General features: G+C 43.2%; 2 protein-coding genes and 1 pseudogene across 2 annotated transcripts; 1 reads left to right on the forward strand and 2 right to left on the reverse strand.

The window, feature by feature from the left end:
• Positions 1–646, reverse strand: part of LOC123394112 — a 2,140-nt pseudogene extending 1,494 nt beyond the window's left edge.
• A 27,355-nt stretch (positions 647–28,001) lies between these two features.
• LOC123394114 (14-3-3 protein beta/alpha-like) lies at positions 28,002–30,844 on the reverse strand. Its single transcript, XM_045087794.1, is given in 2 exon segments — positions 28,002–30,251; positions 30,254–30,844. Coding segments are annotated over 2 exon segments (717 nt in total). The 5' UTR covers positions 30,669–30,844; the 3' UTR covers positions 28,002–29,949.
• Positions 30,845–63,323: 32,479 nt separating this feature from the next.
• Positions 63,324–69,687, forward strand: LOC123394115 (spermatogenesis-associated protein 31E1-like). The gene is made up of 4 exons (XM_045087795.1): positions 63,324–63,593; positions 64,763–64,820; positions 65,373–65,433; positions 65,686–69,687. The coding sequence occupies exons 1-4, from the start codon at positions 63,396–63,398 to the stop codon at positions 69,608–69,610; spliced, it is 4,242 nt and encodes a 1,413-aa protein (XP_044943730.1). The 5' UTR covers positions 63,324–63,395; the 3' UTR covers positions 69,611–69,687.
• Positions 69,688–72,089: the final 2,402 nt, after the last annotated feature.

Below are 72,089 nucleotides of genomic sequence, written 5' to 3' on the forward strand. Positions count from 1 at the left end.
CAGTTCACCGAGAGCCGCCGCAAACCGCACACCACGCGCTCCTCTCCTCGCTGCGCCGGGCGGGATGACCAGCGGGGCCAGGCTGGGCTTCTGGGCGGGGCCGTCCCTCGCCGCAGGCGTCGCCGGGTGCCCGAGAGACGCGAGGTGCTCCTGGGCCGTGGAGTTGAGGCTGTAGGCATCGTGAGGCCAATGTTCAAAAAGTGATTTTCAACTCACTGCGGCTGCCCCAGCAGGTCCTCACGGTCCTCATGGCTTGGCCATCGTCATCCAGTTTTTTTTTTTTTTTTTTTTTTTTTTTTTAAAGATTGATTTTCAAACTCACTGCGGCAGAGGGAGAAGCAGGCTCCCCCAGCAGGTCCTCGACGGTCTGGGATCTCAGGCTTGGCCATCGTGCAGATATCCAGTTTTTAATGGGACTCTAATCTCCTGAGCAGCAACTCCTGCCGTGGACATGGTGTCTTACTCTGGGAGGTCTCCACGCTTGAGGCTGAGGGATCTGCGGTCAACCAGTAGCCTGCATTCCCCCCGCGGAGCCTCGGCTGCCCCACGGCGCCCTCCCGCGCATGTCCGTCCCGGCTGGCTCAGCGCCGCGGGCTCAGGGGCCCGGACACCGCGCAGGCGCCTCGCCACTCGCTGGCCGCCGCACCCCACTTGTGCTCCCCGCTCGCACTTGTCCGCGGATAGGGTTTTCTATTTATAGTATCATGCCAGTTTATTTGCTGGCTGTCAGTTTTCTTTTTTTTTTTTTTTTTTTTTTTTTTTTTTTTTTTTTTGCCATTTGCAAACAGGGAGAAGTTTGCTTGTTATGAATTTGGACATCTTTTATTTCTTTTTCTTGTCTATGTGCTGTGGCTAGGACTTCCAGTACTATGTTTAGTGAAAGCGGTGAGAGTGACCCTCATTTTGTTTCTGATCTTAAGGGGAAAGCTCTCAGTTTCTCATCATTAAATGTAATGTTAGCTGTGGGCTGTTTGTTTGTTTTATAGAGAGCCTTTATTGTTTTGAGGTGAGTCCCTTCCACACCTACTTTGCTGAGAGTTTTTTATTATGAATTGATGTTGTATTGTATCAGATGTTTTCTCTGCCATCTCTTGAGATGATTGTGTGTCTTTTCATTCTTTCTCTTGTTAATGTGATATAGCATATTCACTGATTTATAGGGGAATATTGAACCACACTTAAATTCCTGGAATAAATTCTACTCTATCATGGTGGATGATTTTTTTTTTAATGTATTCTTCAATTTGTTTCATTCAAGTTCTTTTGAGAGTTTTTGCAACCATGTTCCTCAGAGAGGCTGGTCTGCAGTTCTTTTTTTTTTTTTTTTTTTTTTTTTTTTTTTGTGGTGTCTTTGGTTTTGGTATTAGGGTTATGTTGCAAGTTTTCCGCTCTCTTCCACTTTCTGGAATAATATGAGAAGAATACATTTCAGCTCTTCTTTAAGTGTTTGGTAGAATTCACCTGTGAATTCACTTGGTCCTGGACTTTGTTTGCTGAAAGTTTTTTGATTACCAATTAAATTTCATTACTAGTAATCAGTCTGTTCACATTTTTTATTTCTTCCTGATCCAGTTTTGGAAGATTCTGTTTACAGGAATTTATCCATTTCTTCTAGGTTGCTTCACTTGTCAGCCTACAATTTCTCATATTATTCTCACACAGTCCTTTGTATATTCTCCCCTTTCATTTCGATTTCTATTTATTTGAGTCCTCTCTCTCTTTTTCTTGATGAGTCTTGCTAAAGGTTTATCAATTTTGTTTATCTTTTCAAAAAAACAGCTTCTAGTTTCATTAATGTTTTCTATTTTTTGAAGTATTTATTTCATTTATTTCTGCTCCAAACTTTATTATTTCTTCTTTTCTACTAGTTTTGGGCTTTTTTTCATAGCTGCTTTAGATGTAAGGTTGGGTTATTTATTTGAGATTTTTCTTGTTATATGAGGTAAGCCTGTATTGCTACAGTGTTCCCCTTTAGAGCTATTTTTGCTGCATCCTAAAGGTTTCAAACTGCTATGTTTTCATTTTCATTTGTTTCCATGTGTTTTTTTATTTCCTCTTTGACATCTTGGTTGATGCCCATTATTTGGAAGCCTGTGGTTTAGCCTCCATTTGTTTCTTCTTGTAATTGATTATTCTAGTTCCATACCACTGTGGTCAGAGAAGATGCTTGGTCTGAGTTCAGTCTTCTTAAATTTACTGAGACTTGTTTTGTGACCTAACGCGTGACTTCTCCTGGAGAAGGTTCCCTGTGCACTTGCAAAGAATGTGGGTTCTGCTGTTTTGAGTGAACTATTCTGTTGGGTCTGTATATATGTTGGGTCTGTGTGGTCTAATGTGTCATTGAAGCCACTGTTGCCTTGTGGGTCTTGTGCTTGGATGATCTGTCCTTATGTAAGGGGGATGATAAAGTCCCCTGCTGCTGTACTGCTGTCAGTCTCTCCCTCTACGTCTGTGAACTTCTGCTCTGTGTGTTCAGGCACTCCTGCGGTGGGTGCATGTACATTTATGATCATTACATCTTCTTGTGGAATTGTACCCTTTGTCATATTAATGCCTTTCTTTGTGTCTTGCTACAGTCTTTGTTTTAAGTCTGTTTTATCTGACATGGGAATTGCTACCCTGACTTTTTTCTTTCTCTGCTTCCATTTGCATGATCCATGCTCTCCAGTCTCCTCACTTTCAGGCCACCTTTAGGTTTGAAATGAATCTCTCGTTGGCAACATACAGACAAATCTTTTTTGTTTGTTTGTTTATTTTATTTTATTTTATTTTATTTTATCCCTTCTGTCATCCTGTCTGTTGATTGGGGCATTTAGTCCATTTACATTTAAAGTAGTTGTTGAGGGTGCCTGGGTGGCTCAGTTGGTTAAGCAACTGCCTTCAGCTCAGGTCATGATCCCAGAGTCCCAGGATCAAGTTCTGCATCGGGCTCCCAGCTCCACAGAGAGTCTGCGTCTCCATCTGAAATTTCCCTCACTCTCTCAAATAAATAAATAAATAAATAAATAAAATCATTAAAAAAAATAAAGCAGTTGTTGATAGGTACATACTTATTCCTATTTTGTTAATTGTTTTTTGGCTGTTTTTGTAGTTTTTCTCTGTTCCTTTCTTCTCTTCTTGCTTTTTTCCCTTATGGTTTAATGACTTTCTTTAGTGTCATGTTTAGACTCCCTTCTCTTTTTTGTGTGCATACCTACATAGAATTTTTATTTGTTATCCCATTGCCATCAGGTTACCATCAGTTACCATCAGGTTGACATATAACGTCTTATGTATGCAGCATTCCATAGTAAGTTGGTGGCCACTTAAGTTTGAACACATCCTAAAAACACTAAATTTTTACTTCCCCTTCCATGATTTATGTATATGATGTCATATTTTATATCTTTTTTTATATCCCTTGGCTGATTTCTGTAAAATAATTAATTTTACTGTTTTTGTGTTTTTCCCTCCATACTGGTTTTATAGTCTACTAATTAGTAGCCAGCAGACTGGTTTTATTAGTCTTTACCTGTATTATATATTTGCTTTTACTGGTTAATTTTTTGCCCCTTCATAATTTCTTACTTCCAGTCTGGACTTTTTTTTTTTTTTCCATTCAAAGCATTCCCTTTAACATTTCTTGTGAGTTGGTTTACTGGTAATGAACTCGTTTAAATTAAAGAAAATTTTTAAATGAAATACTTTTAATACTTAAATGCATTTAAAGTAATTTCTTTATTTTCAAGTATATTTTCCCAACCTGTTCTTTGGGAAGGAATCTTTTTCTTGCATATAGAGACTACATGATAAGAAAATCCACTTAAGTTTTAAGTTGTCAATGTATTCAGAATAATAAGTCTCATCTTGAATTCATAAGAGCTATAGCAACATTTTAAATTAGAGTTCTAATGAGTTTTTAATGAAAACAACAAAACTCTGATTATTGCAGAGAGTGCAGATTAAGGATTAAATGATGGCTGTCTAGACTCACCAACATCTGGCCGTTATTTATTGATTCCTCCCAGCCCCACGTTCCAGGCCAATGGCTGCCAGGAGAACCCTGCCTCCGGCTGCCACCCCCATATGAGCACTGCCGCAGGAAGGTTCTTTTGGTCAACGCAGTGAGAGTCATCTGCTTGGGCTGACAGATGGACAGAAGGAAACTACTTCCTAAAGCAGGCAGAATCATTCTTATGATTCCTAAATGTTTTGGGGAGGCTGCATATGTTCTGTTGTAGAAGAAAGAAAAGAGGGAGGAAAAGAAAGATCATGTGTTTGAAGAAGGAAAACACAAGTCAAGACAAGAGGGGAAAGGGCAGAAAAAGAGAAAGAGAAAAGAGCATGTGACATGCTGGTGTTGCCTCCTGGCCTCCAGCCTTTGCTGCTAGAACCGCTGCCCCTGCCCCGCTGTAAAGGGTTCCATGTCTCTCGATGGCCTTCCAACAGCCACATGTGCTTAAACCAAGGTAGGGTCAGACCTGAGCTGGCCCCCTTCCTCTGAGCTGCACTCACCACTAAGGCTGGGTATGTCTGAGTGCTCTTCCAACACATTTTTTTTTTTAATTTGACAGAGAGATAGAGAGACAGAGAGAGCACAAGTAGGTAGAGCGGCAATGAGAGGGAGAGGCAGAATCAGGCACTCCACTGAGCAGGAAGCCTGATGCGGGACTCAATCCCAGGACCCTGGGATAATGACCTGAGCTGAAGGCAGACGTTTAACAGACTGAGCTACATAGGTGCCCCTCCAAGACTATTTCTAATCAGAGTAGAGGGAGAAAAAGTGTCTTTGTGGCCATGAAAATTAGAAGATGTAAAACTCAGGGCTCACTGAGATGCCTGGGAGGCTACATTGGTTGAGCATCTTACTTTTGATTTTAACTTAGGTCATGGTCTCAGGGTGCTGGGATCCAACCTGACAACAGGGATCCACACACAATGGTGAGGGGGCTCTGCTTAGGGATTCTCTCCCTCTGCCACTCCTCCCACTCTCTCAAATAAATAAATAAATCTTAAAACAAAGAAACAAACAAACAAACAAAAAGACCTCAGAACTCACAAAAGCCAAGGTTTCTACCAAGTTCAACAACTGACCTGTAGGAGGGAATGGACTAGCAGGTGACATGAGGCACCGTTTGCCTCCTCAGCACAGCTGGGTCTTCTCATTCTCACTACACAGCAGAATCTGCCATTTGTCTGTACTAATTTGAGCTTTTTAATCTCATGAATCATAAATGCTGTAGCAAGAAAGTAAAAATAAAGAAGAGGAATAAAACAGACAAGAGAAAATAAAAATAAAATAATAAAATAAAATAAAATTAATCATAAATGCTGTAACATGAAAGTAAAAATAAAGAAGAGGAATAAAACAGACAAGAGAGGTTAGGACAATGTACATAAATGAGAAAAAGAATGAAAAAAGAAAGACACACATATAGGCATTCTCCTTTGTTGGCTGTCATGAAGCATGTGAGCATTTTGGGGAGACCCACATGACAAGGGGATGAGGGTGGTCACCATGCAGCTGCCAGCAAGAAACTGGAGCTCTCAGACCCTCACACAAGAATAAATGAATTCTAACCAGTAACCTGGTAGAGTCTGGTAGCAACATCCTTCCCTGCAATAGACAACACAGATTTTGTACCTGAAAGTGATCTTGCTGGAACAACGACCTGAAAATGTGAGCGTGACTGTGGATGGCAGTGAGTGGAAGACAGAGAAATTCTGAGGAGTGTGAGAGAAAGTCTCAATGTCCTGTTAGTAGAAATTTAAGTATTGAAGATGCTGTTGATGAAGCTCAAAAGGAAGTAAGAAGCAAGTTACTGGAAACCAGAGGAAGCAAGATCCCTGTTATGTGGTTTCAAGGCTTTGCAGAAATCATCTCCTGCAGTCGTTTGAGAAGCAACAGGACTTGCAAGCCATGAACTCGGCTTTATAGCTAAGATTTCCAAGGAAAGATGGAGGTGCCTTCTGGCTTGTAGTACTGATAGCTGAGCACTGCATGTAATAACCCTCCTACTTAGTGTAAAATGCAAGAGGAGAGAGGTACATTAGAGGAAGTGCTGTTTGAAAAAAAGGATCCAGGTTTTGATTATTTTGAAATTTTTCAAGTCTTTCCAGGCAGCAGAGAGAAAAAGCCAAGAGTGTGACCATGCACATTTTGCAAAACCTTGGAAAGATCAAATCATCAGAGTGTTCCAAAGGGCTTTCAGATGATCAAGGATGTTCTCCTTGCAGACCCTCTTGGCCATACCAGAGAGCTTCTAAGAAGGTAAATTGTGTTGTCCCTCAGCCCACACAGCAGGAATCCCAGGTAAAAAGGGTTTATCCAGAAAAGACCTTGGGGGCTTTTGTCTAGAAATGTGAGCCCCATCCCATCCAGGAAATTCATGGGAGAGACACAAGTTCTTGATAAAATTGTTTCAGTAAAATTCTGGCCAGCTTGGTCTAAAAGAGAGTATAAAAGGGAAAGAGGATACCAAAATCCTAAAATTATACTGTCAGGAAGCTGGCAGAGGGAAGTTGGTTGCATGTACATAGTATCCTCATAAAGAAGGAAAGATGACTCTCATGTCTAAACCAAGAACCCAGAGACTGGAGACAAGAGCCATGGAAGGTTACTCTCTGTGTTTGAGAACTATTATGGACCAGTGACCTTTTGTCCTTTACTTTTTCTCCTTTTTAGGATGGGGACATCCATAGCTGTTATGGATGGCTATCCCACCACTGCACATGGGGTGCATGAGGAGGGTGCAGGTGACTTTTCTTAAGGCTGGTTGCTGGCTCTGTAGGTTTGCAGAGTGGCCAGTCAAGAGGAGTTTCGCATAGTGTCATCCACACCTTGGAACTGACCTACATGATGAGGTCCTGGACTTTGAGCAGATGCTATCATGGGATGAGGCCCTTGGAGACCTTGGGATGGATGAACGTATTTTACATTTGGGAAGGGCCTGAATCACTGGGCGTTGCAGTGACTCTGACAATCTTGTAAGGAGGACCCCATGATTCCTGTTTCTGTATTTGCCCTTTAAGAGCTCCCTCCTTTTGAGTATGGACAGGACCTGTGACTTCTAATCTATACAGTCCTTCAAAGGTAATAGACATAAGTTACTATGTAGGTGGGATTCAGCAACACAGCTAACTGTCTTGCTGGAGACTCTTTTGCAGACAGTGGTAAGGCACGCAGGTACTGGGGGGCGGCCTACCTCTTGAAGAAATGCAGGCAGCCTCTAGAACCCAAATGCAGGCTATGCTGTGGAACAGCTCAAAGCCAAGGCCTTCCGTTCTCCAGCTGGGAGGGAATGAATTCTGCCAACAAGTGAGCGAGCCTGGAAGGAGACTTTTCCCCAGTCCAGCCTCCGAGTGAGAACCCAGCCATACTGTACAACCTTGAGTGTGACAGAACCCAACAAAGCCACGCCTATGCTCCCAACTCACAGAAGCAGCAAGGTAAGAAGTGTGTGGTGGTTTAAGCTGCTCGGTTTGTGGCACTATTTTTATGCAGCAATGCATATCTACCATGGCAAGTGAGAAGGAGAGAGAGATAAAAAAGAGTGAATACAAAAAAGGACAAGAAAACACAGTCAACAGTCCTGAAAAGACAGTCCCCAGAGGGAAACTGAATGCAGGAACTGCCGACAATCAGGGCCAGCTCACTGATTTGTGGGAGGACAAGAAAGCAGTTCAGAGTGGGTGGACTTGAACCACTGAACACAGGCCCCAGCAGCACAAGAAGAAGAGGTGCTGAAGAGGACACGTCGGGGCTGGAGAACTCTGTCAGCCCTGTCTGGGGTGCTGTCAAGACCTGGTCCAGCAGGAACCTCCATACCTGCTGAAAGCCAGAGCTTTCTGCCAACCTGCTTTGGCACCTGCCATGCTTCACAGAAGGAAGACATGCCATCTGACGACACTTTTGAGGCTCTTCAGGGGCCGCTCTGACCGCAGCTCCTGGTCATCTCTTTAGAAATGGAAAGTAATGAGTTTAGCTCGACGTCTGCTAGTTTACAGGGTGGCCCAGAGAAATTTTCATGATGAGTCACACATCATCTCTTTCTTTTGAGATTCTGGTTCTTAATTATCACAGAAATAAGTAAAAACTATACATCAGGGATAGCGACTTCTCAGTGGTCAACAGTCTACTGCTTTGGTCAATAGAACATGGTCACAGAACCCCTTGGTCTGGCTCCAGAATGTTTATAAGCCACTGTTAGGCTGGGTTTCTGGGCATCTTTTATCCTGACGCTGCTCCTGGGCATTTGGTCTCTCCAGGCAAGTGGGTCCTCAGACAAACCAACAGCAGAAACACTATTACCCACAACACTCGCTCCTTTGTCTTTCTTCTTAGCACTCACAGTAGTTCTGTCTTGTTTGAATAATGGTTTGAACGATGCTGAATTCGGGTTATTTGTCAGACACATGTTGTAGGAGTAAGTGCCTGAGGTAATGCAGTCGCCCGGAGTACAACAGACAGTGAGATTTCTTGGGTGATCAAGAAGAAAACCACACACACACACACTCTCTTGTTCAATACAAGGGACTCTCCTTTGAACATAGCATTCATGACTAGAGCTTTCTTTAACTTCTCTAATGGCAGCTAAAGTGAAACATTTATGAATAAGTAAAAGAGGCTAAAACAGCCTCTTCTCCCTCTCCCACTCACCCTGCTTGTGCTCTTTCTCTGTCAAATAAATAAAATCTTGCAATAAATAAATAAAGTCATTTGCAAAAAAAGAATAATATCGAGAGTTGACTACAGCCAAATAGCAGAGAGCTCCATGGGCACGAGCTCCTGCCAGGGCACTGCTGTGCCCCTCAACATGCTTTTCCTTTTATTACACACTTAAATATCCAGTGTCTGTTGGAATTTCCAGATTAAATCAGGAAGCAAGAAAAATAAATAGGTTTTATGAACGTAAAGAAATGCAGAGGCTATGTAACTGAACAACATAAAAATAGATTACAATGACATTGATTTCTTAGATACCCAGACCCTGTTCTCATTCAGAGAATGCTTTTCTCCCTCAATTATGCATGTGGAATGCATGTAAAATACAATTTGGACCTTGCCATCTTCTGCAAAATATTTTCAAAGTAAATTGGTAGGTTTGGTTTCTCTACTCAATATAGGTTAAAATACATGTGGGTCTTTAAATAAAAGAACATGCCCAGATGCTTCCTTCTTGCCAATATTGCTTCTAATTTCTCCCACTGTCACTGAACATCAGGATGTAGCTGGTCACCCAGTGGGAGGTCCCCCTTCCCCCACTCCCCAAGTGGCCACAGCTGGGACCTCCATTCTCTCTTTAAAATCAATCTGCAGCCACTGGTATTTATTTGACCTAAGTGGGGATCAATCACCAGCATCTTTCTATAGGCATCTTTCTATAAAAGGAGGAAAATAGAAACAAAAATAATAAACTGTTAAGATCATTGTTAATAAAAACACCTGTGAGGCTGTGTATATACCAATGATTAAGAAAATAATAGTCCTCCAATGCATAACATGCAACTTCTCATCATTACAGAAAAAAAAAAAGCATAAAACCATGAACTGAATGTAAAGGAATGGGACTTAGATTAATTGTGGACATTCTAGGGCGCAGACACCCCTGAATCTGTAATGTGGTTAATATGGGGAGAGGCCCCCAGACATCCTGTGCTCGGGTCCCCTCACAGAAGTGGTGGATCTCCTGGGTCCCGCGTAGGGTTTGCAAAGAGTCCTGCTATCTGAGCCCTTTGCCTTTTGCTCTACCTAAGGAAACAAACTCACATTAAAGAAATTCTCAGAAATAGTTCAGCACATTGAAAAGGATCCAAAAGAAAATGTTGGAAGCTGATCCAAATGAAGTTTCATGGTAATTCTCCACAGCCCAGAAAAGAGGGTCACTCGCTATCATCAGTCACGTGATGGGAAGAAGGCAGGCCAAGTTCAAAATACTCTTGCTAAGTATTTACAAAGACATAAGACACTAATTTTCAATGTTTCTAAGTGTTTTAAATTATAGCGTACTACATAAATATGGCCTTCATCTGTCATAACTAGGTAGATGCCCAACTTAACTTCACGACCAAAGGGGTGTAGCAGCCGGTGGAGAACTTCAGCTTTGAGCTCTCAACGCCAAGTCTCATCATGCCGTTGTGGTGGTTTCATCCAGAAACAAGTCTGTATGTGTGAGTAAGAGTCCTGGGGAGCTCGGGAGCTTGTACCCACATGCTTTCCCTTCCTGTCTTTCTCTTGCTGCCTCCTGTTCTTTTCCTTTAAATAAAAACCTTTCATGAATACAACCCATGGAGTCCTCTCAGACACACCAAGTGGAGAAATCTTCGCATTTACCAAATACATATGCCGCATGGGAAGAGACGTTGTTATGACTCCGAGATTTAGAGTGTGAATGGAGTCAGCATGCCTAAAGTGAATTTCTCTAAATATAAGTAATGCATATTTCTGGTGCCATATCTTCAATAACATGAAAGTAATAAAAATAGAAAGAGAGAACACTCTCATCTCTCCATGAAAATACTTCTTAGTGTAACGTGGCTCCCTAAATCTGTTGAACTGGAAGACAGCACCGTTTTCTGACTTCAGCATTTTTCTCTTGTAGACTATTTTGTGCTCGGAAAATATATGATTGGGATGGCTCCAATTATGTAATCTTAGAGTACATCCTTAAGTATCTTAAAATGTGTTGAACCTATTAAAACCAGTAAGAAGTTACAGAGCACCGATTATTAAGGAATGAGTCCTAGGACCTCAAGTAGGCTGGCATGGGAGATCCTTTGTTTTTGTTTTTGTTTTAAAGATTTTATTTATTTGACAGAGATCACAAGTAAGCAGAGAGGCAGGCATAGAGAGGGGGGGAAGTAGGCTCCCTTCCAAGCTGAGAGCCCTATCTGTGGCTCAATCCCAGGACCCTGAGGTCATGACCTGGGCCAAATGCAGAGGCTTTAACCCACTGACCCACCCCAGCGCCCCGATGCTTTGTATCTAATGCACGCACCAGAGATTCAAATGTAGATAAAATGCTTACATTATAGGGACTCAGAAGGGACTCTGGGAAGAGAGAGGATGTGGATGGGGGCTTGAAATCCAGCCTTCATTCGATGTCGTGGCAGAGAAGTAGGACTGAGGACCATCTCAGCCTGTACGACCTTGGACACATCAGTGAGTCTCTCTGTGCTGCTGGGCCTTGCTCAGAACATGCACAGATTTGACATCTCTAAACTCTATTTCTTCTCTATAAATCTGTTGTATCACTGAATCACTGTCTTACTTTTTTCAGCAAAACTCTCCTGGTCTTCACTGAATCTTTCCAATTCTTGGGCATGGTCTTTCTTTCTCATCAGAGATCTACTGCAGCACATCAGTTGGTAAAAGCCTTAAGAAAAGCTGGCAGCAAGTATCTTTGTGAACAGTCCTTGCTTCCACTACTAGATCTATTAGCCAACCTATGATTAAACCCATTCAATTTAACAAATACCATTTAACAAAAAACACAATTTCAAACACTCAAATGTGTCATATGGAAGTGTGGAATGGTTTCAGTTCAGTATTTCTAAACCTCCATTAAATCTGTTTTGTTAAATTGTCAGTCTTTCAGGAAAAGTCTTTGTTTGTGATATGATTTTGCAAATGAGGTAAAGGGCTGATTCCAAGTTTGAAGTTGTCTTTTGAAAACCTCAGCCTTCAATAATAAATTTGGCAATACTTATCTAACATTTTATATTCTGAAAGGTTCATTGATAAAGTAACTCAATAAATTGGTTATCTGCTCTGCCATTGTTATTCATGAGCAATTAGTTTTAATAGGAAATTGTGAACTTCCTGCTGGGAGAATGGGCCCTGCTGCTTTATTATTATTTTTTTTTTTTTACAGATTTATTTATTTATTTTAGAGAGAGGGAGAGAGCATCAAGCAGACTCCCTGCTGAACACCGAGCCAGACATGGGACTTGAACTCATGAACCTGAGATCATGACTTGAGTGGGAACAAAGAGTTGGAAGCTTACCCGACTGCACCACCCAGGTGTGCCCTCCCCCATTGCTTTCCTAAGCTTTTTATGCAGACTTGGGAATGGTCAGAGATGTGTGTAAAGAAGTAACTGCTTTCTAATGTTCTCCAATTTGAATCTGACTTCCCTTTAAAAAAAAAAAAACAAATGACACATTATTTAACAGCTCTCAGTGCCTTTTGCACTCATACCATTGGCTGTCAAGTAAATGCTGGAAAAAGACACCCTAAAGAAATGTCTATGTGTAGAGTAATCTTCACTTTAATGTTGTAGTATAGAGACATCAAATCCATTACAACAAACACTCCCACTTTTTTCATCTTTCTATTTCTCGTATTCAACACAGTTCATACTGTAGGTGTGAAATAAATGCTTTCTGATAAATGATAGATAAAGTGCTATGTGCTGGACGGCCCTGTTTTGTAAAGGGGCAGTGCAGCAGGTAGGTCAGTACGTGCATGCTAAGGCCAGACAGAGCTGAATTCGAGTCTGGCTGTGCCCGTTCCTAGCTGAGTATTGGAGGGTGTTAGATGCTCCTTGTCTCCGTGAAGAGCAGAGTTTAGGGCCCTGCCTTACAAGTTCCTCCTGACCCATTCCATATTGGTTTTCTGTATTTTCTCTAGATAAGGCTTTGGGGCTTAAGAGCAACATGGCAAAGCCTTTCCCCAACTATACCTATTAGGGATCACATCTGTCAGTAAAAATGTGTCTAAAAACAACAGCCAAATAAAAATAATTAAAAATCTCTAAGTATCAGGAGTTCTATCACCATATATCTGAAAATCTATCAGAAGTATTGGCATTTCATGGTTACTCAGTTTTCTTTATATTTAAGCCAAGTGGAAAGATGAGATGAAATCAATTATGTTATGTTACTAAAGATCATAGTAAAGTTGGAAAATATTAAAGGAATTAATCCACTTTCTGGACAAAATTAACCTGCTTCCTAAATTTATGAATCTTATGCAATGCAAATTACATATACTCTGTCATACGACCAAACTCCAATAAGTGTCCTAGAAGGTTGCTGATCCCGCATTTAATTCTGGCTAAGCTATTATCAGAAAGATCTCTCACATCATAAAATCGGTTTTACAGTTTACAGATTCAGTACTTGCCAAGTACGAGGATGCATCTGATAGAGAATATAGATTATGGTCGGTGCATTTATACTTTCTTTAATTTATTTGTTCCTCCTCTGATAGTTTAAAGACACATTTGCTAAACACACTACAAAAATCATTTCACGTTTCCTGACTGACCCCGTCCTGTGTGAGGCAGTCCCGGGCGGGGTATCCACGTGCCGTCTTCCCACCAGCGAGACCTGCCTGCCGTCAGTGACCCCTGGCAATTCTTGGTGTGTGGGCGTCACCTCTTCCCCTTCTGGCATATCTACTAAGGTGCTATTCCTTCTTTTTCCAATAACATACACAGCGAATTTTTAGTAGGTTATAGAAAAGTAGATATTTTTCTTTCTAATAGGTTGATGTTCTGATCTTTCCAACCGGTCTCATCCTCCTATAATTTTTTACTCGCCTTTGTAGTCAGGTGTGACTATGAACAGACAGCTCTGTTGTCATTCTGAACCACGGATCGGATCACACCGAGCTCAGAAACCTCTGGAGACTCTCCTGTCTGTCCTCCTCGCCACCAAGGCCAGGCATACTTCGCAACGAGGTCCGTGTCTTGCCTCAAATCCCTCCATCCTCTTGTCCTTCCCTGAGCCCTGACACTCTGTCCCTTACCAAGGCCCGCCCTCCACCGTTACTCCTCTAAGATCAAAGTCCTCCTGGTCTTGGGAAAATTGAGAACTCTTTCCCATCAGCTTCTCTCTTCACCTGCTTTCTAGATGTCATTCTTCCTCACTCTCAGCTCACCCTTTGGTGTCTTTTCGCTTTATTTTGCAACCAGGAAATCCAGGACCCTCGCTCCCTCAGACCAGCAGCTCTGCACCCCTGTGGAGGCCCCCCTCCATTTTCCAAGGCACCACGGACCGAAGGATGAGTGACTATAACATATGTTGTGGTCAGAATGGGGATGGCTATCTTAGGGGACTTGTGATGTATTGAGCAAAGCTTAGAACTGGGTATAAACATGACTTCCTCAAGATTCCCTGTAAGGAAGCATGACCAGGACCTTCCCACGGTGCTCCCATAGCCAGCCTGGCTCTGCTTCCTGGACAATCACCAACCTCCTGACCCTGAGAGTCAAATTCAGAAGCTCTTCTCTTCACTCATCTTTAGGAAAAAACAAACCTCTGTATACACAGTCATTGCTCTGAGCCTAGAATATACATCTTGGTCCAACCACAATCGCCCACTTAACGTATCAGTTCTCCAATGATGTCTTCCTGCGGGCTGATTTTTTTACTCTAAACCTGACCCAGAGCTGTGCCCTTGCAGACAACCTAGGGCTGGACTGCCCAGGCCTACTAGGTAAGTCCTAGGAGGGATTTGTCAGTCTGTCTTGGGTCCCCTTTAGTTCTTTCTTACAGAGGACGTGCCCCTCCATTCTTCCTGCAATGTGCTTATTTCCTGTGGATTCCTCTGGACAGAACACCTGTGCGCATGCACACACACATACTGCACACACTTGCACACACAGACATGTACACAACACAAATCCATATATGCACATTACACATAAGTATGTATAAACACGCACAGCACACACGTATGCACATGCACACAGACATGGGCATTGCACACATTCATTCTTCCAGCAAAAAGTTACTGAACCCAATGTGAATGCAATATGAGCAAAATATGGTCATCACCCTAATGGAGCTTATGGCCAAGTGAAGGAGATGGTAAATCGCTGCAAAATAAAATCTCTCTTTGTACTCTGTGACAACTGTAATGAAGGCCGAGTGCTCAGACGATGCCCCACAGAGAGACGTGCCAGGGCTAGGGGCTGAGAGCAGCTTCAGACCTGGAGGGAAGGGCACTTCAGGGAGAGGGAACAGCACATGCAAAGACCCAGTGAGATGAGGAAGCATGTATTTAGTTTTTAGAATTGGTTTTGAAAGAATCACCAAGAGACAAATCGAGACTCCACACCCTACAAAAAAAGTAAATATATTTACCTGGGAAGTTGAGTCAAGAAAAAATCCCATTCATATATAAAGTCCTGGTTTTTTTTAATCATAAGATGATGATATTTGAAAAACTGCACACCATTTTCTTTTCTGTTTGAAAAACTCTCACTCGATGTTTAAGTGCCGGCAAGTACCAGACTTCTCACTCTGCTGTTCCCTTTGATCACGTGGGCTGGAAGCAGGGGTGTGATCTGGAAGGCAATAGGGGTTAGTAGCCTCAGAGCTTGTCAGTCAAATAGATATGGCTCTTCTGGGAGAAGACAGGTTTTCTCTGATTTTCCCCAAACCCAAATTCAGTTCCTGGTTAGAAGAACTAGACTCAGCCCCTGGTTATGTCTTTGTAGCTATGGCTATGCCCATGATTCAGTAATCCATGGATGACTGTGCCCTTCAGGCCATCCTTTGGAACACCAGGTCCTCTTTCTTCTGGGGAGCTTGCCCCCTTGACCAGCCTGTGAACTTGCTCCATAGCCCCAGGGTAGAGGAGACTCCCTGTCCCTTGCCTCCTGTTCTCATGGTAGTTGTGCTGGGTCTGTCCCTGATGCTGACCCTGACCTTCAGCTTCCTATGTTCTGCCCAGGTCCTCAATCCTTGTAGCTTCATCTTCCAGATGCCAACCCTCACTTCCTGTGTGGACCACGTTGACCTTCTGCCCTTCCTCTGAGTCTTCAAGGCTCACTGCCTACGTTCTCAGGTCTTTTGTTGTCAAGGACTGTTCATTCCAGACTTCATCTCACCCATTCAGACCTGACCTCTTGTCCATTTGCTTGGGTTCTGAGGGCATCCCAGAACCTGACCATCTTCTACATGGTACTTTTCCCTCTTTCTGTAAGATTCCTTTCAGAAATGTCTGAGACTTTTGTTGTTGTTTCCTTGGGTCTCCCAGAGTTCCTAAGTCCAACCCACTTGGGCAATGGACATATTGGACAAATCCATCCCACTGATGAGCAGTCCAGTGCTGGCTCCATTTCTCAGCAGAGCTGCCACTGACTCATTAAAACACACACCTGTCTGTTCTCTTATGTGGTGAGCCTGTCACGGGCACAACAGTCTCAGTAACACACCTCACTGCCCATGACTATGTGATTCCTTCTAGGGTGCTAAGTCTGATCCCTCATCAAGTGCTTTTCTTCTGAGATGTGGCGAAGCAAGTCAGAGGTCAGTGTTCTGAGCTGAGGCCAGGAAGCAAAGCCAGAGGCGGGGTTCCCCAGCTTGCAGACGTAGGTGATGGAAATCTCAGAGAACAAGGGCTTTCAGAGGAGTTGGTTGAGGAGGGAACTGTTCAAGGATCCAGCAGGATCTTACTATCTACATAGTATAGAACCCCAGGGTGTTAATTGTCAGGGCACCACCGAGGTAATAACTACTCCCCCACTTCATGGCATGAGGAACCCCGGTGGCCTGTGTAGGAACCCCCTTTGTTTCACTTTATTTTTCCTTACCACAACCAAGTCCCACTGTAGTCACTTTAGTGTTAATGACTCGTAAAGTGTAGATGCTCCCAGCACTCCTTGTACACACTGACACACTTCCCTACATCATACCCATAGCTGTGTGTGCTTTAGTGTGCAAAATAGCATTGCATTTTGCTATGAATTTTATTGTTTCATACTTTTTTTTTTATTAACATGATGGCTTTTTAGCTTATTTCCATTACTTCAGCTGTTCTAACTCCTTTCTGAGGTCACAGGGCGTTCGTGGATCATTTTACACTTTGAGTTCTCCAATAGTGGATGCTTTGACTCTTTGCTGTCACTAAGAACACTGTGATGAACACGATGGACCTGCTGAAGAACTTTTAATATGAGGAAGATGCACTTTTGGCCAAGTTAGCCATAAAGTTGAGTGCAAGTGATCTACTCACATGACTCTGCTCCATTGGATTTCAGGAGCAGAATGGAGCAGTTCCGACAGTGCTTTCAAGGTCTTGTGCACAGGGAACCAGCAGGGTTAACCTGACTTGGTTAATATACATAGTACCCTAATACACAGCCTCAGAAGTTGCTGCTGGGACACCTTTATCCATAACCATCATGAAGTGCTCAGTAATGCTCTAGCAAACCCAAAATGTCAATGTCTTTTCTTGCTGACTTGACAGCACAGAAGAACATGCAGTAATTATACTTCAGAAATCTGAAGCATACTTACATTTGTTTTGAACCTTGGAGGACACTTAATTCACACACTTTAATTAGATAACATGCTTGTTTTGGGGAAAAGACAGGTATTTACTTCTTTTTATTTTGGAGGGATTATTTTATTTTTTTATTTTTTTTTTACTTTTTAATTTTTATAGGTATTTACTTCTTGATGAATCATTAATGTCTAAGAACTTCACATGTCCAATTTAGGGATTCTAAGAATACAGACATACATTGCCTAATGCAATGGGTGATTATCAGGACCTCTGGGCTTTAGAAAGTGGAGTATCCTCAGGACACAGGAGTAGCTTGGGTCTTCCAGAGTCACCTGAAGGGACTGACATGGCCTTTGGGAGATCCTCACATGAACAGACTCCTATGAACCATGGGCCGCCAGTGCTTTCCTTTCTCTACTGGAACAAGATATTTTAGGCCTATGTCACTCTTGAGCTTGATGTTTGGCAGCCCAGAGACTGGCTCCACTCCCTGTTTTGTTTTGTTCTTGTTCTTTACAATGAATTTTCTATCTGTATTTAAAAATAAAAATTTTAATAAAAGTACAAATTACCAACTTCCATAATCTGGCTATTGTGGATAATGCTGCTATTAACATCGGGGTGCATGTATTTCTTTCAATTAGTATTTGTGTCTTCTTTGGGTAAATGCCTAGTAGTGCAGCTGCTGGGACGTGAGGTGGTTCTCTTTCTAACCTTCCGAGGAGCCCCCAGACTCTTCTTCAGGGTGACTGCATGAGTTTGCCTTCCCACCAGTGGTGCAAGAAGATTCCTCTTTCTCCACATTCTCACCAATACCTGTTCTTTCTTGTGTTAATTTCAACCATTCTGACAGGTGTGAGGCAACACCTCATTGTGGTTTTGATCTGCGTTTCCCTGAGGGTGAGGGATTCTGGGCGTCTTTCACGTGTCTGTTGGCCATCTGTTTGTGTTCTTTGGAAGGATACCTATGCATGTCTTCTGCCCATTTCTAATTGAATTATTCACTTTTGGGTACTGAGTTTTGTGCGTTCTTTATATATTTTGGATACTAGCCCTTTCTGAGGTGTGTTCCACAGATTGCCCTTTAGTCTGTTGATTTTTCCTTTTTTATCTTGATGAGGTCCTGTGGGTTTTTTTTTTTTTTTTTTTTTTTTTTTTTTGCTTTTGTTTCCCTTCCTTCAGGAGACACATTCAGAAAGAAGTTGCCACAGCCAATATCAAAGAGGTTACCGCCAGTGTTCTCTTGCAGGATTTTTAGTTTCAGGTCTCACATTCAGGTCTTTCATCCATTCAGAACTTATTTTTGCATGTGCTGTAAGACAGTGGCCCATTCCATCCTCTTGGAGGCAGCCGTCCAGTTTTCCCAACACCAAGGGGAGGTCAGTGGAGGGATGGGGGAAATAGGTGATGGGGGTACGGAGTGCACCTGTTGTGATGAGCACTGGGTTTTGGGTGGAACTGTTGAGTCACTAAAGTGTACACCGGAAATGAGTATCACACTGCATGTTAACTGATAGGAATTTTAAAATGTAGATGATCTACTTAATGCGGCAACAGCTGGTTAAAAGTGGGAGCAGATGCCTCTGAAGGATGAGGTATGAGATTCTCCATCAGGCCACATCAGTAGGGTCCCTCTCATCGTGTGCCCAACACAGAGGCTGGGCATCCACCATCTTGTGTTTGTCATAGGTACCATCTACACTGTCTTACTAATGTTACCTGACTTCTCTTGGAGTAATATGAGTGTCTGATGCAGAGGCTAACATAACGGTAGTGTGTGCCGTGAAGAAGGGGCCAGGGGGTCAAAAGACTCAGGCTTGCGGGTCAAGAATTTCAGTAACGAGTTATGTGACCTCACATGAGTTACTCCACTTCTCCAGCATTGGTAATCCTTTGTAAAGTCAAGGGATTGGACTGCTCGCCATTTTTCAAATCATACACTGCTGTTCACAAAAAACTAATAGGTAGCCCATAAAAAAAAATTAAAAAGAAAACAATGAAAATTTTCTTCTAAAATGCATTTTTAAATATAGGCTTACAAAAACATAAGTAAGCAAAATAAGCTTATTTTTCAGTCTTTTAGCCTGCCAACTTTATCCTGCAACTTCCCTAATTTATATCTGCAGGTTGTAACTATGTAAGAATTAACATGTCTAAATCCACACCTTTGATCCCCCTAGCCCTGTTCCCTGTTCCCATTCCCACTTCCAGATGTTAAACCATCAACCCAGCCACTCAGGCAGAAACTTCTGTAATATATTTGGCTCATTATTTCCCCAGATGTATCTATACTGTCAGCTAATTCTTTCTCACTATCAGTTACCCAGCTGTGTAAAAAATGACCCCAAAACTTCGTAGCTTAAGAAAACAAACACTTCGTTAGCTCACAGTTCCATAGGTCAGCAGTTTGGGCCAGATGCAACTGCACGGCTCTTCTCTTGGCCTTGCAGAATGCACTCCAGTGGCAGCATTAGCTGGGGGTTGGCTAGTGTCTGGTGGTGCCCAAACTATGACAGCCTGTATCTGCTATATATGGCCCAATCATCTGCAAGGCCAGCTTTGGCTTCTTCCCGTGGCAGTCTAAGGGCAGCAAGAAAGGGCAAACACCACGGAGAAGGTACATTCCAAGTCCTTGTCTGCATTGCACTTGACAATATCTTGTTGTTCACAACATGTCAGCTGGCCAAGTCCAGAGTCAGAGAGGGGCCACAGAAGAGTGTGGATAGATGAGGGGCCATTGGAGGCCACTGCTGTGACCCTCTTTCCCCCAACCCAAAGCAAATCCCAATGTCTGCACTTTCCGTACCCACTGGCTTCTCTGGAATCAAGCCCCTCTCATCTCTCACTCGGAGATTGTAATAGATTCCTACTAACTTGTCTGTCCAGTTCTTCTCTCAGATCCCCCAAACAGGTTTTCCAAGGACAACAGAGAGATTATTTAAAATGTAAGCAAGGTTGTCTTGTTCCCTGTCAAGAATCCCTCCAAGATTTCTGATTTAATTGAGAATGTGATGTAGATGAATTCCTCGGGCGGAAACATCTCCACAGCTTTGTCTCCATTTACCTGTGATGCTCGTCTTCCTTTCCTTCAGCTGTTGTCAGGGATGCCCATCTTTTGGTTTTGCAGAGAAATCGGGCTCTTCCCAGCGATACGTCTTTCCATTATCATTCACGCACCCCCACCCACAATGTTCTTCCCTGAGCCATTGCATGACTTAGCTCCCTCTTGGATCTCATTAAAGTGGGATCCTTCAATGACTGTCTTTCAAACCTGGTCTGTTTCTTTTGAAGCTCTCTGTGCATCACAGTTTTTTTGTGGGTGGGTTACTTTTCCACTTACCTGTTAGCTGTTAGACAGTAGTCTGTGGGCACAGGAGGACAAGGTTATTGCTTTTCGTATTCTCACTGTTTAGCTTGTTGTGCTTGTACGTAGTAGAAACTCAAGAAATCTCTGTACAATGATCTCTCCAAACTCAAAGCAGCATTATCCACATGGCTAAAAAGTGGAAATATCCGATATGCCCATAAACTCATGAACGTTGAATGGACACAATATGGTACACACATATGGAGGAATCTTGTTCCACAATAAAAAGGAATGAAGTAGTAACACATGCCACAGTGTGGATGGACCTGAAACATGACACTAGTGAAAGATGCAGACCACAGCAAAACCAGACCCTACATCTCGTAGGATTCCATTCATACGAAATTTCCAGAATAGGCAAATCTGTGGAAACAGAGGCTAAGTAGTGTGAGTGCTGGGAGACAGGGAAAGGCTGTTCATTATATGGAACTTCTTTTTGGTGGGAAACACTCTAAAATTATATAACCGGTGGAAATGCACAACTCTGCTAATCCACTAAAAAATTAAATGTGCACTTTATGTGGGAGGATTTTATGATATGTGAATTATATTCTTCAAAATTGATTTAAAAAATAATTCTTAGAAAATGAAATAAAATCAGGCGCAATAATGTTCACACTGATCCCGATTTTGGGGGGCACAGGAGAGGAACAGCTATTTCAAAACTTTTTCAATTTCTGTGCATTATCTTTTTCATTTAAGAGGTAAAACTGTAGAAAGAGTTGTGAAACCAGAAGCAGGAGGAGTCAACTTCAAACTCCTTTGGTAAAGATGTTATCGTTAAAGAAAAGTTAAAAAATCAGGGAATGTGGAGAAAGGGGAATCCTCTTACACTGTTGGTGGGAATGCAAGTTGGTGCAGCCTCTTTGGAGAACAGTGTGGAGATTCCTCATGAAATTAAAAATAGAACTATGACCCTGCCATTGCACTCCTAGGTATTTACCCCAAAGATACAGATGTAGTGAAAAGAAAGGCCATCTGTACCCCAATGTTTATAGCAGCAATGGCCACAGTCACCAAACTGTGGAAAGAACCAAGATGCCCTTCAATGGACGAATGGATAAGGAAGATGTGGTCCATATACACTATGGAGTATTATGCCTCCATCAGAAAGGATGAATACCCAACTTTTGTAGCAACATGGACAGGACTGGAAGAGATTATGCTGAGTGAAATAAGTCAAGCAGAGAGAGTCAATTATCATATGGTTTCACTTATTTGTGGAGCATAACAAATAGCATGGAGGACATGGGGAGATAGAGAGGAGAAGGGAGTTGGGGGAAATTGGAAGGGGAGGTGAACCATGAGAGACTATGGAAAACAATCTGAGGGGTTTGAAGGGGCGGGGGGTGGGAGGTCGGTTTACCAGGTGGTGGGTATTATAGAGGCCACGGATTGCATGGAGCACTGGGTGTGGTGCAAAAATAATGAATACTGCTATGCTGAAAATAAAAAATAAATTAAAAAAAATTCATGGAATTTTAAGCCTCGAATTCACCCTAAAGAATATTCCATCATAAAATGCAATGTCCTGGAATATATTTTAATTAGCTATGCGAGTTTGCATGCACACACGTGCGCACACACACATACACACACACACACATATTCTGAGTTCATTTCATCTGTGCAAGAACCAGGCAAGACCCTGCCAGCCATTTCCAAGCCCTGACATAGGTGTGGAAATTGGCCTTTTCTATCATTGTGAAGATGTATCTTGGCTGTCAAAGAACTAAACATTATTTATTTTAACCTGCCTGAAACTTAAAATCATTTGAGTTTGCAAACTGAATGTGCTCTAATTCCCTTCTTAGTCAAATGAGGAAAGTCAGCCAGTATGTTTGAGACTGACCTTAAGCGGCACAGCTAAAAACCACACTCCAGTCTGCAGGGTTAATTTTCCTTGCTCTTCCTCCTGAATTTTATTACCCTTAAGTTGTCATTTCCGATCTCTAGCGTGTTGTGATAATACCCTCCTCTGGAATGTGCTTCCACTAGAAACTTTTTGGAACTGTGAAAAAGGAATTACTTATCATGATCGTTCACTCATTAATGTCACATTTTTGTTGATACCTGATGTTGTTGAAGCTACTCTTAGCATCCAGAGTCTTGCCACTCAAGAAAAATAGCCACCAATCCACACAATTCCTTTCAGAAAACTCTTTTCCTAAGAAGTGTGATAATTGTATTTCTCACTGCCCATATTCTTTTATGTGTTCTATCCTATGCTTAGGAATTTAAAAAACACGTACATAAACAAAACAAAACAAACCACACATACACACACACACCCACCCACCCACCCACACACACACACACACACATATATATATAAAATATAAATATAAAAAACCCTCTGAGATAAAACTCTGCTTTAGCTAGTAACCTTGGATTAGACAATTCTGCTAATAGTTTGTTACATGACTATGTGGCAATCAAAGGAGACAGTAAGATACCCGAGCTCTTCAAGCTGTGTTGGATCCCTACACTTCCCCAATTTAACCAGGATCCTCCATGCTGACAGGACAACCCATTCTGCTGGCATGAGCCTTGCCTCCCTCCTTGACTCATGGGTCCTAATGACAAAAGCCCCTTGAACTCGCAATCTGACTTGCCCTGTTGCTTCAAACAGCCCACCTGAATGAGAGTCAGGCATGTAAGATGCAATGTAACTAAACAATGAGATCTGTTAAATGTGAATTGGGAATATGAATATAAAGATATTTGAATGTGAAACTGAACAGAAGTTTACCTAGATAAAAAACTGATGACCTGGCTTTGGTCCACAATTCTTATTGGAAGGAAGACAGCTGGTGATTTATGAAGTAATTTGATGTGCCATGCAACTTACAAATCATGTTCTATTTAATCTTCACATTAAAGTGTGAGGGAAGTGTTGCTCCATCTGTGAACCAGATGAAGACTTAGAGGATCGAGAAGTTGTAATAATTTATTGAGATTATATAATTTGTGAGATTCAGAATTACATTTTAAGATATAACTTATCATATCATTTCTATAATAGCAATTATTCTCCTAGAGTTCTTCAAACTTAGAGAAATACATAGAAATTCAGTTGAGATCATCTCACAGTAATTTATTGAGGACAGATGATAATACGGATCTTTGGGGAATTGAAAAGATTGTTAAGGGAAAGAAAATTGGTAAACTGCATTTTTTTTCCCTGAAACTAAATGCTTTTCTTGCCCTCAGAGCTAGGCATAGGTTTAAAAAGCAAGTGTATTATTGTCTGTCTCTGCTTCTCAGAGAAGCATGAAAGGCTTCCAAAATTTAAGGCAAAATATCAGAAAACCTGATGTTATAAGATGTCTTGGCTCCAAAGTTTTGTTACTGCCATTTTGATGCAATTCATGTGTTGAACATGCTGCTTCCACATTTATGACAAGCATACAAAATTTTAATCAAAATTATCTCAAATTTGAGTCTCATTAAAATATTCACCTAATTAATACCATCTTCCTTGATGCTATAGATAAAACCTTTCCAATTTCTAAACTTTTTTTTACTAAATGTATTTTCAGTGGTTCCTATTCCTTAATTAATACTTCAGAAAAAAACTTGATTTACTGTTCAAAGTTTACTAAGTCTATCTTATGTCAATGTGTATTTTGTTTTGCACACAGTTGTTAACTAAATGCAACTATCCGAGATCTTAAACATTACAACTTTGTCAAAAATGTTTTTGTTATCTGTCCATATTTTACCAAATAAAACTTCTTACCATGTCAAGTTTTACGTGCTATCAATATTTTGGGGGAGATTCTTTCTACCAAGTGTGTTTTTTGGCATTTTATTATTGCTATTTTCAATACTTCCAAGCTATATAATTCTTCAAAAATATTTTTACTTATAACTCTCAGTTTGGGGGTTTGTTGATTACTTCAATCATAATATTTACTAAGAAATGGTTAAAAGTTTTGGATGTAATTATCATCATGTTTTCATGATAGACATTTCAAAAGTTCAAAAAATGATTATCCTTTGGCTTAATAAGAGAAAAATCATTCCTGGATTCATTTGAGGAAAAAAAAAATCTTACAGCTTTAGTAATTACAAAATAAGAATGCTAATTTCAAGAAATATTACAAACACCAGCATCATTTGGTCTATTGTGAAAGACTAATTATTCAGTTAAGTAAAATAATAGGTATTAATTTCACATAACCTTAGTAGAGATATAAATCCTATATATTATTTCTAAATCATGTATTTTTTATTATGGCCAAATATACATGACACATACCATTTTACCATTTACTATAACATCTGCCATTTTAATTATTTTTTTTAAAGTAGACTCCACACCCAGCATAGAGCCCAACACAGGACTTGAACTCACAGTCCTGAGATCAAGACCTGAACTGAGCTCAAGAGTTGGACACTTAACTGACTGAGCCATATAGGCATGCTGTTAACCATTTTTAATTGTACAATTTAGAAGCATTAACTTTTATAATGTTAATCACCATGACCCATTTCCAGAACTTTCTCTTCATTCAGGACACTCCACACCCATTAAGCAGCAACTCGCCATTTCCCCCTTCCCTCAGCCCGAGGTAACCTTTTTCCCGCTTTTTGTCTCTATGCACTTAGTTATTCTTGGTACATCCCATAAGCAGATTCATGTAATATTTGTTCTTTTGTGTTTGGCTCATTACACTTACCGTAATATCCGTAATATTTTTGAGGGTCACATACAGAGCGTGTGTCAAGATTTTATTCTTTTTTTAAGACTGAATAATATTCCATTGTATGCAGACACCGTATCTATTCATGCATTCCTCTATTGATGGACACTTGTGTTGTTTTCAGCTCTTGGCTACCATGAATAGTAATACTGCTGTGAATGTTGGTGTATGAGTACCTGTCTGAGTCATTGCTCTCCACTTGGGGAGGGGATGGTGAATACCTAGAATTGGAATTGCTAGATCCTATCATCCAGCTTTTTGAGGAACTAACAATTTCACACAGCAGCTGTGCCGTTTGAAAGTGCACATGGACTTCTGGTCCTCCATGTCCTTACCGAAGCTTGTTGTCTTCAGCGTTTTTGAGAATAGCCACCCCACTGAGTGTGAAGTGGCATCACATTGGGTTTTGCCTTGCATTTCTCCAATAATGAGTAATTTGAGCCTTTTTCATGTGCTTTTTGGCTATTTGTGTATCTTCACTGGTGAAGGGTCTGTTCAAGTCCTTGCCCATTTTTTTTTTTTTTAAATTGGGGCTCTTCGTTTTTTTATTCTTGAGTTGTAATATTTGTATATTCTGGATATTAACCTCTTATCAAATATATCATTTGAAAATATTTTCTCCCATTCTATGCTATTTTCCCCACTCTTGCTAATGTCTTTGATGCACAAAGTTTTTAAATTTGATGAGGTCGAATTAATTTTCTCTTCTTGCCCATGGCTTTGGTGTCCTTCTCCCTGAAGTACCAAATCCAAAGTCATGAAGACTTTTCCTTATGTTTTCCTTTATGACTTTTATAATGTTGGCCTTTACATTTAGGCCTCTGATACATTCCAAACTAATGTCTGTATATGGTATTAGGTCAGAACTCAAACTCATCCTTTACCATATAGGTATCCAGTTTTCCCAGGACCATTTCCTCAAAAGACTGTTTTCTCCCCCATTGAGTGGTTTTGGCACCTTGCTAAAAATAATTTTACAATACATGTATGAGTTTATTTCTGGGCTCTCTAGTCCATTCATTTGTATTTCCATCTTTATTCCAATACCATGTTGCTGTGATTACTGCAGGTGTAGAATACGTTTCAAAATCAGGAAATGGGCACCCGCCAGTTTTGTCCCTCTTTTCCAGGATGTTTTGGCATTTCAGGTTTCCTTGATTTTCAGCAACGTGACCTTTGTATTTGTTCATGTATTTACCTTCACCAGAGATTTTTATATCTTCCTATGGGTTCTACTTGCTGTCTAATGTTGTTTTATTTCCATCTGAAGGATATACTATTTTTTTAAAGATTTTATTTATTTATTTGACAGACAGAGATCACAAGCAGGCAGAGAGGAAGACAGAGAGAGAGGAGGAAGCAGGCTCCCTGCTGAGCAGAGAGCCCAACGTGGGGCTCGATCCCAGGACCCTGGGATCATGACCTGAGCCGAAGGCAGAGGCTTCAACCCACTGAGCCACCCAGGCACCCCAGATATACTATTTTTTGTGGTGAGGTCTGTGGTCAGGGATTTTATCAGATTTTGTTTATCTGAAAGCGTCTAATTTCTTTAATTGTTCCCTCAAAAATGAAGGACAATTTTGCTGGTTACAGAATTCTCAGTTGACAGCATTCTTCTTTTGGCTCTCTGAACATACCATCCCACAGCCTTCAGATCTCCAAGGCTTCTCAGATGAAATTGCCTGGCAATCTTCCTGAGGATCCCTTGCATATGATCACTCATTTCTCTCTTGCCGCTTTCTCTCTTAGCCTTTGTTTTTTGATAACTTCATTAGTGTGTTTCAGTGTGACTATCTTCGGGTTTATTCAACATGGAGTTTGTTGAATTTCTTAGGCTTACATTATTTATGTCTTTAATCCAATTTGGAAAAATTTTTACATCATTTCTTCAAATGCTCTTTCTATCCCTTTATCTCTCTTGTCTTTTCCTAGGACTCCCATAATTCTTACGCTGGCTTGGTTGAGACTGTCCCACACAACATTGATTCTCTGTTTATTTTTCTGTTTTATTTTTCACCCTACTGAAAGCTTAAGGTGCTCTCAGATCCTTTCTAAGCATACATCTTTTCTGGGCATGGACATGGTTTTCTAATTTCTCCCCTTATATGTGGTTGCTTTTGAATATCCTAATTTCCAAAAGAGTCACAACCCAGCTTCTCTAGGCCTTAGATGGTTTATTCTATATCTCCACTTGTAATCTCTTGCTCCAGGCATCTGTGAGTATAGTTCTCCTAGATTTTACAAACAGTTCCCATTACTTTTCCTGCTTGTGTTCCAAGTTATGCAAGATGGGAATGAATGCCTTGCATCAGCCTTTTGGGTATAGCAGATGTATGAAATTACTTGGGAAAAAAGTCTGTTCCTCTAATTTAAGGGGAAAATTGGGAACCAGGTTGCTACCAGCTTAAGACCAAGACTATTACCAGGTCAGGCAAGGGATAGGTTAGATGCTTGGTTTCTACAAACTTTTACTGTTTTCAGAGCTCTTATGAATTGATTCATACAACTTCTGACGTGAGCGTGTGTGTGTGTGTGTGTGTGTGTGTGTGTGTGTGTCTTGGTGTGTGTTATATGTAGAAATCAGTCCTTGGGACTTTCTACTTTGCCATTTTGCTGATAACATTGGTATATTTTTTAAAACCTAAGAAATGTTTACAGATAAACAATCTCCTTGAATATTTTTTTCTGTTCCATTTTTTTTTCACTGATAAAATTTTTTATTTCACTTTTGAATTTTTACACTTTTCCTGATTATTCCGTGTTAAGGTGGAAACTAGAACTGTTTAAAAGACATACACAAATCTAGTACATCAATAACCGGGGATTTTTCTTTTTTTTTTTTTTTTTTTTTTTTTTTTTTTTTTTTTTTTTGCTATACTATTTTCACAACCACAGGAGTGCTTGCTAGGCAATATAACCGTCACAGAAGCAAACGTGAGGCAGAATACTGGTAAGGAAAAACGAAGCAAGAAAGAGCTACCAGATATACAGACAGGCTCGTTCCACATTCACTACTGCATTTTCAAGCGCCAAGTATTAACTGCACATTTTTGTTCAGCTAGAAAGGGGGGAGGGTTTTTTTTTTTTTTTTTTTTTTTTTTTTTTTTTTTTTTTTTTTTTTTTTTTTTTTTTTCCTTTTTTTGGGTTTTAAATCAGTGCATGAATGTTTCTTTTCTCATTTCAGCAGATGGACAAACAGGCGACACTACGGCTACATGGAATGTTCAAGGGAGAGGGGGTACTGTGAGACTGGTAGGCCTGGCTATTCTGGACTCTCCCCACTGTGGTGTTCATGCAACTTCCCTGCATTATAGGGTCTTGTTCAAACAGGTCTGTGAACTTGGCTGAAGGAGCACACTTGGGAGAGCTGGTGACAGGTACTAACAAGCATTATCAGGGCTGGCTGCAACACAGGGAGAAATCATGGGTATTTAAAAACACTTTTTTGACTCAGATCTCAGTCTGACTGAAGAGCAACGAGCGTGCTGAGAAATCAGAGGAAGCCAGAACTATGTGCTGGCTCTTCTCAACTCCCCTAAAGTGAGGCCTGCAGACCAAAGTGCTTGCCATCTTCGCTCACCCCCTCCAGGCCCCCGCCCTGCCCCTATGGTGTTCAACAACAAACAGAAGACAGCAACAGAACTGAAAAGGAAAAAAAAAATGTAAAGAAGCAGGACAGACACTTCAAGAGGGAAAAGAAAAACCAAGGTCAACAGTCAAAAAGGACAGTGGGAAGAATGTCTCGATTTCAAAATTTAAAAGCCCCAAGCTAGGAAGCACCCAAAGACTTGAGTACTTCTTAAGTGAAAGGCAATCTCTACAGAACATGACTCTGAAAGGTATTACCCAGGAAACAGATAAGACCATTCATAAGATACACGGCTTTTCTCTTCTTTAGGTCTTGGTTACAAGGAAAACAGATTCCACTAATGGAGCCCAAGTTGCAAATCAGTAAGATGGCTGTGGGAAAGGGGTGTTAGTCACGGGGTCTAGGAGCACTGGGCCTTTTCATGGTGTCAAAACCCAATTATCTGCCACAAAGAGTTTCCATTTTAGGCTTCGAGTTTACGGAGAGGAAGACACTGTGGACATCTGCAGTCGTGAACTTTTGAGTGGCAACAGCTCAAACTGGCCAAGTGTCTGTACTTCCCCCCCCCCAAAACAGGCAGAACTACTGTGAGTTGCTGTCACAGGAAGGGGTCTCACTCTGCGTCCCAGCGTCACAATATAATCTCTATAACTTTCTGTACAACTTTACAATGGAACTGTTATTTCCATGACTAATTTGATTATCAGTTTAAACTTTCCAAAAAGTTACACATAATTTAGGTCTAGTTTTTCTACCAGTAAGAGTTCTGCTAAGTTACAAAACCCCATAATCACAGTGTTCAGTTTAAAAAAAAAATTCAGCACACAGTAATCCTGTCAATGTTAATCAAAATCAAAACTTCAGAATGCCGTGGTATTTATGTGACCAATCTGAGTTTTAGATACACACACCAGCTGTTTATCCCATGGACCATTTTGCTAGGCTGAGGCTGTGAAAAATTGAAAGTCGACGTACGACTTTTTTTTTTTTTTTTTATCGCACAAAGGGATATATGTGGAGGGTACAGAGTGACACTGAACAGATCACGAAGCACAACAGACATTAGTTCTCTCCCTCCCCAGCATCTCCTTCATCTCCCTGGTTTTCCGACGTCCACAGAGTGAGATTGTCCCTAAGCAGCTGCATGATCAGGGTGCTATCTTTGTAAGACTCCTCGTTCAGCGTATCCAACTCAGCAATTGCTTCATCGAATGCCGTTTTTGCCAGGCTGCAAGCCTTTTCAGGAGAGTTTAGAATCTCATAGTAGAAGACTGAGAAATTCAGTGCCAGGCCAAGTTGAATTGGGTGTGTAGGCTGCATTTCTTTCTTACTAATTTCAAACGCTTCCTGGTAAGCCTGCTGGTTTGTTTATTATCCCCAGATGCCACCTCAGAAAGATATCTAAAATAATCGCCCTTCATTTTCAAGTAGAACACCTTGCTTTCCGGTTGTGTGGCATTGGGAATAAGATATTTGTCCAACAGCTCCAGAACGTCATTGCAGATGTCCTGCAGCTCGGCCTCGATCTTCTCCCGGTACTCTTTGCCCATCTGCTGCTTCTTCTCATTCCTCTCTGATTTCTGCTCAGTGCTGGAGATGACGCGCCAGGAGGAGCGGCGGGCGCCCACCACGTTCTTGTAGGCGACAGAGAGCAGATTTCTCTCCTCGTTGGAGAGTTCGTGCCCCTGTTCCGTGACGGCCTTCATGGCTGCGGCCATGTCGTCATAGCGCTCGGCCTGCTCGGCAAGTTTGGCCTTCTGTACCAGCTCACTTTTATCCATGGTCGTTCCCGGGGGAGGGCAACAGGAGGAAAAGACGCTTGTGAGCGAAGCTCCGAGCGCGGTGACCGCTTCCTTCCCAAGCCCACTCCTCAGGCGGCAGCGGCGGCGGCTGCACTGGCGGCGACGGCAGCAGCTACCCCGGCTCGGGAATCGGCGGCGGCGGTGGCGGCAACTCCACTTCCCTCTGTTCCATTTTTATTCCCTTCTATTTGGACTCTAACTGCACATATACCGGGAACTTTGGGTAAGTCCCACGTGTCTCTCCTGTTCTTTTCTATTCTTGGTTTTCTCTGTGTTATACTGTGGACATTTTCTATTGACCAGTTCAAGAATCTTAGTCTATCCAATCCTTTCTTAAACCCATCCATCTTGTTCTTAATTTCACATACATATTTTTCAGTTATAAGCTATGGCTTTTGCTTATATATAATGTCTAAATCTCTGGTAAAAATTCTCATTCATTTTGTGTCCATTCTCTTTTTTTCTTCAGCATATTAATCACAATTATTACAATGTCTGCTAAGGTTATTTTCTGGATTATCTGTCAGACTTGCTTTTTAGAGTTTTATTATCTTGTTTATTTCTTGTTGGTTTTAGCCGTACTGTATTACCTCCTTGCATGTCTTGTAATTTTTAACTGCATGCAACATATTTCAGACAAAAGAGCCTTTGAGGGTCCAGATGGCATCTTCCACCACTTGTCCATCTCCCCCATTAGGCAAAAACAGTAAGTGGTTGGTAACATCCATCTAATCTCTAAATTTCAGCTTAGGTAAGTTTCAGTTTCCCTCTCCTTCATCTCTCCTTTTCAGGTGGGGCCCTCAATAGCTTCTAACTGAAAGATTCATGGGTCTTCCAACAACATAGCCTTAAAGTGGATATTCTAGAATTAAAAAGTATAATATCTAAAATGAAAACACAGAAGATGAGTTTAAGAGACCCACTTTTGTCCTCTAAAGATTTTCAGCTCAGTCTTTAGTCTATCAGCCAACAGCTTCGACATTTGACAAGTGGAATTCCATCTGATTTTAGATTAGATATAGACAGAGAAAGAACATCACTCCCATCCTTAAAATAAGAAAAAAAGCTATAAAGCTGAAAGTTGACTAATTTCTATGAGACCATGAAAGAACCAAAGTCACAGCTACAGAGACAGGTGCCTGCAGGAAGAACAGCCCCAGAGCATTTGCTTCCCTGAGACAGAAGTGGCCAAATGTCATATAAACAAATAGAAATATCAAACAAGAAAAATTTTAACAAGTTGTTGAAGCATGGACTTTACTGGGAGTGTGAAGCCCCTGGAGACCACTGCTATAAAGGAGGAATTTCACCCTCTTACAGGTTTTTCCTCTAGGAACCCCGCCTAACAACCACAGGGAAGATGGGGAAAATGCTAAGAAAGAAAGGTAATGGCTGAGGGAGAAGCAGCCTTGGCCAGCGCTCCACCCAGACCCATCCCCCCTTATTTTCCCTAAAACACAAAGGCCTTAGCCTACAGAAGAAAGATCAATTAAATCATAGTCTGAGTCCTGGGAAAAGGAAATGGAGACGACCACTGAAAATCTACCTTCCCCCATATCTTTCAAAGTGGATAAGAGCCCCAACCTGCAGAAGGCACAGTGGCAAATCCACAGGCTGGGGGTGCATAATGGAAACCCATTCAGCGTGAAGGAGGGAAAAAGGAAGCTCTATTTCAGGAAGAAGTGTAGGAACAATAGTGACATCCATATTCTTAAGACCAAGGTTCAATCTCTTAAAAAAAAAAAAAAAAATCCTTAAAAAAATGGGATTGCCTGAAGCTGAGATTTAATTAGAAAATCAGAGAATTTTACCAACCAAATTTCATCCCCAGCAGCACACTAACTAGCCAAGTGTAAAAATATCAATGGATATAGCAGAAAGCACAAGAGTATTGGTCTTTCCGGAAGTTCAAATTAAAAACACGATGAGATGCCACAATCAGCACTGCTAAAACAAAAACAATAAATGTCTTACGTGAACCTTTATAATTGCCATTCAAGCTGACAAAGAATGTAAACAGCCAAGATGTCCTTGAGCAAATGAAAGGATAAACACGCTGGACACCTTGTGTACTGGGCTGCGACTCAGAAAAAAAGACACGGTGAGCTGCTGAGTCACAAAACAACATGGCTGGGGGACTTTGGGCAATGCCTGCTTCCTAAGGATTGTGAGGTTTGTGCACATTTTACTGCCTTTCAGGAGATTTGGGGAATATGCCTTTTACTGTGTGGTGTAGAAATCAGCAAACGCTTTCTGGGGTCCCCTATACTCTCCAATTTATGATTTCAGCTCATGTGACTACTAAAATTTTTGTTAGTTTTATTTTCTTTCTGCATCCCAGCCTTTGCTGACAACAGGGGAAATAACAACTACTTGTTATTTGTTCTTTCCCGAAGTCTGCCGTCCTTGAAGTTTTAGCTCATTCAGTACTGCTGTTTCTACCTGCATCTCATGCCTTCAGACACATAACTTTTCATGGTTTATTCTACTTTTCCTAGTTGTGATTAGTGAAGATCTGCCATGAGTAACTCTCTCATCCAGGAACATACATTTCTTTTTTTTTTTTTTTAATTTCTTTTCACGTAACAGTATTCATTGTTTTTGCACCACACCCAGTGCTCCATGCAATCCGTGCACTCTCTAATACCCACCACCTGGTTCCCCTTCAAAACCCTCAGATTGCTTTTCAGAGTTCATAGTCTCTCATGATTCACCTCCCCTTCCAATTTCCCTTAACTCCCTTCTCCTCTCCATCTCCCCTTGTCCTCCACGTTATTTGTTATGCTCCACAAATAAGTGAAACCATATGATAATTGACTCTCTCTGCTTGACTTATTTCACTCAGCATAATCTCTTCCAGTCCCGTCCATGTTGCTACAAAAGTTGGGTATTCGTCTTTTCTGATGGAGGCATAATACTCTATAGTGTATATGGACCACATCTTCCTTATCCATTCATCCATTAAAGGGCATCTTGGTTCTTTCCACAGTTTGGCAACCGTGGCCATTGCTGCTATATACATTGGGGTACAGATGGCCTTTCTTTTCACTACATCTGTATCTTTGGGGTAAATACCCAGGAGTGCAATGGCAGGGTCATACGGAAGCTCTATTTTTAATTTCTTGAGGAATCTCCACACTGTTCTTCAAAGAGGCTGCACCAACTTGCATTCCCACCAACAGTGGAAGAGGGTTCCCCTTTCTCCACATTCCCTCCAACACATGTTGTTTCCTGTCTTGCTAATTTTGGCTATTCTAACTGGTGTAAGGTGCTATCTCAATGTGGTTTTAATTTGAATCTCCCTGAGGGCTAGTGATGATGAACATTTTTTCATGTGTCTGATAGCCACTTGTATGTCTTCATTGGAGAAGTGTCTGTTCATATCTTCTGTCCATTATTTGATATGATTGTCTGTTTTGTGTGTGTTGAGTTTGAGGAATTCTTTATAGATCCTGGACATCAACCTTTTGTCTGTACTGTAATTTGCAAATATCTTCTCCCATTCCATGGGTTGCCTTTTTGTTTTGTTGACTATTTCCTTTGCTGCACAGAAGCTTTTGATCTTGATGAAGTCCCAAAAGTTCATCTTCAATCCTAATTATTTTCAAGAAAAGCTAAATTTCAAATCAAAACACAATCTGTATTTTGATTCCAATATTAAGTACGATTATTTATTGGATGCTTTCTTTAGAAACTCACTTGATATCGTACTGTTCAGAGGACCCAATTAATGGAGATTATAGTTGGTGGAAAAAGTGATTAACAGCCATTTATTAATGAATTTTGAAAATAGCATGGAGAGTTCTCTGAACTAGTTAAAGAATCCAAAATTGGGGAGCAGCAGTGTAACTCAGTCGGTTGTGTCTGACCCTTGATCTCAGCTCAGGTCTTGACATCAGGGTGGTGAGTTCAAACCCCCTCTTGGGCTCCACTGGGTGTGGAGTCTGCTTAAAAAAAAAAAAAAAGAATTAAAATTGGACTATCTGACTCAGGAAAAAAAAAAAAGAGGATATTAAAAATGTAATATGAGTGGCTCACATCTCAAATTATTTCTATTAAAGTCTAGCGAAAATAAGCCAAAAACAGTTTATCTACTTAATGTATCATAGACATCGCTTAACAAACAAATGCTTGGTGAAAAGCCAATATAAAGGGGTGCCTAGGTGGCTCAGTGGGTTAAAGCCTCTGCCTTCAGTTCAGGTCATGATCTCAGGGTCCTGGAATGGAGCCCCCCATCCAGCTTTCTACTGGGTAGGGAGACTTCTTCCCCCTCTCTCTCTGCCTGCCTCTCTGCCTACTTGTGATCTCTGTCTGTCAAATAAATAAATAAAATCTTATAAAAAAAAGAGAAAAGCAAATATAAATAATGAGAAGGGGATCAATAATGCCAATATCTTCTCTATACTCACATATTTTTCATGCTATGAAGTACAGAAAAAACGTCCTTGATTTACTGTAAGAAAGATGTTAAAACCTTGAGCAAAGGGGTGCACGACGTCTCTCCTGCTCCTCACTTGAGCCTGCGGCAGGTGCGAGGCTGCCCGTGCACTGGGACCGTCTGGCTGCAACGGCTGGAATAGCTCATGGACCGTAGGCTCGAGGGAGCCGAGTTGTCTCTGCTGCAGCAAGCATGCAGGAGGTGGGCTGCATCTCCATGGAGCAGTCGGTATGGACTAATTCCCTTACCCTCTGTGGTCTGGCGTGACACCAGCACCCCCGCCGTCGCTGTTCCTGGACCAGAACCACCTGCGGGCCTGGCCTCTGCCCGGGGCGGGTTGACAGGGCAGTCCCACCCCTGGCAGTCTCTCTACACCCACAAGTAAGACATACTCAGGTCAGGACAGGAATGTTGACTTGGGAAAACCTACCAAGTGGGATCTGGAATCCAAAGAGGGGGTCCAAGTTTCAGTCCTGCAAATGCCCGACACTGGTACCTTGGCCATGGTGGAGTCTGGGACCTGTAAACTGTTATATGGCAAACACTGAAACGTGAACCCCATTTAGTCCCAGGTGGGGACCTGGTCCCTTCCGTCTGATTTGGCTTTTTGCTAAAAGATCAAGAACTCTGAAGTAATATGGATTTTCCCCATCTATAATTTTTAAAACCTTGTTTCTGATTCTAAAAGTTCTTCATGGTTATAGGAAAATATTTGGGAAATACAAAATGATTTAGGCAGAAACATATGCCCTTCAAAACCCCAACTCTGGTAAATGAGGAGTTAAAGTCTTGGTACATTTACTTCCAAAGTGCTTCAAGTTCATTTCCTTACCATCTTAGCACAGCTTTCTATATTGGACATACTTGTAATTAACACCACCAAAGTCTGAATGTGACAGCATTGAGAAGTGGGAATGGGGATTCAACTCCATTCAGGCAAGCCTCTGTGCTAGCTGAAGGAACTAAGGGGGTGCCTAGGGGACCATCTGCCCCCACCCTCACTTGCCTGAGCATCTGGGTCAGGGACAGGCTCTTGGAGCACAGTGAGGATGCCTAGCTGTGTCCACAGTAAGCAGGAAGGAGTGTGGAGATCCCTCACACCTGCACTCTGGGGTCTCACACTCTGGGTTTCCCTGGGGAGAATGCTTTCTGCAACCCACCTGGAGTTCTCATCTCCCTGCCTCAGCTGCCTATTGAAGAGAACCCAACCAGGTGGGTCACGGCACATTTTTCTAATTAGATTTCCAGACTGCTCAACAAATGTTGAGTCAACAAGCATAATCTTAAAATTCCTCTTTATAAAAATTGAGGTCGTGACCACTGGTGGTTCTGACCTGTGCCTGGCAGAGTCCTTTCCTTTCCTATCTGCTTCCTCACCTCCACCACTGTTCCTGCCACTGACAGGGCTTCCCTCCCCACGGATGCAGCTCCCTGTCCCAGGGATGGCTCCCTCCTCCTGGAGGAACCCCTCTCCATCGTCAGCTAACATCCAAGGACACATCCAAGGACACTGTCTTAGAGGACACATTAAATTTAATATCTTTATCTTAGAAGAAAACATAAAAATATATCTTCATGATTGGGGCAGGCAATGACTTCTTAGATATGACACACAAAAGAAATGAAGAAAAAGAGGTAAATTGGGCTTCATCAAAATTAAAAACCTTTGGGATGCTATCAAATAATTAGTATTATTAAATAAAGTAGAGACAAACCACAGAATGGGAGAAAATATTTACAAAGCATATATCTGATAAGAGACTTCTCTCCAGAATATGTAAGATCTCATACAAGTCAATAATAAGATAACTAAACCAATGGGAAATGGGCAAAGGATGTGTATAGACCTCGCTCGAAGGAAAATATACAAACGGTAACTGGCACACACACACAAAAATGTGCAAAATCATTAGTCATTAGGGAAATGCAAGCCATAATGAGATAAAACAATAATGAGATACCACTGGAGACACACTAGGATAGCTAAAATAAAAAGAAAGAAGCAGGTGTTGGTGAGGGTATGAAGAGATGAGATCCCTTATATGTTGCAGCAGGAATATAAAATGATGCATCTGCTTCAGAAAACAGTTTGTTCCTCAGGATGTTAAACACAGATTTATCACAGGATGCAGCAGCCCCACTGGTAAACGTGTCCCCAAGAGGAGTGAGAACAGAGGACCACAGGAAAACCTGCACATGAATGTTCACATCAGCATTGTCTATAAGGGCCCCAAAGTGGAAACAACCCAGTGTCCATCAACTGCTGAAGGCATACAGAAAATACAGTATACCCTCCAGTGAAATATTCAGTGTAAGAAGTACTGATGTATCCTACCATGTGGGCAGGCCCTGAAAAATACTATGCCAAGCAAGAGAATCCAGTCAAAAAAAGATCGTATGTTCTACGATTCCACTTGCACCAAGTTTCCAGAAGAGGAAAATGTCCAGAGACAGAAAGTGTGCTAATAATATTACTAAGGAGTAATAGTGAACACGGGACAGGGGGAAGCATAGAGGATATGGCGTACCTGCCCATGAGTGTAAACTTCCTTGGGAAAGAAATGAGAATGTTCTCAAATTAGAGTGTTGTGGTGGTTTCGCACCCTGTAACTGTACTTGAAGAACACCGTGCACTTTAAGTGGGTGAATTTTATGGTATGTGAATTTTGTCTATTACAGTTTTAATTTGGCTTTTCCCACCAGAAACTAATATTTAGAAGAGCTGCCCTTTCCATCTGCTACTTTAGCAAATCAAGTCTCAAGACGTCTGTGGTCCTCAGGAACAATTCATTAAGAAATTACCACACCCTGCCCAGCACTGTCAGCAATAAGTTATCTTTTGGAGAGCCATGCACTTATGGTTAAATCCATAACAATTTAAGGAGATAAAATAAGAAGAATAAAGGGAGATCAATAGTTCTACAATTATCCGCAGAGCTGCAGCATAATTATATTCCAGACATCTACACCCTTAATGGACTTCTGATAAGAAGCTATGGATTAATAGTCCACATTAACTTGGGCTGAGTTGTAGAAGAAAATCTGCATTTATAATTGTGTCACTTTTGCCTGTTTTGCAGAATTCTATTCTAGACTGAAGTGCACTATGAAAAGATACATCTGTAATCAACCATCATTGAGAAGAAACATGAAAGAAACGACCTCATTTACACAACAAGATCAATAACAAAAAAATCAAAAGATATGATAAGAAGTTTTTGAAGTCATGTACAAAGCCTATGTGAGGAAAACTATTCAACACAAGGTAGGTCTTCTTCATTCTGTTTATTCAATTTCTTTTTAGTCATGATATCTAATGCTTTGAAATTTCAAGTGATATTTAATAACTTTAAAAAAGGACTTTTTAAATTTATTAAAATTTAAAATTTATTATTAAATTTAAAATTTATTAAAATTTTAAATTTACAATTTCCATCTGTAACAAACATGACCTAAGTTAAGATGCACAGCTCTCAAAGTACATTTCAATAAATACTTTTCCTTCCTGGACTGTCCACTCTGAGGGACTCATAGAACTTTAGACCCAAAGTGTATCAGAAGTGACAGTACAATTTAAAAGGCATGCATTACTTGATAGATATTTTATGAAGACTATTTCTTTTCATCTCCATAAGAGCTCTAAAAAGAAGACAGTATTTCCACTATGTGAGCAAGAAAGCTACTTGGAAGAAATTACCAAGGATTTGGAAGCTCTGCTCCTGGGCGATGAACTCAGATCTGCCTGTCCCAAAGTCCCTATTCTTCCCACTTTCCACTGTCTGTTGGTGCATTAATCTAATAAATAGTACGGAAAATATGAAAGAGGAGAGCTTTGCTTCTAGGCTCGTTAGATCCTGAGGAAGATTTTCTGTTTTCATTGGTTCTTACTACTTAATCTTTCAGATCTGAATTGTAAATGTAGACTTCTTATCTTCACTATGAAGTTATAGACAGTTTGTGAGCAAAATCAGTACTTCTACATTGTATCTTTTGAAGTGCCTAGAACGAAGATGACAAAAGAATAGACTTGACAGATGCAGAGAAGTCTTTCAAGGAATATGGGTAGAAGGTAAAAGGAATCGATAATAATTTGACCAGAAAAATCTGTCTTAAACAACAGATTTTGTGAGATATACTCAGTGTAATTGAAATGTCAGTTATCCTTAAATTAATATAAACATTTGAAGGGATCCCAGTTAAAACACCAACAGTTTTTGATCTCCCATTTTTGTTTTAGTGAGTGGTGAGGTCCTCTAGTCAAGCCAATTCCAACCTATTTGGAAATAGACCAAAAAATTTTCACAAAACTCTGAACAACAGAGAGTGACATTGCCTACCAGGTAGTGAACATTTGCCCCCCTGTCCTGTGTGCAAAATGCCTTCGTCCTATCCCAATGTTCCCCCAAAGTCCTAACCCATTCTAGCATCACCTGTAAGTTCCAAATCTCATCCTCTAAATCATCCACGTCAAGCAGGAGTATGACTCTGAGTAGAGGCCACACTCAGAAAGACTCCATCCGTGGACCTGTGAAGAGAGAAAATAGCTATCTTTTTCCAGAATAGCATGGTAAGGCAGGTACAGGATAGACATTCCATTTTCCATAGAGGGAAACTGAGAGGAGTATAGGGGTCACCAAGTGAGTCCAAACTCAGCAGAGCAAGTTCCATTAAGTCTTGGAAGATCCTCTGAGTCTTCGTGCCTTGTCCCCAGGGCTTTTGGGGTGGCCCTGCTGGCCTGGCCTTGAGGCTCTCTGACCTCTGTCTCCATGTCCACATGTGTGTCTTTGGAGTCATTCTTCCTTGTTCCTGAAGGACAGCCTGTGTTTTCCCGCAGGTAGCTATGGAAGCCCAGTTCCTGCTTCTAGAATCTCACAGGTTTTGGATAGCCTCCCTTCATTTATTCCTGTCTCTGTTCCTTAAGGAGAAGCTGGTGGTGTTTCTGCTGATAGAACATTCCGTGAAACCGTGCTGGTCTGTGGTGTACATTGTGGGGCACCCATGCCGTTAAACTCCTCCGGCCAAACCCCATCTCTGCTCCTGGCTCTGCTGAGATGTCTGAGTGGGTCCATGGGGCCCCAGATCATGTCTTCAGCAGAAGATTGCCCAGCCTCACACTTGGCCCTCTCTCCTGAGCATCCTTCATCAGCCATGGATGGCCTTGTTTTCCCACTCCCAACTGGGATTGGCTTGGGACTAACCCAGTCAAGCACTAGTCTGTCTTTGCTGAGCAACCCCTCCTCAATTTATCTCCTTATTCACACATTGCTACGAGCTGAGTGGAGTCCTGCTTGGAAATCTCTTCAGTTATCCTCAGGATCTCCTCAGCTAAATCTCAGCTACACCTCTTTCAGATCTGAATTGTAAATGTAGACTTCTTATCTTCACTATGAAGTTATAGACAGTTTGTGAGCAAAATCAGTACTTCTACATTGTATCTTTTGAAGTGCCTAGAACGAAGATGACAAAAGAATAGACTTGACATCCCTTTGCCATCGTAAATTGTTTTCCACTGGACAAAAGAACACAATTCAGTTGAGTTTTCCGCCACTTTGCAACGAAGATGAACTTTTCTCCAATTTCGGATAACATGTTCCTCCTTTCCTTTTAAGACCTCACCAGAAGCACCTTTAACATTTGTATTTCTGCCAAGATTCTGGTCATCAACAACTCAATGTTCACAATGAGAAACTTTCTCTGCCATGCTTCTTCCCGAGTTGTCACCAGAATCCCCCTTAACATCCATTCTTCCTTCCCAGTTCAGAAGCCACTTTCCTCAGGCACTGCCATAACAAACAGTCACAAACTTGGTACCTGAACAGAAGTGTTAAGGTTTTGATAGGATTAGGGCAAGCTGTTCCTTCTGGAGGCTCTGAGGCAATCATTTGCTCCACACTCTCTCATGGTTTCTGGGGGCTGCCAGCAACCCTTGACATTTCTTGAACTGTTATTTGTTGTTGTTTTTTTAAGTAAGCAGAGAGGCAGGCAGAGAGAGGAGGAAGCAGGCTCCCCACGGAGCAGAAAGCCTGATGTGGGGCTCGATGCCAGGACCCTGGGATCATGACCTGAGCCAAAGGCAGAGGCTTTAACCCACTGAGCCACCCAGGTGCCCCTGTTGAACTGTTGATACATCACTCCCATCTCTGCCCCTGTCTCCACGTGGCATTCTCTTTTGTGGCAAACATTTTTTCCCATTTTTTTTTTTTTTACATTCACTATTTAAAGTATACTTCTTACAGAGAGAAGGGCCGCAAAATACAACCACATTTTACAGTTAATTTGCAAATGGAAAGTGTTAATTAAAATTTAAGGCTCTCGAAGTTTCTAATTAGCCTGTAAAATTCATTCTGCTATTGGGGTTTGAGTTTTTATTTCTTTTCTTGGTTGTATCTCTAATTATAGACTGTAAACTAAAAATTGGGTTTGTTTTTTTTTATTTCACAAGAGCATTTTAAAAGAAAATCACCAAAGTTTTAAAAATGTAAATGGCTTCCTAAGATTCAGTTGATGCAAATACTATTAGATAATTTGGTTTCACTGTGAAGTGAAAACTTCTAACAGAAATGGCTGAGCTTTTAATTATGAATTGGAATTTAAGGAAAATAATCTCAAATATTGATTAGATTTAGTTAAATCATGGGCATAATTCCATCAGTTGGTGATAATACACAAATTTCATATTTTTTATCCAAGTAGCACAAGAATATGGCAAAAAGTGTGGGTTACCACTCTATTTTTATAAAAAGATTCATTTATTTATTTGAGAGCAAGGAGAGAGGGGTGGGGGGAGGGGCAGGGGGAAAGGGAGAAAGAATCCTGAGCAGACTCCCCAATGGGCACAGAGTCTAAGGCAGGGCTGGATCCCATGACCTGTGATCCTGACCTGAGCAGAAATCAAGAGCTGGATGCTTGATGGACTGAGCCCCCTGGGCGTCCCCTCCATTTTTTGAATATACATCCAGGACTGGTTTTTAAGATCACAGTCTTGCAGAATAGGCAAGAAGCTGAAATAATGACTGAGTCAGAAATTAAGGCAACAGCAATTCATTGACTGGTCCCCATACATCAAGCACATTGATGTCCCTCGTCACAGCAGTGCTGACCCTTACTACTTCATTTTTTACCACATTCATATGTACCTAGATAACACAGCATCCAGAGCCGGTAGATGTATCTACATCCTGAAGGCACCGAATTTTAGCATACAACTCAGTAATGCCTAGTCACTCTGGAGGGCTGTCAATATGACCACTGTCCCGTTTGAAAGCATTTCCAAAGAGGCTCACACTCCCGTGCTGTTGGCTTCATTCCCACTCCAAGCCGAAGTGAGGGCTAATGTACTTCCTGTCTCTACAGGCTTGCCTTTTACAGACATTTCATATAAATGGAATTTCACAATCTGTGCTTTTTAAAAATGTACTTAGCCTGATATGTTTTGAGGTTCATCTCCATTGCAGGATGGATGCGCACTTGGATTATTTCTACTTTTTGGCTCTTCTAAATCATGCTGCCATGAACATTCATGCACACATCTCTGTACAGACACATATTTTCATTTATCTTGGATGGATATTCAGGAAAGTCATTGCTGGGTGATCTAGTAAATTTACATGTTCATTTTCAAATAACTTTCAGATTGTTTTCCACGGTGGCTGCACCTTTTTGTGTTCCCATGAGCAATGAATGAGGGTTCCAATTTCTCCTCAGCTTCTCCAACACTCATTCTTGACTTATATTTTTTTCACTTTATTTTTTTTTAAGTTTTTTATCTACTTATTTGACAGAGAGAAAGAGAGCACAAGCTGGGGAGCAGAAGGAAGAGAGAGAAACAGACTCCTCTCTGAGCAGAGAGCCCAATGTGAGGCTTGATCCCAGAATCCAGGATCATGACCTGAGAAGGCAGACGCTTCATCCACTGAGCCACCCAGGTGCCCCTGTCTTTTTTGCTGTGGTCATCCTTGTAATTATGAAGTGACATCTCATTGTGGTTTTAATTTTCATTTCTCTGATGGGTAATAATATTGAGAATTCTGCCTTGGGCTCATTGGCCATTCTATATACATATGCGTTGATGAAATGTCTATTCAAATTTTTAGCTTATATTTTATTGCCTTTTTGTCTTGTTGACAAAAAGGCAGTAAAATGTGTTTTAATTAGTCAATTCATTGACTAATTGAGCTGCAAGCTTTTAGAATCTATTTGGGATGCAAGTATTTTATCATACATATGTTTTCAACATTTTTTCTTCCCATCTAGGACTTGATTTTCACTTATTAATGGTGCTCTTGAAGTTCAAAATGTTTTCATTTTTATGAATGCGAATTTGTCTTTAATCATATGTGTTCTTGGGGTTGTAGTAAGACTGTCTAACCTTAGTCCCTACTCTGCTGAAAGTGGAAACTGAAGTTTCATGTGGCCCGGGAGATGCTCAAGGGCACGCATGTGTTCACAGGCAGGAAGTTGTCTCTATGCCATCTCTCTCCTCTGTGCTCACTGCTACCAGGATTCAATTCCTGGGAGCCCAGATGGGGGACATCTGACCCTGGGCCTGCGATTTCCCCAGTGGTGGACATATTTTGAGTGACCCAAGCCCAGGAAGAAGGAACAGACCTGTCTAGCCAGAAAACACCTCAAGCTTCTTCTGTACCATGTGAAATAAATGTTTTGTGAGCAAATACATCCTATAAGAAAGTTTCTGATAATCCCTTCATCACTCTAAAGTAAAATGAACAATGCTCTTCTCTGATTTTAAGATACAAAAAGTATAAATGTAAGTTAAAAAATTGGCCTTTAAACCTTTTTTTAAAATCTTCTATATAAACAAACTCTAGGCGTGCCTGGCTCAGTCAGTTGAACACTGGGCTCTTGATTTTGGCTCAGGTCAAGATCTCAGGGTCATGAGATGGAGTCCCTCGCCAGACTCTGTGTGGGGATGGACTCTGCTTCTCTATCTCTCTCTGCCCTTCCCCCAACTCACAAGTCTCTCTCTCTCTAAAATAAATAAATAAATCTTTAAAACTTTTCTATAGGAAAACCAGGGGACCAACTGTTAAGTTTAAAGTAATCAAAAATTTCAACTGCATTACCCAAATTATTATAATGTGCCAATAATTAAGGTCAGTCACAGTGTATGTTGGTTTAATGTTAAAACTAACTAGAGACTTTATGAAGAATACGTGGAGGAGACTAGCTCATGTTGTGAATTTAAGAAGCATTTCAAATATGTCCTTGTGGAAGGCGGCCTCGAAAGTGACCCCAATGACCCCTACCTGCTTGTATCCCCACCCCCTGAAATCCCCCCACGTCTTGGACATGGGCTAGGCTGAATGACCTGCTTCTAACAAATACACAGCAGAAGCACACACACAACACTCACAACACTGCCAACGCAGGTGACAACATTATGTCAGCATGCCCCTGGCCCTCCCTCTCTTGAGCACTTGCTCTGGAAGAAGCCAGCGGCCATGTTGTGAGCTGCCCCACTGACATGCCACGTAGTAAGGCCCTGGTGTCTCTGGCACACAGCCAGAAAGCACCTGGGGCCAAGGAGTACCAGTCTCCAGTCCTAGGAGTGATCAGGTCTCTAAAGGGATCCTCATCTTTGAACCAACAGGAAAAAGTCCTATCCTTTAAGTCTGTATGACTTTTGGATAAACCACATATTCAAATTAAGTGGAGTTCAATCAGACCAGGAGCAGGCGAGAGGACTTTAAGTATTGCATCATGATCCAAGCATGCTACAGGTAAGGGCTAATGAGAAGTGCTTTACAGTGGGTTCAATACCACTCAGAGCACACTGGTTCTCTACGATCAGGCAGGTCCAGGAACAGCCTTCCCTGGCTCCTCTTGAGAAATGTGGTATTGTCGGAGTCTTGCCAGTGTCCAGATTGTAGAAGAGCTGAGGTGAAGGGCGTGAGGCTGAGGGCTGGTCCACCAATTCCTTGGGTTCAAGGATGAGAAGGGCAGAGCCTGTGTGAAGGGCTGTGGGCACAGGGGCCGTTCTGATGGATCAGGACTTGAAGGAGCTCAAATGAGAAGTTCTCAGGAGAAGGGAAGGATTGAAACAAATTTTCCCTTCCTCCCCCAATGAAGATGTGTGTCTCTCTTCTTATTTCTTCATGTTTCTGAAAAGATTTTGAGTTGTTTTTCATTTATGCTGCAAAGGCAAATTTTCTGTCAAATAAAAATGTGAACTGAGAAAATTAATAACTAAGAGAAAAGGGGTGAGGTGGGAAGGGGTCTGCACAGAATGACCTGCAGGCTCAGGCTGACCTGCTGTTTTACTATCTCACAATTCAGTCCTGAGGGAGGTTCTGGGGCCTTGGAGGCATTTTGCTGTCCTCTCCAACTGCAGACAACTTTCATCATCTTTCCCTTCTTCTACGTACTTCAGTCCTCCCCGTGTTATGGTCAGAGACAGCCCCATTTCTAGATTTCTAGAGTGGAGTCATCTGATTGTTTCCATTTACTCATGCCCTTTATTCAGCTGTCCTGTTTGCCCTTAACTCCCCATGGCCTGACCCCTACAGAAGCCGAGACCATGGAGGATGACATCAGGAGGAGCTTAGTGAGGACCAGGCCTAGGAAATACCACTGGATCAAAGGAGGAGGTTTTGGGTAACACTTCAGAGAGGAACCCCTGGAAAGGGCCGTGAGGAGGGGGAGTATCAATGCCCTGTAAGATACTATCACTCTGGCTATTCAACATGAATATCTACAATCCCCATAGTTGTGTTATGAAAAAGGAGCATATTGTACAAACACGTATAGAGAATTGTTTTACTGCATTTCTACTATACATATAAAAATTCTATTTAAAATTCTATGAGCACAATTATATATTTTAATTTTCTTTTCAGTAATGTGTATTTTAGCTCCTTAAAAGTACTTTTTCTAGGGGCACCTGGGTGGCTCAGTTGGTTAAGCATCTGACTTTTGGTTTCAGCTCAGGTCATGATCTCATGGTCGTGGGATTGTGCCCCGATTCGGTCTCTGTGCTCAGAGGGGTCTGCTTGAAGTTTCTCTCTCCTTCTCCCTCTGCCACTCCAGCTCATGCTCTCTCTCTCTTTCAAATAAAAAAATTTTAAAACCAAATGAAACCAAATAAAACAAAACCTTTTCTGGCTACTGTACACATGCCCCAAGGTTGTTAACCCAGAGAGCCACTGGCCTGAAGCCACACATGTTTGGTCTGATGCACCACTGCCTTTCAGCTCTTGTGGACTCAATTCTCCCATCTATTTTTCAGGGTCACAGATTCTAAGAGGCTTTGCCACAACATCCCAGGGTCCCAGAGTAGCCACATCACAGCATGACATCCATATGTATGGAGACAACCACAGTTCAACTCCAGAAAAAAGAGTCACAGGGCATGTATCAAGGAAGAAATAGAATTTTATGTTTGCATTTTAAGTTTAGGAACCATCAGAAGTACTTGTATTGGTACTGGCTTGTTGTCAACAGAGTAACAGGGAGACAGCAGAGAAACCCTATTTCAAAAGCTAAAAATATCACTAAATCCTTAAGATGTTATGAAATAAAGCTTTGATTCTGGTACACACAGCAGCCCCTGGAATGTTTCCTGTGCCCTGCATAATACTTTCTAGCAGATAGGGCTTACTTTTTGGTGTTGTTATTAGTTACGTTCCTTTTCCCTAGTTTTTGGTTGACTTTATTATTTTGCTTTATTTTTAAAGCTTACAAAATGAAGGGTATAAGCCATGCAGAAGATGTAAGGGATAAAAATAAAGGAATACCCATGCATAACTCCTCTGCCTAAGAAAGAACTCAGCCATGTCTTCGCAGACCTTTATTGGTCCATCTCTACTCCCATCCTGTTGGTTATCCCCATTGTTCCTCCTCATAGTTTACTTGATGGGAATATATGGCTGAAGAAGATATCACTTTGAGTTGCATACTTTGGACTTTAAATAGAGGGAATCATATACTGTGTGTATTCTTTGACTTGCTTTCTGGCTCAGTATCATGTTGATAATATTAAATCTCACAAACTTTCATTGTGGTCTATGGTCATTGTTTTATTATATCTCATCATAAAATTATATTAAGCAAATGCATCCATTCTAGTTGATTGGATTGGGTCTTTCCCCCATTTTTCATATTACAGTGAAAACAGCTATGCATCTTCTCAGGATCTTGGAGATGGGGCTGCAATTTATTTAGAGAATATACAATAGGAATGGCTGAGTCCAAAATTTGACACATCTTCACATCTACGAAGCTTCAACAAACTGTTTTCTGAGATGGCTGTGTCCTCATGAGCAGTTAAAAGGCTCTGGAAGTCCATGTTGCTATGTAGAGTTGATAGTGTTGTTCTTTTTAATTGTGTCCAACTTGGTGGTTGGGAAATGGGATCTCTCTATGTTTTAATCTTCATTTCCTTCATTACTAAGGCAGTAAATAAAGAAAAATAATTTTTTAAGTATTTTATTTATTTATTTGACACACACACAGAGAGAGAGAGAGAGAGAGATCACAAGCAGGTAGAGATACAGAGAGAGGGGGAAGCAGGCTCCCCACTAAGCAGAGAGCCCAATGTGGGGCTCAATCCCAGGACCCTGGGATCATGACCCGAGCTGAAGGCAGAGGCTTTAACCCACTGAGCCACCCAGGCACCCCTAAAGAAAAATAATTTTATTTAGACAAACCAAGAAGGAAAAATGGGAGGGGGCTACCTCGGATGAAGGATCAAATTGGGTGTCTCCTGTGCAGAGTCATCTATGTAGACATGAGAGACGAGATGGGCTGTGCCAGGTAACCAGCTGCGGGCAGGGGGCTGCAGACAAAGGGAGTGGTTTCTAGCAGTTCCAAGAAGCAAAACCCTCTTTCCTTTTAAGTGCTGTAAATATTCTTAGCTGGTAAATAGACCTTGCCAGACAGTTTTCATCTAGATTAGGCGACTAGGGAGAAAAGGGAGAATGTAGGGAGACATACTTTGTGCCTATTTATTCTCTTAAGTGGGGTGAAATACTTTGCACTGTAAGAAAAGGAAAATCACACATAAAAACAAATTTTTAAAATCCTTGAGAAGAATTAATCTGGCATGAATCATGCAATGTTTTAAGCTTAAAAGAATCATTAAGAGCTTTCTAGGTTTGGAGAAATATATACATATATATAGTCGGTCATATTTTAGATCTGCATGACTTGCCTGTGTTAAATCTAGATGAAGCATTTCTAGCCCATTGGAGATGCTCCTTCTTGTTCCCAAGTTCCGTTATATGTAGCTGCAATGGGTCATTCCCTATCACTTGAATGTTGAGTCGAACTGAGTGTCACCATTCACTCCTGGAAAAGGACCCACCTTTAATGATCAGTGGAGTCCAGAAGAGCCCAATGGGGAACCTTTCTAGTTTTTATTAGTCACTTTGCATTCTCTTGGGAACAGATGCTGGGATGGAACCAGTCATATGAGTGATTTGCCAGGGAGATGCCTGTGGAGAATGAGGAAGCAGGAGTAAGTGTGGAAAGCGTTCCTATTTCGATGCAGGTCTGATGACTGAGGAGACAGGATGAGGCAGAATTGGACAAGAAGAGCTTCGGACTTGACTGCAGTTCAGAGACAGCTTCAGCCAGGCTGATGCGGAGTCTGGAGTAAAGGCACCCTCCACGGAGACCCCACATGAGGCCATGAGAGCCCCGCTCCACCATCCAGTCATTGGCTGAGAGAAGCCTTGGGAGAATATGGCCCCAGGATGGAGGTGAGTGGGGACCCAGAAGTCCCAGAGGTACCTAGGCTGGAGGCTGTCACTTTCCCATGCCTCTCACAACAGGTTCTTTTGAAAGGGAGAGCTGAAAAATGTATCTCCATAACTGCCTCACTAAGAAATATAAACCTATTAAACTCACCATACAAAGAAGCTCACGGTCTTTAACGTCTGCATAACAATGAAATATCACGAATGAATCGGGCTCCTAAACTACATGTGGGCCTACCAGTTATGACATCCAAGAGCATCTCACTGGTGTTCCTAATGACGTCGAAATGAAATGAGGGTTATTTGCCTGGCTCAAGGGATTATTTTTTAGAACTTTGTGTTGTTTGCAAACAAATTAAGGAAGACATTTTTTAAATTTACAAATTAAACTGATGTAGAGACATCTGTTAGTACCCTATAGCTTCAGTTCTCTATTTGTCTGTAAGCACAGTGATCCCCTTTCATGTTCCTATCCTCAGCACTGAGTTGGTTTGCCCTAAGTAGATTTTCTTCTGCATGAGCATGTACTCATTATTTATTTGGACTTCACATAAAATGGTTGCTATCCTTGACCCAGTGGTCCCAAACCACTCACATGGGTCTAGAATGTTCTGTGCCTAGGGATGCTGTCATATGATTGCAGAAGCCAGGCCTCCTGCATTGTTCATTCATTATGTGACATTCAGACCTCTCAGACTCATCTGCTTCATTATCTTATTCCTACTAACCACACAACCTATCAAAGCAGAAGGACACAAAAATGGGATTCAGACAAAAGAGGCCCAGCTTAACCAAGAGACTGGTTCTTCCCCCTCCCTTTGTTTGCAATGTTCAGTGTATCTACTTTACAATGGGAAAGGAGTGGAATGGCTCACTTACACAGAGTAGAAGTTAGTGGAGAAGAATCATTAATTAGTGAGAGGAAGGATAACCTTGTGTTAGGTTGGCCATCTGTGTGGGAGAGGAGAATTACGAATCCCTACAGGAGGTTTGTCTAACAGAGGCCATGCAGTCGGGAAGAGCAGAGAGCCCTAGAATGACATGCGTCTGTGATGCCCACCACGTGACATGCCTTCACCCAAACCTCTTTCTGTCTTACTAGAACCTCTTACTACTCAGCATGGTTGCCTGCTTAGTCCCATGACCACCATAAAACTTCTGGAAAGATAATAACTTTCCAGTTGGAACATAAGTATTGTTAGCTCTCCCGATGGCCCCCTTCCAGGTCCATGACTCATGCTGAGCTACCTTTGTCCTGAATGGCTCTCACTGATAACTTGACCTACCTTTGGTCCTGTCAAGGCCACTCAGCACCCTTTAATAGAAACAAAGAGTGTTCAATGACAGTTGCAAAAAGACCAACTAAAAATAGAACCCAAGTCACTATTAGAAGGCTAAATAATTAACTAAATAATTAGCTACTTTCAAAATCAAAGCCGACCCCCCAAAGTCAAGGAAACTCCCTGACTGACAAATGCACTAAGACAGCCACTTTCCAAGGAGACTCCTCCTCCACCACCACACACTGTCCCCTGCTCAATCTTCTGTAGAGACAGAAACTTAATGGACACAACACACTGCAGCTGCTAACACCTGAGGGTGAGAAGCTCCTTGGAAGGATGAGGCACGAGGCTTTACCACTCAGATGGGTTTTGGAGACACCCAAATTGGCCACTGGGTCTCTTCTTGGTCTTTCGCCCAAAATTTAGCCCACAGCCTTCATAAAATTACATGTTAGCCCAAAGGAAATCTCAAAGATCTTCTCCACAAATATTGGTGGAAATGGTAATAACTAGCTCTTTTGCACAACCAGAAATAGGCACCATGTGTTCTCATTTATGGGCTTTTGTCTGATGCATGTAGAAGTTTTAAAATTAAAGCTCTTTATTTATATCAGTCTGGATGTTTTTGTGTCTACACATATGTAATAGTTTCCTGCCTTTGGATGGTATTACAAAATTACACCATAAATTTCTTAAAAGGACTTCTATTTTAATTGCTGTAATGATAAATAAACACATACAGACTGAACAGTTCTAAAATTCCCAGAAATTTGGGAAATTATCTTTTAATACTTTCATATGCTTTAAAAATATTCTTATACAAACTGACTCAAGGATTTTCAAAATTCAAGTTTCCATAATTTGGGTAGGTCTTTAGCAATCAGGACTAGTTTGATATTGCCGGTTGAAACACTGGCGTTTCTAGCATCATACCTTTCTATTCTATTTGGGTACATTCTTCCCAAAATTACAAAGGTTTCCTGATTAAATAAACCCGCCTGTGGCTACAGCTGTTTCAGACTATCAAAAATGCAAATTTTTCTTTAACCAAATTGAACCTTCTTCTGACCAACTTTATTTCAACAGTACTTACAATTTGTAGTATAAAAATAGTTTCCAAGCTCTTTACATAGCCTAAAACCTTAAAATTATGCTAACCTGAGTTAATGGTTTTCTTTAGATATCCAGGTCACTTATAAAGAAGAGAAAATACTGAAACTTAATTACTAAACTTAATTAATTCTATATGCTTTTTGTCTCTAATTTTTACATGGTACAGGCTGGGATAAGATTTCCGAATTGCATTCAGGCCAGGTTATTTCTCCTGGAGAGCACACTTCTGTTCTATAGAAAGATCTGGACATATTTCCAAATAATTCCTATGCCCCAACTACCTCCTCCTCTCATCCATCCCCCTCCAAAGCCACAAAGGCACCTTTCTCCATCCTCACCATGAGAACCTACGGGGCTTCTGATGGAGAAGGCCCCAAAATGGTGGCCCCCAGGATTTTCCCAATGAGTCACAACCAGCCTCCAGCCATTTGTGAAAAGTATCATGTAAGTCTCCCCATGTGTCTGTGGCTTCAATGTGCTTGCTATGGGCCTCAGGAGGCAGTCACAGGCTCAGCTCCTGTCTCTCTGGATATGCCTGCCTCTCTAAATTTCAGGGTGGCAGCTAGTCTTGAAGCCTTGGTTCTCTGAGGAGCCCAAGAGAATCTACTGATCTCCAGTTTGTCCTGATTTTTCTTACTGTAAGGCTAAAAGTGATGACTTCTGGAAGTTGCTTCTCTTGCTGTCAACATGTTATACAACCATGTTGTATGCTCTGTAATACTGAGCAGTGAACATCGGTACCACTGTTAACTACAGATTTTATTCTGATTTCACCAGTGTCTTCCACTAGTGTCCTTTGTCTCTCTCAGAATCCAAATAAGGATAACACATAGAATTTAGTTATGTATCAGCTTAGTCTCCTCAATCTGTGATACTCCCATAGCCCTTTTTTTTTTCCAAGACATTTTCACATTTGAAGTTCTCTCATTTTGGATTTTTCTGATATTTTCTATTAATTAGGCTGGAGTTATGTTTGGGGGGAAGTATAGCACAAAGGTGAGTCCCCTTTTTATGCATCATATCAGGATGTACATGACAGAAGCTTGACTAATAACTGGGGATGGAGCTTGATCACATGGTTTAGATGGCACCTACCAGATTTCTCTGCTGAAAAGTTACACTTTTTCTCCTCAAATCTCTATCAGCTAGAAGCCAATCACTAAATTCAGTGCACACTCAAGGGGAAGGGAACTAAACTCTACCTCTTGGTAGCAGGAATATCTGTATCTATATCATGAATAATTTTTCTGTTATTTATTTTTTCATATGAACTCATGGACATTTATTTTATTCTTTGAAGTTTGATCCAACATATGCTTGCTTGTGTCATTGCTCAATTTGTTAAAATTTCCTGGTTTCACCTTTGTTTGAGTTTATAACTTCTTCAGTCTGTGTCTGCCCTGAATAATGCTGTATTCTTACTTCTCCCAGTGAGTGCCTGTCACTCTCTAGTTTTCAGGTTGCTTCTTCTTCCTTTGACATCAGTTCTCTTCTGGGTTCACAAAAAGTAACTCATTTCCAACAATGCTCTTTCCAGCTCTCTATGTCTCTGAAATCATTTATTAGACTGATATCTGATAAATCATGATACAAGAGCTCGCATGAAAATAATGGATGTATAATTACAATATGAGTTCTGAATCACTGGTTCTGTGTGCTCTGAAATTTTCTGATCCAGGCTGGTGCCATTAGAGAAGATAAAAATAGATTATTTCTTCGTGTCACTTCAGTTCCCTCCCTTCACATCACTCCCATCTGTCCCTCACCTACAGAACCTACAGAACCCATTAGGCACATAAGGCCCATGACTTGGCTTGTTCTATATCAATACTATCAATCATGCTCTTTGGCCTTACAGCAATAGACTCACTCCTGACTTTGTCCTCAGGAGAGAATACAGTAAATCATCAAAAAGAGAAGGTTTACATTACTCTCATAAAGTGTAGTTAACAAGCAGGGAGGACGTTCATACAACACCCCCATCAATCAGTACCTGTGCTGAGACATAACAGTAAATGTCAGTGGTAATAATAATAATAATAATAATAATAACAATTGAATAAATAAAGGCTTTTAAAATGGGTACACCTCCGAGAATCTTAGAAAAAAAAAATGCAACATGAATTTAGGACTCAGAGAGTTTAAAGGTCAGAACAGGTCAGGAAGAGTAAAACTAATACCATTTCATAGATTTGAGCAATTACTTTAGGAAAAATCCATTACATAATACACCTGTTAGATGCTGAGGAAGTAGTATGAAAAGGGACTATCTCGTCTGATAAAACACTATCAAAATGTATTCTGGAAATGGATTCAAGATGGCAGCAAAGGAAGATCCTGAAGTGATCTCCCATAAACATAAACACATCAAATCTACAGCTACATACGGATCATTCCCCTGTGAAAAAGATCTGAAATCTGGATGACAATCAACGGATAAAAGAATGTCATTGAGACAGGTAAGAGAGGCAGAGATTTGGTCTTCACAAAAAACTCAGGCCCCAGAGCCCAGCACACAATAGGGAGGGGTCTCACCAGTCTGGTGCTTCCTCTGGAAAAGTGAGGAGTTGGTGCCTCATATCAGGCAGTCCAACCCTTAGGATCTGCACCAGAGAGATGAGTTCCCCAGAGATGTCTGGCTTAGAAAACCAAGGGAGATGAGGGATCCAAAGTATTATAGGAAACTGAGGTTCTCCTTCTAAAGAGCTCATGTTTGGTCTCACTCATCCTGGGATCCTACTCAAAAGCACCACTTTTTTTTTTTTTTTTTGGATGTGGAAAAAAAAAATATATATATATATATTTTTTAATTTCTTTTCAATGTAACAGTATTCATTGTTTTTGCACCACACCCAGTCCTCCAGGCAATACGTGCCTTCCCTAATACCCACCACCTGGTTCCCCCAACCTCCCATCCCCCACCCCTTCACGACCCTCAGGTCGTTTTTCAGAGTCCATAGTCTCTCATGGTTCACCTCCCCCTTTTAAAGTGTTTAGACTGTATGGCAAGAAAATTCATTTGTTCATCTGAGGGTATCTGCCCGAGGGGCAGGGAAGAGTCAGGGGTCTCTCTGGAGACAAAGGCTCTGGCAGACACCATTTGTGTGTTCTACACCTACCCTGCTAGCCAAGGTAGGCACATTGTGACACAGCACATTCCTGTTGCCTCACAAGAAGGGCTCGCAGAGGGACGCCTGGGTGGCTCAGTTGGTTAAGCAGCTGCCTTCGGCTCAGGTCATGATCCCAGCGTCCTGGGTTCGAGTCCCACATCGGGCTCCTTGCTCCGCAGGGAGCCTGCTTCTCCCTCTGACTCTGCCTTCCACTCTGTCTGCCTGTGCTCGTGCTCGCTCACTCTCTGACAAATAAATAAATAAAATCTTTAAAAAAAAAAAAAAAAAAGAAGGGCTCGCAGACCCAGCATGGTCCCACTGCCTTGCTGAGGCTAGAGAGAGTGAGTTCACTCCCGCAAGGGCAGACTAGTGTGAACAATCATGGCATTTCCCTGCCCCCAATCTCGGGACTGGGATAGGGCAGCACAGCTAAAATTGATGAGTACATGCAGTCAAGGCATTTTCCTGTTCTTGTTCTGAAGCCAGAGGGCGTGCCTTGTCCCCTGCACGTACCAGCTTCCCTGCTAAAGCCAGTAGGCATGTGAAAACCGCACAGGGGATGCCCCTTATTTGTTTGGCTCTGGTGGCCAAGGGGGCTGGCATTCCTGAGCTCCAGGGAAATATAACAAATGCAAAGACACTTCTTGGCAGACCAGTACCCCCAGGACACTGCATAGACAGCAGGCTGAACACAACCCCTGTCTTGCCGTGAATAAAGCCGTTTTACTTACCCTGGAGCTTCAACCTGAGGGACAAGCTTCATGTCTCCCAGACATCTAGAGGCTACAGAGGTGCTCCCAGGGAATGTAAGCAGAAAAAAACCATCCTCGCTCATCCCCTTTGCCTCAATACTGCTCTACCAAACATCCCAGAAAGGAGCTTATACACTTATCTAGAGCCCTGATTTTTGAAACTGTCACCAGGGACACCTGGTGTCCCAATCTGGAGTCCAACTGGGATTGAAATTGTCACCCCACAAGACTATATATACTTGCACACTTTAAAAGCTTCTGCCTGAGTGTCTGACTTCCAATCAGCCTAAAACAAAGTGTTAGATTAGATTCCTTTCCTTGGAACACTGACAGGTCTTGGGGACAGATCAGAAATAAATCAGGCTATTTAGACAATCACAAAGGTTAGGAGACAACCAAGAACCAGGACAAGAGTAAGGGAGAAAGTTCGTCTCCCACACATGGCAACTCTTCATCACTGGAAGAAGTAGTTGTTTTGCCAAATATATAGAAACACAGGAAGTCAAGAAAAATGAGGAAATAAAAATACGTTCCAAATAAGAGAATAAGACAAAACTTCAGAAAAACGTTAATGACATTGAGATAAGTAACCTACATGCAATGAACTCAATTTGATAGTCATAAAGATGCCCGTGGAACTCGGGGGAAGAATGGAGGAGCACAGGGAGAACTTCACCAGTAACAGGAAGTGTGTGAAAGAACCAATCAGAAGTGACAGGAATGACGAATACAATAATTAAACCGAAAACTACACTAAAGGTGTTCAGCCTGAGACTGGATGAAACAGAAGATAGAGTCTCTGAGGTGGAACACAAAGCTGCCAAACAGAGGAACCAAAAAAAAAAAAAAAATGAATTCAAAACATTACAGATAACTTAAGAAACTTAATGTGACATCAAGCAGCATAACACTCAAAGAGGTCCTAAAGGGTGAGGAGAATCAGAAAGGTGCAGAAAACTTATTTGAAAAAATCATGGGTGAAAACTTTCCTAACCTGAGGAAGAAAACACCACACTGGGATATTCAAATCAGAAAAACAAACAAATATAAAACACCTCAAAGACCCCAACACCAAGCCACATTATAATTTGAATGTCAAAAATTAATGATAAAAAGCAGCAGCAGAACACCTGTTTATTATGTGCAGGGAAGTGTACCCAGTAGGCTACCAGCAGATTATTCAGCACACGTTTCACAGGCCAGAAGAGAGCAGTGTGATGTGTTCAGAGTACTGAGGGAGGCACCTCAGTGGCACAATTGTTTAAGAGTCCAACTTTTGGTTTCTGCTCAGGTCATGATCTCAGGGTTGTGGGATCGAGCCCCACCTTGGGCTCCCTGCTCGGTCTGCTTCAGTTTCTCTCTCTTTCATCCCTCTTCCAAAGAAATTGTTAGTGTCCATGATCAAAGGAACGAGGCTGATGCAAAGTGAAAGTCAAGCAAAGCTTTATTTCGCGCCAAGCATCGAAAACCAAACCGACTGGTAGGGGCCATGTCTTACAAAGAGGCGATGACGACGACCCTAACGAAGCCACTCCCCAGACAAGGCCATTCTCTGGACAACGATGCTCCCCAGACAACGACCCTGACGAGGCCAATGACTACCCCAAGGACTACCCCCAACGTCTACTACTACTCCCACCCATCCAGCCTCACAAACCAACCTTTAAAGAGGCGGTTGAGTGCAGCCCACACACAGGTGGCCAATGAGATTGCAACACACAGGGAAAGCTGCACAGTCATGCTCGGTCAGCAATATGGGTGACCAGTTGAATTTCAACTGACCACAGTAAATATATGAACACTCCACTGATTGGATGTCTCCATCTAGTCTGGCCCACCCCTATATCCGGGGTTTGCAAGTAAGTTCCTCTGGCTAACGAGGCCCTCATACAGGCCCTCACATTCCCCCCTTTTCCTTGGAAATTAGTCAAATCCTTGACTTTTTAGCCAGTTCTATGTTCTCCTGTTGTAAGGGCTTATATTGAGCTTGTAAGACTAACTTTTTTTTTTTTTTAAGATTTTATTTATTTATTTGTCAGAGAGAGAGGAGCGAGAGCAAGCACAGGCAGACAGAGTGACAGGTAGAGGCAGAGGGAGAAGCAGGCTCCCTGCCAAGCAAGGAGCCCGATGTGGGACTCAATCCCAGGACGCTGGGATCATGACCTGGGCTGAAGGCAGCTGCTTAACCAACTGAGCCACCCAGGCGTCCCGTAAGACTAACATTTTATCGCTCTAATTTTCTTTTGTACAAATGACATTAGGGCATTTACAATGCAGGGGCCAAAAGCAACAGTAGTGCACAGTCGGCTGATGAGTTAGCCATTCACCGCTTTGTATGACCTTTTGCATTTTTCCTAATTCCATTCATCTAATTTCCTGCCTATTCTTTACATAAACAGGTAACAATAGGAGCAACAATAAACTCACAAGTTTTTTAGTCTTAGCTTTAGTCCATGGTCAGCAGGGTCCGTGGGCTGCGAGTTCCATCTCTGGGGGGCGTCCTCGTCCTCATCTCATTTGACATGATCCGCGTGAATCCAGGCCCTAATGCCTTCTACTTTTACTGACATGGGGGTGGTCAGGATGACAGTAAATGGTCCCTTCCAGCGAGGCTCTAAGTTTCCCACTTGATAGCGACATATCCAAACCAAGTCCTTGGGTTGGTAAGGATGTGGTTCCACCTCTGTCTCTGACCCAGTGTGGGCAGTCCGGATCCCTGCGTGGGCTTTTTAAAAAATAGACTGTAATGCCTGTAGTGACTGGAGTACAGAATTATCAGTCATTTTTGCTAGGGCAACCTCTTGTAGCCAAGGACAGAGCGGGGGGGGGGGCGGTCTCCTGAACATTGTTTCAAGTGGGGTCACCTTGTTTAAATAGGGTGTACATCTTGCCTTGAGGAGGGTGAAAGGAAGGAGATCAACCAATCCACCACCAGACTCCAGAATTAGTTTTGTCAAGGTCTCTTTAAGAGTCCGGTTCATTCTCTCTACTTGCCCGGAACTCTGGGGCCAATAGGCACAATGTAGTTTCCAATTAGTGCCAATGGCCTTGGCCGATCCCTATGAGACTGAACTCACAAATGCAGGGCCATTGTCTGACACGATTGCAAGAGGCAGCCCAAACCTAGGAATTATTTCTTCTAGTAGCTTTTTGGCTATCACTCTTGCCATCTCATGTTTGACAGAAAAAGCCTCTACCCAGCCTGAAAAGGTATCTATAAAAACTAAAAACTAACATATACTTGTGCCCATATTTTCCAGGTTTCATTTCTATAAAATCTATTTCCCAATAAATTCCTGGTTCCTTACCTCTTTCTCTTTTCCCTCTTCCCATTTTAGTTCTTCCCACATAAACTGTCTGGCATTGAGCACATCTATCAACTACATCCTGAACCATACACCCTAATTTAGAAACCTGGAACTGCTTGTCTATAAGTTCCTTGAGTTTGCGTATCCCCAAGTGAGTACCCTGATGTATCTGGTCTACTAACTTCTTCTCTAGTCTTTGAAGAAGAATTATTTTTCCTGCTTTAGTCTTAGCCCGATTCCCTTCATAGTCCAATTTAACCCATTTTTGTAAATACTTTAAATCTTCTTCTAAATAGTTTGGTTTTTCTGGTAGGGCTGGAGCCGGGAGTGTAACCAGTTCTTGTACTGTTCCTCAGGCTCCTTGCTTTGCAGTTTGATCTGCTAATTGGTTTCCTTTTGAAATCAGATCAGTCCCCTTTTGGTGACCTGGGGAATGCATAATGGCCACCTCTTTTGGGTCCCAAATAGCCTAGAGGAGAGCCAATATTTCTCCTCTGTTTTTAATTCCTTTTCCTGCTGCTGTTAATAGGCCCCTTTCTTTATAAATAGCCACATGTATATGGAGAGTAGCAAAAGCATACCTGCTGTCCATATAGATGTTGGTGGTTTTACCTTAGGCTATCTGCAGTGCTTTGGTGAATGCAATCAGCTCCACTTTTTGCACCGATGTTCCGTGTGGCAGGGCTGCTGTCCAGAGTTCCTGCTCAAAAGAAACCACCAAAGCCCCCACATACCTCTTTCTATTGACCATGTAGCTACTCCCATCTGTGAACAGAGTTATCTCGGCATCTGGGAGGGAAATGTCTCTGAGATCCGGCCTTATTCCTGTGACTTGGGTTAGGACCTCCCCACAGTCGTGTGGGTGATCAGCCAGCTCCTCTGGCAGCAGCGTGGCTGGATTTAGCACCGCTGGGGACTGGAAGGTCACTCTTGGTTCATTAAGGAGGAGGGCCTGATACTCCGTCACTCAGGCGTTTGTCATCCATTGGTCTGGTGGAGCCCAGAGAAGGCCCTTGATAGCGTGTGTGTGGTTATGATGAGATTTTGACCCAAAGTCAATTTACTTGCACCCTTGACCAGGAGGGCCGTGGCAGCAATTATGTGGAGGCAAGGGGGAACCCAGCTGCTACTGGATCTAGTTTCTTGCTAAGATAGGCTACTGGCCTTTGCCAAGGCCCCAGAGTCTGAGTCAAAACTCCTTTGGCCACCCCTGCTTTTTCATCCACATACAAGTGGAAGGGCTTGGTAACATCTGGGATGACCAATGCTGGGGCACTCAGTAAGGCTGTTTGTAATTCCTGAAATGCTCCTTCGGCCTCAGCTGTCCACTCTCATCATAGCGAGCCCCCCTTTAGCCAGTTTGTAGAGAGGTCAGGCAATCTCTGCTAACCACGGTATCCACAGCCTACAGTAACCCACCATCCCAAGAAACTCCCTCACTTGTCGGGACATGGTGTGGCAGGGGTATCGGGTGATCACCTGTTTCCTGGACTCAGACAGTGAACGCACACCCTCGTGGAGATCAAAGCCTAGATAAGTGGAATGGCTCTGACAGAGCTGTGCTTTCTTTGCTGACACCCGATATGCTTTTTCCTGCAGAGTCTGTAAGAGAGCTCTCGTCCCCCACAAACATGACTCATAGTCCTCAGCGGCTTCTAGCCAAGTTATCAACATACTGTAACAGAGTGACTCCCGGGTTGGAGGTTCTGTACTCACACAAATCCTAGTGTAGAGCCTTGTCAAAAATGGTGGGTGAATTCTTGAATCCTTGGGGAAGTCTTGTCCAGGTGAGCTGGCCTTGGAACCCTTCTTCTGGGTCGGACCACTCAAAAGCAAAAAGGGGCTGAGATTCCCTTGCTAAATATATGCAGAAAAATGGATCCTTGAGATCTAAGATGGTATACACAGTTCTTTCGGGGCCCAGGAGGGAGAGTAGGGTATAGGGGTTAGGCACCGTCGGGTGGGTATCTACAACCCGTTTGTTAACTTCTCGCAAGTCCTAAACAGGTCGGTACTCCCCAGTCTCAGACTTTTTGATGGGCAACAAAGGTGTGTTCCATAGAGATTTGCAAGGAAATAGGATCCCATCTCCTCTGATCCCTTCCTTTGCTCCCTGGGGCAGGGGGGACTGCCAAACGCGAACAGCCATAGCCATCGCCTTTAATTGCACCACCACTGGGTGTTGTCCCCTGGCCAAGCCAGGCGGGTTCCCTTCTGCCAAGACCTAGGGAAACTCGACCTGTAGGGTTTGGAGAAGGCTCCCCCCCCCGCCTTTGTCTCCTCTGGTTTTGAGACTGGCTCATAAAAGAGGTATTCATCTACTGCTGCCATAAGCACCTGTACAGTGGGTTGTCTCAAGGTTACAGTCATGTCTCCTTCCAAGAACTGAATGCCAGCTCATAACTTGTGGAGGAGATCTCTTCCCATCAAGTTATAGGGGGCATTAGGAAGGGAAAAAAATCAATGTATAACTACTCCTGAGGCCAAATTTAAAGTCCTTTCTGTTGTTCATTTATGCCTCTCTGTGCCTTTTGCTCCCTGTACCTAGACTTCCTCTCCAGATAGTTTCCCCATAGGTTTAAGTAATGATGAAAATTGGGCTCCTGTGTCCACCAAAAAATCAATTGATTTTCCCTCCACTTCAATTTTTACCTGAGGTTTGGAGAGGGGATTCGAACCATGGCCCCTTCAGTCTCTGGTGGCAAGCATTGCTGTCTTCTTTTGGGGGCACTCCTTGGCCCAATGTCCTTTTTCCTTACAGTAAGCACACTGATCTGAATCTAAGTCTTCCCACCTGCCTTCTCTGGGCTTAGGCTTTTCCTTCCATTTACTATCCCCTACCTGTCTCCTCCCCTCCTCATGTAACGCCAAAACCTTAACCAGCTTTTTTGTCTGTTTTTCATCCTCGTGTGCATCCCTGTTGTTAAACACCTTTTCTGCTATTCCCACTAACTCAGTCAGATTCTTCCCTTCAAATCCTTCAACTTTCTGAAGTTTCCTCCTTATATCTTGGGGCTGACTGACTGGCAAATGCAAGATTCATTGACCTCTAATTTTCGGGTGCCCTAGGGTCAATCTGACTATACATTTTATAGGTTTCAAATAAGCCTTTCTAGGAAAGCTCCTGGAGACTCATTCTTACCTTGAGCCACTGTACCAGTTTTAGATAAATTTATGGGTCTCCTTGCAGCTGCACGGAGGCCTGCCAGTAGAGCCTGGTGGTAGAAATGTAAGCTCTCCTTGCCTTCATTGGAGTTTGGATCCCAGTTGGGGGGTTCCCTCAGGCAGTAGTCCTCCATTCGGCAGGGATCGAGGTCCCTGCCAAGTATCTCACTTTTCACCTTATGGGTTTCTCGCATGATGCGATCCCTCTCTTCTGCGTTAAAGAGAGCCATAAGGAGCTGTTAAATATCCATCCAGGTATGGTGGATAAGAAAGACAGTCTCCAAGAGACTAATTAATATCCTGAGGGAGGACATAAAAGGATTTGTGTTGGGCCTTCCAGTTATAGATGTTAGAAGAGGAGAAAGGGATATAGGTTAGGTGGGGGTGCCCTCTCCCATACGGTAGAGCAAACTCACGGAGAGGCAGCATTGGCGCCAGCAGCACTGGTGAGGTAAAGGGAGGCAGAGGGGGATATAGAAAATGGGAAAGATCAGGGCGGTCTCTCTGCTTGGTGGTCCCATAGGTGGACCCCAACCGCATATGAGGTGGACTGGTAAGGGCATCTCAGGACTGAGAGTCAAGTTTAGGGGACAGATGGGGACGGGGAATTCCAAATCCTCCACATCCGATGGGGTAGGACGGTCTTCTTCCCTGGTTCCCCCTTATCTGTCTGTTCTGGTTTTGGTCTTTGACCTGCCTTAGAGGGAGAGAGATGGTTTCATTAGCAGGGGAAGGTGGGACTTGAGCCATGACGGTGGCTCTTCTATCAGATATCACCAGGCCACAATGTACGGTATTTGGTCTCGATGTAGATTGAACACCTCACTTAGGGTAGAATAGATCTGAGCTTAAGCAAACGTTCCTTCCGGCAGCCACCCTGTGGGCCACTCTAACTGGCAGAGTGTTTTAAGTGTTCCCGGGGAAACCTTGTCACCGACTGGGTGGCTTTACCTTGAAAATCCTTGAAATGTTCGAGAACAAGACCTAGGGGTGTCACAGGTCCCTTGCTCTCCGCTTGTCCCATTTCTCCAAATACAACAAACACAACAGACAACAAAAAAACAAGGCAAAGACAACCACAGGCCCAGCAATTCCCATCCAGAGCCCACTGATGGTGGGGACTTTCTTGGTCCCTGACAAACCAGACAATGGACAAAAAAAAAAAAGCTAGAGTGAAGACAAAAATAATATGTTTAACTAAAACTACAATAATTAGTTAAAAGATTTATATTTTAAAAAGGTTGTGACATCAAAAACATTAAACATGTGGTTCCCCACAGTATAGAACTTCAACAGTTTACATCAATGGAAAAGTCATCCACACAGAAAGTCAATAAGAAAAACATCAGTCTTAAATGAATCATGTATACTGAGGTGAATGGATAAAGATATCACACACATCAATACTATTCAGCCATAAAAAATAATGAAATGGTGATGGTCGTGGTAACATGGAGAACCTTGAGAATACCTTGTTAATAAAATAAGAGAAAGACAAATACCATATAGTTTCACTTGTATGTAGAATTGGGAAAAAAAAAAGAAACTCAGATTCATAGATACAGAGAAGAGATTGGTGTCTGCTGAGGGGAGGGACTTGGAGGCCTGGGAGGGCGGAGGGATAGAGCCACAGGGTGGGGCTCCCTCCCCCTCCCTCAGGAGCCCTTTGTGACCAGACACTAGCTCTGTGATGTGGGCCTGGGGCTTGTATCTGCACCTCCACACCCAGGGCTCAGTTGTCTGAGGACAGCAGTGTGGTTGGACGCTAAGTCTCAGAGCTCAGTTGTCTGAGGGCAGCAGTGCGATCAGACATTAATGTCTGATGAGGGAAGAGATGGAAAATTATCTCTTCCCTCAGCAATTCTTTTTTAATGGTTGGCTGAGCTCCAGTCCCATTATCTGGGCAGTTAATGTCATCTTTGCCCTTGTATGTGGGATAGGGCTCTTTGTATATTTAGTTTCTTATTTCCAGCCTGATCCATCCTCACCACCAGGCAAAAAACGCAGAAAGAGCGGGAAGGTAAGGAACCCTCGGCCCAGACCCAGCAGAGTGTGATTCTATCTTCTTTTCTATTATTCTTTCCACTTTTCTGAGTCACTGGAGAGACTCCTGAAATGGGAAAGAATAGAATGGGTATTCTCAGGAGAGAGCAGACCACCATCCATCCAGGACAAGCTAGACTCAGCAGGGGTTAGAGGGACACGAGGATTTCTCCCTGAAGATCTCAGGCCAGAATCCAGGTGTGGTGGAGGGGTCCAGGGCAGTGTCCCAAACACAGTGACCGGTGGCCATGGACCAGAGGCTAAAAGCTGCCTCTGTAACGGAGGTCAGGCCCCTGAGCACTGTGTCACCAGCCATGGTCCAAGGACAGGTATTTCAGGTGAATGTTCCCCCTTCAGGGCTGATTGAGGGCAGTACTGAGCCCAGGAGGTCCCAAGCAGCAGCTAGAGTGGGGCTCTGGCCTTGGAAAGTGGGGTCCTATGTGAAAAAGTCCAGTTGTGCCACCAGGTCTGGTATTATGTGTGTTTCTTGAGCAGAGGAACAGTGGCAAACTTCTCACATAGGATATCCTTCTGTACATTCTTCAAAGAAGGAAAACTGGAAATATTTGTATCCATTTTGAAAAGGAAATGAATAAAGCAAACGACATATCAGATAAAGGACTCGTGTCCAGAATCTATAAAGAACTTAGCAAACTCAACACCCAATGCTTAGCGAAATAAGTCAAGCAGAGAAAGACAACTATCATATGATCTCCCTGATATGAGGAAGTGGCGATGCAACATGGGGGCTTAAGTGGGTACGAGAAGAATAAATGAAACAAGATGGAATTGGGAGGGAGACAAACCATAAGTGACTCTTAATCTCACAAAACAAACTGAGGGTTTCTGGGGGGGAGGGGGTTTGGGAGAAGGGGGTGGGATTATGGACATTGGGGAGGGTATGTGCTTTGGTGAGTGCTGTGAAGTGTGTAAACCTGGTGATTCACAGACCTGTACCCCTGGGGATAAAAATATATGTTTATAAAAAATAAAAAATTTAAAAAAAAATTAAAAAGAAGGAAAAAAAAAAGAAAATCACAGTCCGCCCACCCCCTTAGTTAAATGTAGGAAGTCACACTACTCATGAGCAGTGAGCACCTGCTGCTGGGCTGGGGGTCCCAGCCTCCTAATGTTCTCTTATCTCAGTACCAAGCAGAGCCACGGAGGAGAAGCAACAGAAGCCAGAGAAGCCAGACTCTGAAAGGTGAGTGTCCACCACTCACCCCTGCATGCCCCAGTTACACTGTGCCCCCTGCTCTGAAGCCTGGCCCCACCATCTCCCAAGACACCAGGGCCTGAGCCCATCCCTCAGGAAACAGAGCCCTGGGAGGCGGGTTGGGGGCTCCTGGGAGGGAGATCACAACCCACCCAGAGGCTTCCCAGATTCTGCACCAGAACAAAGCCCTGAGGGGCTGGAAATGGGTGTCGCCCAGCAGGGGCCCCAGGGCCTAGACTAGGGGAAGGACCTCCTGCTTCCACTGTGGACAAGCTGTTCAACTCAGCTCAGATTCCTCTGTAAAGCCATGCAGTCCTTCCTCCCCCAGCAAGGTCATGAGTGAGAAAACACTTTGGAAAAGACAAAGCGATCCCCAAAATGAACCCTGTAATCACCGTGTGGGCACGTGACCTTTGACAGTGCTGTTTGGGGCTTCCAAGTTCAATCCCCCAAAGGTTTCCCCTAAAGGGACATTATACCCAGTCTCCTGTAAGACACCTGGGCCCCCGCCTTCCCCTTGACCCAGTCTCCTGTTTCCAGCTTGCAGAAATTGCCTGCACGAGCTGGAAGAGTTCCGCAGTTTACTCTCCCTTCTGCAAAGGTAATGAATCTGCCCCCTTATCCCCTGGGTGGGCCTCCCCGAGTCTGTGGTGTGACCCCCAGGGCTGCAGGGAACCGGCCTCTGGGGCTGCTTGGGGGTGCAGGGAGGAGCCATGGGACAGATTGTGACCAAAGCCCCAGGCTGAGGGACAGCAGGAGCATTGTGATGTGGGTGTGGGGCGTGGAGGGCCATGGGGTCCTCTCCCAGCCCCAGGCTGCTGCAGGGACAGCTCACACCTCTTGTCTCCCACAGCCACCTGACAAGGGTCTCTGACCAGGGGGGCTTTCACCAGTCCTTACATCAAGCAGCCCCTGGTCAGGTGTGCCAAGGGGCACCAGCTGGAGCCCATCAGCCATGCAGGGAGCCTGTGGAAGGCGCTCCTCCTGCCGTGGCCTCATCACCTGCTCATGCTCCACTGACCGGGCCCCCTCGGCCTCTGGCCTCCACCCTGCCAGTGAGACCTCAAGAAGAGCAAACTAACTTTAAAAAAATCCTACCAGACACAGTGAGAAAGAACTTTCTTCCAAGTCATTCCAACTGGGCCTCTCTCATTCCAGCCATCTCAGGCCTTGGCCATGCCAGCTACCCCATTTTTTCCTTTTCCTGGTGGTGGGAAAGTACCAAGTCCTTGTTCTTGCCTGGCACATTACAGCACAAGTGCCAGCAAGAACACGTGTCCTGCCACCCACCAGATGCCTCATTCTGGCGTGGCCTTACTAACAGGCAGATAGAGACTCATAACCCTCCGTTTGTCAATCCGGATGTCCAGAAGCTCCTTGAACTACTAATCAGCAAAAGGGTAGAACTGAAGAGTTGGAAGGAGAAAGAAAAGGTTGGGTCAGTTTTCAAACAGCGGTGCCCAGATGACCATGTGAGCTTCTGGGGGACTCTGTGGAAGCTTCTGGGTACTGAGCAGACCACCACCACCCAGCCATCCTTCTGGAACATGAAAAACAAAGCACAGCCACTGGCCCAACCTCAGCCGTTCTCATCTCCCAAGGTCTTGGAAGACCACTTGCAATGGAAACGCAGCCAGCTCTTCTGGGGTCTCCCCTCTCTGCACAGTGAGTCCCTGGTGACCACTGCCTTGTTTTCTACTCACTCTTCTCCACTACAGTCTCCCTCTGTTTTATTCAATGGGACCTCTAATTGCTTGCCAGTTCTAAACCAGGATCAAGTATCTTCACAGTTTTCCCATGCCCCACCATTGTTCCACCGTGGAATCCAAACTCAACCCTCAACACTAACCTTGCCCCAGCCCAAAGTTCCCCTTGCACCCTCTGTCCCAATAAGACCACCTTCTCTCCCATCCCAGAGGAGGACCAGGAGGGTATCTTTTGCTACACCCCAGAAAAAGACACAATCCTTCACCCCAACTAAAATGCAACATCTGGAGTGGCCCTCGTTGCCAAAGCAACAAGGAAGGGGGAAGACTTTACCCACTATGGAGAAAAGATCTCCAAAATTCTTTAGCCAAGTCCCTCCCAAGCTTCTAGAGGACCACCAGGCCTCCCGGGCCCACAGATCAGGTTCTACCTATCAAGGGGACTTTGTCATCTTTAATATCCAGAAGCCACAGCTTCAGAGGAAGCTCAGCAGGGATAAACAGCAAAGCAGCTTGCCCCACAAGGTTCAGCTATCTCTGGAACTGAGCTGGCCTCAGGATGAATCCCCGGGAATGAGTCAGGCACAGAGAGAGCAGGGGCTCTCAAGGCCCTTTGTGTTTAAAGGTAAAAGCAGCCAAGCTACATGGAGGACCAGGTCCAGATACCACAGGAAGTATAAAGCAAGATTCAAACTAGAGAAGAACTTTGGTAAGGGTCTATGGCAGTGTCTGAAGAGGACACCAACAGGTCTCTCCAGGATCTCAGCTAGATTCCCAGCGAAGATTCTGGGAACCAACTCTGAGAAGGAGTTTGGAAGACCCTTAATAGGGGCCTTGGAGGGTGATCCAGGAAAATACTTAGCCAGGGGCCCAGACAAGAAACATCTAGAAAAAACTTTAAAGGTTCATTTACACAGGAAATTAGGACAGATCAGTATAGGTCTGATCCCTGTGACTGTGCGTCGATCCTGGTTTGTGGCCAGCCATGCTTCTCCCAAGTCCCAACCCCACATGGCTATCAGAAATCTAGCACCCTTAAAGGATCAGGAGCTCTGCGTAAACACCTCCCATGAGCTGCCCTTCCTTTGTCCTAACACTCAGCAGAAGCTGGAAACACACATCATAAGTTTTCGAGTGAGGCATAAGTGGGACCTACCTCTCCAAACTGTTGAGCCCATAGATCTCAAACTACTTGAAGCTCAACATTTGCCTTTTCCCCAGTCCCCCTTTCCATGCTCAGCCACCTTTGTACCTGGGGCCCCCTCAAAAGCCAAATTTTACAAGTTCTTGGGGAAACCACCTCAGCCCCATCCAGAAGAGAAGGGTATAACTGAAAAGTCTGATCCCACTTCAGGGAGTCCCCTGCCTGTTCCCTCACCCATACGTGAGCAAATCCAGCAGGCCCTGGGAAGGACTTTACCTGGTGATGGACATCAGTCCTCAAAGACGTCTTTATCAAGACAGGAGGGCAGTTCACCTTCTTGGGCCTCCATTCTCAGCCTCCCAAACAGAACCCTGCACAGCAAGACTGGTATGGGGGCCAAGAAAGACAACCTGGAACCAAGTCCAAGTTTAGCAATGGCCAGGAATGAGCTAAAAGAGAGTGGGGGTCAGGCCTCACCAGACATGGTAGCAACACTGAAGATGAAGCTCAGGTCCCAATCTCCAAGGTCTGAAGGGGCCACAGAGGCTATGGAGGCCAAGAAGGCCCCTGCCTGGAAAGTTGTCTTAAGACCCAGTGGGCTGGCCAACAAACCAGCCATTTATGTGGATCTGATATCAGGATATCCAGGTGCTAGGAAAAGCCCCTCACCATCTACAGTGTTGGTTGCTGAAGATCCAGAGGAGGTAAGCCTTGAAACAAAGGTTAGTATGGTTGAGCTCCAAGAGCCTGAAGGCTCTACCACTAGTGAGCTTCCTCAAGATTCTCCCAGTGACCTCCTCCTTCCAGACTTTGCCACTTGTGTGCTTGTTGAAGACAGGGGCACCAATGTGCTCCCACCAGACTCTCACACTAATGCTGTCCTTGCTGCAGACAGCTTGACCACTCAAGAGTCACCCTCCTGTTCCCAAATGGAACGTGCCAGTGGAGAGACACCATCTTCCCCGGTGTCACATAACCTTAGCTCAAGTGGATCAAGCAGTGAGGGGCAGCAAGAGCCCTGTGGACCAAAGGTTGAGGAACCAAGTGACAGCCAGAGCAACAATGAGACCACTGATGAGGGAAAGGACGAGAAGAGACCCAAACCAGAAGAGAATGAAGACAGGTGTGCAGAACCATTGGCAATCAGGGCTTCCCAAGCTAGCAAGATAGGCCACCCTCCCCAGGTCAGAGGATCAGGAGAGAGCCTTGGAAGCAAATACCTCCGGCTCATGCCACAGGAAAAGGGACATGTTTTTCCGGAAAGCCACTTTAGACAAAGGATGAAGAACTTTCTGCAGTGCCTTAATCCCAATAAAAAGAGCAAAGGACTGGAAGGCCCCCTTCAAGAAGGCAAGCCTGCATCGGCTTCTGCCCCGAGCTGGGTACCAGTCAGAAGCAGATCGGTTATGGACAACAGGGCTGCCGAAACTCAGACGGTAGTGACAGCCGTGAGACAAATCCTGGTGGAAAAATTGCGACTCCACCAAGGAATTCGGGCCTCAGAGATGTATCAGCACAAGGAATTGCAGGCCCCAGTACATAGGCATTCTTGCCCTCACAGGGCTTTCGCCTCTACAGACCAGAAGAGAATGATGGGAGGAATAGCCTCCAATCAGCAAGGTACCTCCAAGGGCCATAGCTGCCCTAGCAAGAGCCAGCTGACCAGAGACAGGAATGGTGAATGGAAAAGCCTCCCCAGGAACCTGGGGCCCCCAGGCAGACCCAGCCAGCACCAGCCGATGGTGGCAGGTGTCTCAGGTCGAGTTCACCATTATCCTACATGCAGTTTTCGAAAATATGCCTCAACCTATCAGGCAGAGAATGCTTCACACATCTTTTCTGGTCAGAAATATTTCCCTCAAGAAAAAATCGAGTATATGCAAAGAAAGTCCATTTTTTCTCATATTAGCACATCCTCTGTGTGCTAATGACTTCCCCATGCCACAATTTTGTCTCCCGAAAATATATGTTTGGTGTTTTTTCTCTCATGAGTGGTGCTGGACTTTGTGTGTGCCCTGCTTGGGTGGAGGGGATCAGAGTTTTCTCTCCACAAAAGCCTGCTTTGGTTTCCAGAATGATGGGGCCTTGGAGGGCCAGGGACCTTGGGGTCCACCCTGTCCCCTTCCTCACACACCTTCCATTTCCACGACAAGGTGAACAAGACCCAGAGTGGGACCTTGCTCTGCCCATCCTCTCCTGCTTTCCTTCCACCTGAAATTTGTGTGGTTGTAGGGAGGGTCTGCTGAGGCATAAATCCCACTCAGGCTCCAGGAAGACAGAGTCCTAGATCAGAGTGGGGCCTGCAGTTGGGAGATGCAAGGCTGGCCTTGAGGGCAGAGGTGAGAAATCCTGCCCCCATCCACGTATCCTGTGGGGAGTAGAGGACGGCCATCCCAGGAGCCTTCTCACCCCCAGATAATCTCATCTTAGCTCCATGCAGCCCCTCTTACACTTGGAGCAGCAAGGGATGAGCTCTCTCCCAGCACTGAGGGTGTGTGGGATGCCACAGAGACCCCCAGTCACCAGCCTGCCCAGCCACAGGGCACTGAAGGGGCCTTCTCACCAGCACCCCCTTCCCCTTCTGGGGGATGGGTGGGGTGTGGCTGTAGGCAGGGGGACCCTGTACTTAGGGTGGGAGGCCAGGAAGGAAGCCAAGTGTCAGGGTAAGCCCATGCCTGGTGTAATGACATCTACCCACTTAAGCCCCCATGTTGCATCACCACTTCCTCATATCAGGGAGATCAGCATGCTCTTTGTGTCCCACTGCCACCTACAGGCCCAGAGGGGAGAAGTTAGAGGCCCCGGGACTGTCCCCACAGGATTTCCACCCTACTCCAGCTGCCCTGGCTCCCACATGGAAAGCCAGGTTCCCAGAGACAGCCAGGCCTTCAGGCAGAGAAGTTAAGTTCTGCACAATTTGATAAGCTTGTAGGACTGCGGGCCCCGGGAAGACTTGTGGTCTGTGACCTTTATGTACACGTCTGGCTCAAGGATGGCTCCCAGGGGACTGGTGGGGACTCGGAGGCCAAGGGACTGGCCTGGATTCTGGTCATGGTTACCTCAGAGCCCAGAAGGGCAGGAGGACAAGATGGGGCTTGTCCCACCACCAGCTGGAAGGAGGTGTCCAGAATGAGGGTGCAGTCCAGGAGGCTCCCCCACCACCCGTGTGCCCCGGTCCCAGCCCAAAATCATCCTCTAGGGCCCCTCACACATAACTCACATGGTAGAGAGTCCCACAAGTCGGACGTGCACTCCACACTCCTGTTAGTAGAAGTGCCGTGGACAGGAGGCTGGTGGAACAGCCAGAAACAGGAAGGAGCAAATCCCCTTGCCCTTCTCCTGCCAGATGGTACAAGAAGGCCAGAAAGGGAAAGCCCCATGCCAAGAGACCTTGTGCAGAGACCTCTGACAGAGACCCACCAAGGCCTCCCACAGAGACTCATACAGAGACCCACACTGAGACCTCCCACAGAGACCCACACAAAGCCCACATAGATCCTACACAGAGACCTCTGACAGGGGCCAACATCAAGAGCCCTCATGAACACCATGTCCAAGGATGATCTTCAAACCCTCCCACACAGACCTTATGCAGAAACTCTCACAGTGAACAACACCAAGAGACTTCACAGAGACCTGTGACAGAGATCCACACAGATTTCTCTCAGACACACCTCAGAAACTGATCTGAATACCCACACACAGCTCTGCAGAGCCCACACAGAGGCCTCCAAGTGCCCTGCAGACACCAAAGACATACCTTGAACAGAGGGCTCACCTCCATCCTTAGGAGCCCAAGTAGCCACCCAGTGTCAGGCCCCGCTTGGATCTGAAGCCACTTAACAAACTGGCAGTGAAGTTGTGCTGTAAAGGCTTGTGTATTTTTTAATTACTTCTGAAAAAGACTTAGATTCCCCATGTAAACCTGAAAAATCCTTTCCTTCACAAATTTTCATTAGCTTGAGCTCCCACGCACAGTTTAAAGAATCAGAAACTGAAAACAAAACTTTGCCATCGTCTAATGAGGGAAGAACTCTTATTTGTCCAGTTTTAGCTACGGTTTAGTGAAATGGCCTCAGGGGTCATGTTCTTTATTTTGTTAGGGACAAGTCCCTCCACCCAAAGTGACTTATTCACATTGGAAATGCTGTAGGGAGGCCTGCAGCCATTGGAATGTGGGATGGAGTGAACCAGCAGAGAGGTCATTGACTCAAATGTACAGAGAGCATGCTCTTTGGCCCAGAGCAGCTTGTGGTAGGTTTATGAGGCTTGCTTTATTTTTAAATCAAAGAACTCACAGTGTCAAACACATGAAGCTGTTTTAGAAATGAAACAGTTCGGCAATATATCTTTTTTTTTTTTTTTTTTAAAAAAACATATTTTTTATCCCCAGGGGTACGGGTCTGT

This window comes from Mustela putorius, unplaced genomic scaffold (assembly GCF_011764305.1).
Source record: "Mustela putorius furo isolate JIRA1106 unplaced genomic scaffold, ASM1176430v1.1 tig00001492_pilon_pilon_pilon, whole genome shotgun sequence".
In the NCBI taxonomy this organism is placed as follows: Eukaryota; Metazoa; Chordata; class Mammalia; order Carnivora; family Mustelidae; genus Mustela; species Mustela putorius.

What these genes read in the sequence shown, in the direction of transcription:
- LOC123394115 (XM_045087795.1), top strand. Translation starts at nt 63,396, where the DNA reads ATGAGGGAAGAGATGGAAAATTATCTCTTCCCTCAGCAATTCTTTTTT. An exon ending in GAGAAGCCAGACTCTGAAAG is followed by an intron (nt 64,821 to 65,372) that starts GTGAGTGTCCAC and finishes TCCTGTTTCCAG; the next exon opens with CTTGCAGAAATTGCCTGCAC. An exon ending in TTACTCTCCCTTCTGCAAAG is followed by an intron (nt 65,434 to 65,685) that starts GTAATGAATCTG and finishes TGTCTCCCACAG; the next exon opens with CCACCTGACAAGGGTCTCTG.